The sequence below is a fragment of the Vanellus vanellus genome, assembly GCF_965231255.1.
Source record: "Vanellus vanellus genome assembly, chromosome: Z".
In the NCBI taxonomy this organism is placed as follows: domain Eukaryota; kingdom Metazoa; phylum Chordata; class Aves; order Charadriiformes; family Charadriidae; genus Vanellus; species Vanellus vanellus.
The window spans coordinates 63695313-63767401 of record NC_138908.1 but is presented as its reverse complement, the minus strand read 5'-3'; the positions used below and the strand labels follow the sequence as shown (position 1 = coordinate 63767401).

Here is a 72089-nt window from a genome sequence, read left to right as displayed (position 1 = left end):
TCACAAGATCCCTCTGAGGTCTGACTTATGATATGACACAGCTGATGAATGAGTTCCCCAAGTTCCCCAAATTCCTTTACTTTAAAAAGTGATGCTTCAGGAAACAGGCCAGAGGGCAGTGCTGTCTCTTAAGAAGCTGGTGACCCTACCATAAGCCACAGTTGCATCACATCAAGAGATCTCTTTTCAGTAGCAAGTTGCACAAATAAATTGCACTTCATAACATAGTTTCTGCTTCAGGCAGCTGGCACAATCAAACAAGGGCAGTAAGAGACCAAACCCTGCTCCAGACAACATAGCTCACTTTCATGATGATCTGAGCAGACCACCAGCCACTGATTTTTGTTTGCCATCCAAACCTATACCCATGAAAAAAAACCCCGAACAGCAACCCCCTACATCAGTAACAAATACTGCCAGAGAGTACATGGCTCTGTTCTGGGTCCCTTTCCCTCTCTTTGTAATGGTTACTGGGAGGCACTCCTTTTCTAAAATGTGTTTCACTTCCAAAGTCACACAGAAGTGAAATACTTGTTCTTACATAAAACATGCAACAATGTACAAATTGGTAAGTAGCGGGCAGACACTACCATCCTTATCTTTGAAATTCCATTCTTTTCCTTAGACCCCAAAAGATTACTTTAAAATTGTGGTTTTCTCCCCCCACTCCTCCTTTTCTTTGTGGTTTAACAGATAAAGTCAGAATGCTGCATGTACAGACATTAAATTATTCTGTTATTCTGAGGCTCACTGATAGCATGAAGATGACAACTGAACACCAAGGATAGCATTTTCATGTTTTGCTAGTAACAGAGGGCTTCTTTGCTTGGGTTTTTCAGTTTAGCAAATTTCTGATGCAATTGTCTTGATATGAGTTCTTCAAGTTTTACCTCAATTTGTTCCCCAAAATAACATTTCCCTTTCCCTACTTTTTATTTTTGCAAAGAAAGTAATTTCTAAACAACTTTTCATTTTATACTGAAATATACTAGCTCACACGTAATTGTCAAATCCTACTTTTCGTCTAATTAAAAAGGTGTCCCAGTAGCACATACCAAATAAATATTCTTATAGAAATTTCACATGTAATATATTGACTCTACTACATTCCAAATGAAAATAGAAGCAATTCAAATTTCATAGAATCACAGACTCACAGAATAATTTAGGTTGGAAAGGACCTCTGAGGGCCATCTAGTCCAGCCTCTCCAGTTTGCTCCAAGCAGGGCGAGCTTCAAAGTTAGGTCATGAACATGATCAAAGGGGTGGAGCACCTCTCCTATGAAGACAGTCTGAGAGAGTTGGGGTTGCTGAGCCTGGAGAAGAGAAGGCTCTGGGAAGACCTCATAGTGGCCTTCCAGTACCTAAAGGGTGCCTACAGGAAAGATGGGGAGGGACTCTTTATCAGGCAGTGTAGCGACAGGATGAGAGGTAATTGTTTTAATCTGAAAGAGGGTAGATTTAGATTAAATATTAAGAAGAAATTCTCTACTGTGAGGGTGGTGATACACCAGAACAGGTTTCCCAGAGAAGTTGTGGGGGTTCCACCTCTGGAAGTGTTCAAGGCCAGGCTGGATGGGGCTTTGAGCAACCTGGTCCAGTGGGAGGTGTCCCTGCCCAGGGCAGGGGGGTTGGAACTAGGTTGTCTTAAGGTCCCTTCCAACTCTAACCATTCTATGATTCTATGATTCAATGAAACATCCTGTCCTACAGCTGCAAGGTGGAACTGGCACTGGTAGTTCCATTTGTTCCTATCAAACAAGAGGAGTAGGTAGGAATAACAAAGGCCATTTGCTGCCATGCATTTCCCCTTGAAAAAGTGAGAGGCAAATGTTCTCAGCCTTCTCAGCTAACTGAGATTTAAGGAAGCCTGACTTCCAAAGATGCAGCACACAGCACCTATATTATCATTTTGGGCTTGCTCGAATGACAGCTATCATGTCATGCGATAGTATTTCCACCAAACCAGTGGAAGCCTTGTTACTGCACCGTTAGTTAGCAACAGAATATCACAATACAGCTAATTAGCTAATTAATCATGTTGCAAATTTGTCTCAAAGTTTAAAAAAATGCTAGCTCTGGCCCATCAGATTGAACAGCAAAGATTCATTCAATTATTGCTGCACTAAAAAAGAACTACTTTCCTAGCCCAGGCATCAAAAGAAAACTGAATACATTTTTCTTCTGGCCCTGAACTCCTACGAGCTTCCTAGGATGAGCCCTAATTTTATATTTGCTTCCTAGTACTGTAATTGTTAGAGATGTCACTCACGATTTATTTTATGTAGGAGCAACAGCACATGTTCCTGCCTGGCAGAACTTGGATTATTCATGCCCATATTGCAGTGAATTTTGCAGGCTCTACAAAAACACAACTAAATTGGCAACCTTTCCAAGGCCTGGTCTTGCATCTTATGCACTTTACAAGAGAAGGGAAGGTGCCATCTATCAAGTACCCATATTGAGACTTACTGTGATGAGTAACTCCTATGAATAATTGATCTAAGGGTCCAGGATATCTCAGACAATTAGAAATAAGTTGTGAGCTCTTCCACCTCAATGTTATTGGAAGAAACTAGACAACTCTTACTATATACAAGCTTACATGAAATGACTAAACATTCTCAACCTTAATTAAACTGCACCTACTTCTCAGAATGAGCTTGCTACTGCAGGATTCAAATTTCCCTGTGATCAGATGTCAAAACCTACAAATGGCATCTTTAGGGAAACAGTCTCAGTAGAAAAAACATCTGCAGATGATTGTGGAAATTTAGATACGTTATTACTTGCAGGGGTCTCATTAGTCCTAGTGGTCTTATTCAGATGGTGCTGATAGACGTCGGGTGCACAAATGATACACTGCAGGTGAAAACTTCCAAGATTTCTGTTCATGCGGCACCACTTCTCTACACAGAAGACATGAGTCTTGCATGGCTGTCAAGCCAAGACTTTTCTATCACTTAGCATACAAGCACTGAAAGAGCAGAGGAGTAATTACTCATAGATTTCATAAAAAGCAGAATCTTTGTTTATGTAATTTTATATGGTTGAAAGATAAACACAGATGTTGCATTTGCAGATATGATATTTATAGCATTATTTTATCAATTATGCTGTGCTTCAGACATGGAAAAACATTGTCTATTTATCTTAGTAATCTGTAGATAAAAAAAAAGACTTAGAGATTTTAAAAGGTTTCTTGATCAAAATGCAATTTTTCATACATTTATTTAGTCAGAATTACGAGACTAGAGAAAAAGATTACATAAAAGGTCAACTTTCAGATGACTAAAAAATAGTTTGTTTTTTTTTAAGTAAAATATTTTGAAGACTTTTCATGAACACAAAGTATTTTCTGGCCGTGATTTGTGCAAAGAAATCTTGTTTTCCTCTACTTTTGTGATTTAGAAATGTGCTCCAAAGAAAACTGGAGAAACTCCTTGCTAACAGATCATATTGCAGAGGTAAGGCCCTCTGCTTTTACAACTACAGTAACCTGTTTTTCCAATATCAGGTGGGAGCAGGGGAGCAATTTTTGGGCCACTTTGGTTTTAGTGAGAAAATTTAATTGATAGAAAGTATGGCTTCTCATTGTTTGTGTCTTCTGATAATTCATATATATGTGCACTTACAGAACTGTAAAAGGCCTCCAGTGGTCATCTATTCCATCTCTCTGGTCAAGGCAGGACAACCAGTATCTCTGCCAGGCAGCTGTTTGACTAGCCTTCCTAAAAACTTCCAGTGATGGAGATTCCACCACCTCCTCAGTCACCCTGTATCTTGCAGAATGGAAAAAAAGTCTTAGATGTGCACCATAGCATGAAATGAATCATATGCTGGAAATGTCTATAAAGGGAGATTTGTCTGATTAGCTGAGATACTGACATTTAGTGCTGTGTCAGGTTTTTGGCTGGATAGAAGCCATTCTATCCTTCACACAGAACTGAAATAAATTCAAATCAATCACACTGTGATGCCCAGCATGACTGGCACGCTCCTAATCTGCTTCCTTCCAGTTTTAACATGAAGGTTGTCAGGCTTACTTCTCTGATTCTTCATATGATAGCAAGCTTTGCTTCTTTCTTTGCTGGATTCCTCTGTCTTATTTTTAGCTCATTCTCCTCTTTTCTTTTACATGCTAAAATGCTTTTAAGCAGTGAAGGAACTTGCTTTTCGTGCACTGTTTTGTCTTCTGAAACACACTTAAAGCCACATTTTTGGGCAGCAATATCTTCTTTGTCCTAGCTATTACAGGAAAACATCACCATTCAGTCTTTGATGCTTGTCCTTCTTGTGATCCATTTTATTTATTTTGTATTTAACTCATGTCTACAATAACTATGGACAGTTTTTCCTGTTGTTTTCCTGACTCCCCACTATGGTCACTCCTTTGGGAATTTTACATGAGTCATTTAGCAATGTGTGCTAGTAGAACAGCACGGTTACATTGTATGAATTCATTTTCATCTTTAGGAGTAAGAAAGAATGTTAAGTGTTGATTCTCTTTCAACTTCAACCTTCAAATCAGCTGGCTGAAACCCCACTGCTGCAGGATGTCATGAATCACTGGACTCTGTTCTGAACTTAGTAAAGGACATATACCATTAGCATTCATCACACCTAAGGTATATTCCAATAAAACTCTCCTGCACAGTCTCCTCAGCCTTTGCCCATGCTATCCCAGGAGATCAGATTCAGCACTGATAAAATCCACTAATCTAGGTATCTTGTTTTACAAATGGATTTGCCTTGGTATCTTAGAAGAAACAGAAGGAAATCTTACTGCTTAAAATGTGCCAGTAAAGAAGAAAAATTGAGTTTGCCAGTTGTAGTAGAAGAGATTTGATGCTCTGGAAACTGCTTTCCCCACAGATCCTCTGATGAGTGTGTTTTTTCCTCTAAGTTTCCATACTTTAAAATTTCCTTTCTAAGATCAAGCTGAACTTTTTTTGCCAGAGGAAAGGGAACTTCTAGGGTAGAATCTCCCCAGTGCTGCATGACCTTTACCACAGAAAGCTTACCCAGAGGTAAGATGCAAAGGCTCAAATCACCTGACTGCTACTAGTACGGATCAAAAGACCTGCTCACTTTTTTATTGCATTCCCCTAAGCAGCCTCTGGCAGAAATGCTCAAGAGATCTCCTGACAGATGGAGACTACAGTTGTCTTCCTTAGCAAGAAAAAATTTATATGGCTTGTACCTTGATAATCCTGCCCTCTACCCATATTTCACCTGTTTGTCTTCTCTTCTTTCCGCTGACTGTTGCCTTGACAATCTCTCCGTTTACAGGTTGCCTCAATGACTTAACCTTTCAATTGGTCAGGAATATCCTTCACAACAAATCTACACCTAATTAAACATATCTACATGCATTACACCCACTATAAGCTTTATATGCAAAAGCTTTATGCAGTCCTTAAGACCTCCTGAGAAGTAGCTGATTGAAGAAGGAACCCAAGGTATTCAACTTGTGCATCCTCCTCCTTATCAAGCTTTACACCAGTGTACTACTTTGCAATGTTCCTAGAGCAAATGTTATTGCATAGCCTTCACCTACCAAGATGAAGGCACCTGGGAAAACATAATCCAGGAGTGCAGCACAGACAGGGATCTACCTGGTTGGGGAGCTGCTCTGTGGAAAGGGAGCTGGGAGTCCTGCTGCACAATAACCTCAATATGAGTGAACAGTGCTGCAGCAGCAAAGAAAGCCAACAGGATGCTGCATTGCATCAACAAGGGCATCACCAGCAGAGATAAAGAAGTCATTACCCTGCTCTACTCAGCTTTTGTCAGGCCACACCTGGAATACTGTGTTCAGTTACTAGGAATCCTAGGAAATGATTCCTGGAGACACTGGGATAATGCCAGGATCTATGGGGAAAGGGATGTGAGGGAGCTGGAGTGACCTTGAGACAGAAGTCACAACAGGCCCGACAGTAAAGTCAGCAAGGGATGCAACAAAACAACCTGCTGCTATTGCCTACTTTCCCTCTTTTGGGTGCCTTTCTCTTCTTGATCGACAAAGAAAGCAGCAAGTGAAGTGCTTAAGGTGAATGCAAAAGTCAAGTTCAGGGAGGAAAACTGGTAAAGAAAGTAGAGACCGAGATGCTCAGCTACTACAGAGAGAAGGCAGGAGGGAGGTCCCAGACCATGCCCCAGAGACTTTCCCCTTCCAGTGAGGGACATCATGCCAGCAGGGAGGGAGTACCATCATCGACTCTAGCCTCACCAACTGGGCACCATTGCTGAAAAGGTTTTTAGTTCCCTTAAATACCCATTGTCAGGTCAGTGCCCAGGACTGGCATTCCAACCAGCCAGTCTGTCTAATCCCCTTCAAAATCCATGCTGTTTTTGCCCTCAGCAACAGCAAATGCCAGAGACAGCAGTCTGGACAGAAGAAATGGAACATTCTTTCTTAACTCTGCTTCTGCCTGTGTTTTCAATCCCACAAAAAATGTATGAGATGAGAGCTGGCATTTCTCTCAACAATTTTACTATTTAGTATTTAAATTACAGCAATGCTTTTGCTTATGTACAAACACCAGTCTGTTCCAAACGAGTGTTTAAAAGTCGTTCTGTGTGTTTAGGTTGCCAGATAGGCTAATGAGGGCATTTTTACCATTTTCTGGGGACTGGATCCTGTGACTCCAAGGCTGCCCCCTCACACCTCAGTGGAGTCTGATCGACGCTGTTATCCCAAGAGCCCTTAGGAGCTGTCATCTTCTCTCATCTGCAGTCCTGAAGTGAACATAGTCCTAGTGAATCAATGTAGAAGTGATTAATGGGTGTCAGGAAACATCCTTCTAGTGTCTCTTGGAAGCGTGCAAAAAAGTAAAATCCTCCCCAAAGCATAAGAGGCCATGGAAGAGCATCTTTCACAGAAATTAGGGCTGATAAGAGATTTCCACTTTCCCCCCATACTCGGTACAACCAAATTTCTGGGTTTAGAACATTTTTCAGGAAAAATACCTCCAAAAGTCTGATTCCAACCCCATAGAATCATAGAATTGTATAGGTTGGAAGAGACCCTTGGGATCATCGAGTCCAACCATCTACCCTACTCTACAAAGTTCTCCCCTACACCATATCCCCCAACACCACATCTAAACGTCTCTTAAACACATCCAGGGATGGGGACTCAACCACCTCCCTGGGCAGTCTATTCCAATGCCCAACCACTCTTTCTCTGAAAAATTCTTTCCTAATGTTCAGTCTAAATCTACCCTGTTGGAGCTTGAAGCCATTCCCTCTTGTTCTGTCATTAATTACCTGCAAGAAGAGACCAGCACCAACCTCTCTACAGTCCATGTTCTGACCTATTCCACTTGGCAAAAACTAATTACACCTTGTTATAGTAAAACTGTTCCACTTTTTCTCTCAGTTGTCTGTGATCAGACCATAACCTAATTTGCTGTTGCAGAATACCCAATTGCCATATTAAAGCAAGGTGGACACTTCCCTTCCCCCCATCCAACACGTACTCTTCTTTCAATCATAAGACTTCAGGCTGTCTTACTTTTCCAGTCCTACAGTTTCTAACAGGGTATCTCAAGGCCTTGCACTGTCCCAACAAATGCCTTGTTCTTGCTTTTGATGTTCTACATATCTCTCATTTGGCTACTTTTAATCAGATCAACCCCTGGCACTTGTATGCAAAGCACGGGTCTCAGTGAACCTTTAGCTTGCGTCTTGCATGGCTGCCCTTGCATTCATTCCTTGCCACGCTGGATGTGTTGTACCTTTGCTTAAAACCACTTTCTCCTCTTTCACAGCGACACCTACAAGGACTGAGTCATGGTAACATGTACGCATATTTAGTATCTCAAGATAAACAGAGACCTGTTCAAACACAGCACACATACCTCAGCAGCACGAATCTCTTGCTGCAACCTCGTGGTGTTGTGTCACACCCTCGTCTTGTCAGATCCACTGGAGACCGTGCACTCTGTGGGGCAGGGATTGTGTCATTTTACTCTGTGCTGCATGGAGCCCAGCAGACTTAGGCACCGCGCGACGGTAATTAATGGTATCAACTCAAGATCTCTGCTGCTGCAGACAGCTACCACCTCTGCCCATCACACTGCACCTGCTGCAAGGTAGCTCTGCCCAGGCTGGGGATGAGGGGCATCCGGTGCGGCCTGGGGCTCCCCACATCGCAGGGCTGCAAAGGGGGCACAGGGCCGAGGGGAGGCCTGTGACTCATTGCCCATACGCCCCGGCAGCCCCCCGCCAGGGCGCCCCTGGGGGAGCGGGCCCGCAGCCGGAGCCCCACGCCACCTGGCAAGGGAGGGCAGGCTGCCATTGTCTGCTGCTCCGGACCCCACCGGACACCCACGTCCCAGGTACTGGGGAGCAGAGCCGCCAGTTTTGTTCTGGGTACACTCCACCAACGTAATATATTACGTCAATTTGGGGGGGAGGGGGGAGAGGGAAGGCGAAAAGAGGAGAAAAATCCCCAAAGAGGAACTAGGCAGAAGCACGTTCCTCTCACCGTCGCTCCCCGGCCTAGCCTGACCTTCCACGGCTGAGGGGGCGCACGGGCCTCGCCGACACCGCCGGGCCCGACGCCTATGGGCGGCGACCCCGGACCCGCTTCGCCGCGGGCGGGAGTTACGGGCAACGCCACACCGCCGCCGGCTGCCGGACCCGCTCCCCGGCCTGTAACGAGCCCGCCGCCGGGGCGGGGGGCGGGCGGCGGCGAGTGCCGCCCCTCGGCCGCCGTCAGTCATCGGGCGGGGCGTGGCGGGGCAGTGGCGGCGCGGATTGGCGGGCGCGGCGGGGGGCGGGGCGGAGGCAGCGGCGGCGGCGGGCAGGGGCGCCGCCGAGGCACTGGAGCGGGGAGCGCGGTCGGGAGAAGCGGGGTCCGGGTGCTCGGCGGAGAGCGCGGCGACACAGCGGCAGCGGCAGCTGCGGCTGCCCGGCGGCGGGAGGGAGACGGTGGCGGCCTCGCCGCCGTCGCTGCTGCTGCTGAGGTAAAGCGAGTGCCGCCGCGGCCGCCTCACCTGGCGCTGCCCCGCGGGCGGCCGGCGGGGCAGGGGAGCCGGGCAGGGCGGTGCGGGACCGTGCGGCCGCCCGGGACCCGGGCAGCAGCCGTCCCTGCGGGCTGACAGGCCGAGCGGGAGCGCTGTCGCCGCCGCCCCGTGCAACTTTTCCCCTCCCGGTCCGGGGCCGGCTGTGTCGCCGCCGAGCCCTCCGGGGCAGCAGGCCCGGGCGGGCCGCCCGCTGTGGCCGGCGCCGAGCCCCGGAGGCGGCGGAGCTTCTTCCACCTCCCCGCGGCCGGGGGCGGCCCGGCCCGGCGCTTCCTGGTCGGGCAGGCCGGGCAGCGCGGCGCGGCGCGGTGCGCCGTGCCGGGGGCGAGGCCCAGCGACCGCGGGGCTGTCCGGGAGCCCCGGTCGCCGCCGTGCGGCGGGGGCAGCCGGGCTGGTGTCCGCGCCCGGCTGTCGTCGACGGAAGGGGGTGTGCGTAGGAAGCGCTGAGGCGGCCGTCGGCGAGGGGTCGGGGCGCCGAGCTTGTCTGTCCCCCGGTCTCCGCTGAGGGCGGTCCCGGCGGCTCTGCGACCGGCCCCGGGCCGGGGCGCCGCCGTCTCTGCGCAGCCCTTTCGCCGGCGGTGAAGGGGTTCCCCCCCGCCCCCGAGCGGGGCCGGGGCGCGCAACCGAACTCCGGCCGCCGGAGAGCGGCTGGTCTTGCGGCGGGGACCGTCGCCCGGGTGGCACGTTGGTGCGGGGCTCCCAGAGGGGTTAACTTGCCGGTCACTTAACAGAACGGAAGCTCAGTTTGTGCTGCCTTCCTGGGTTTTTGAATTCTTATTACTTTAATGATTTTTCTTAAAGTGGACTTGATGCTCCCCTGCCTTTTTTCCATACCGTTGCAGCCCATATAAAGTCTCTGAGATGTTTCAGATTGGGACGTGCTTTACAGTGTCCACGGTGAAGTTAGGGTACTTATTCTGCGTGTATGTATTTGAACTTGTTGGGCAGTAGAATCTCCACAGGCTCAAACCCATTTTTTCAAAGACTGGAAGTGACATCAAGGTATTATTAGTATGCAGCTCCTCCTTCACGATGTATTATGAACTTCACTTTGTTGCAGAAAATAGTGTTCCGATGTGGTACTTACCTTGGTCATCTCCATTTGGAGAGCGGCAGCATCGCACTTTGGAGATAACTGCAGTTCAAGTTACAGGTGTGTAGACACCTAGTGGGGAGAGGAGTCATTCTCCAAGAAAATTCCCTGATTTAATTTCAATTCTTGTTATTTCAGTACCTCCCGAAGTATGTTAGTCTGCTCTTCTATTGACTAAGCTCATAATTGCAGTGGAAGGGAAGTTTGCAACAGGCACTGTTTCCGTGGGGATTTTTGGAATAAGTAGGAGAGAGATGGCAGTACAAGGAGATATGTTTATTTAATATGTTAATAATAAAGGTGAAGAAGATCTTTGTCTTTTATAGGGGTGCCATATCAGTAACACACGTGCACTCCTCTGTTTGTGGTGGTAGTAACATGAATTCGTGGAGTAGTTTTTATTCTCAGTCAGCAAAGGAATGCTATCTAGTGTGGGAGGAAACGCTTGGGTACTAGCGAAGCGGGAGCCAGACATCATTTTTAATAGGGGTATAAAGGGGGAGCAGAGGGGAAGCTCTCATGCCCCCTGCCTTTTCCACTTAAATTTACATGAATCTCTTGCATCTTTCTGTTTGATTTTAAATTTTATAACTGTTGAAACACCCAACATAAGCCATTCACTGAGAGACCAGCATTCTGCCTGAACTCAGCAATCTTTCATTGGGATCAAGCTCTTAGACAGTAAATAAAAAACAAATGAGTGTTTGATTCTCTTACAATACTTCTTCCTCCTTTTCCATTCTGCAGGCCAAATGGAAATCCAGTAATACATCATCTCAAATATAACAATGTTTCTTGCCTAAAGTGTTTGGTTTGGGTTTTTTTCCTGTACTTAAGATGGTCTCCGAGCTATTTATTTTAGGACTAATCAGTCTAAGTCAGTTTGAGTCAAAATGTATGAGGGTAGAGACCATGTAACTTCACTTGGAGTAAAGAGAATTTGTTTATATGGGATTTTAATAGAGCAGTAAGTAGAGAGCTGTCAAAGACGGCTCTTTGGAGATGCTGCACTGTTACCAGGCTGGTGTCGAGAACTGGTGCCTGTCCCTGCGTTAGTGCTGTCTGCAAGGTTCTTGGAGTCTTAAGTCTTCCTCCATCCACAAACCTGACAGATAGTGAGAATAGAAAAAGGCATAAATCCAAGAAATTCAGCATGGCTCACCCACAGGAATGTCTCCAACTACAGGAACTGTAGATCAGTGAGGAGATAGGATGCTGGGGACCGTGTACCGAGGGCAGTGCTGAGGGGTAAGTATGAACCGGTATTGCAGCTGTGAGCCCCAGGGAGGCTGGATTTAGGGAAACTTTGCTACCATAACTGTGTTGAGTTGTTCTAACATGCAAGTAAATCAGACCCTTTGTCCTATCTGATTCAGGTTTTGAGTTTTTAAAATATGCTTAAAAACTCATAAGCAGTTTTTGTTATTACAACATTTCCAGTTCTGTATTGTCAGACCAAGCGTAAGAGACACAAGTACTCATTTTAAATATCTGGCCATAAAGTTGCTATGATACATTTGATAATAAAAGATCAGAGGAATAGGTCAAGTCAGTTAAATTATGCAGTGTTTAGAAGACTTACTTCATTGACTGCCAAAATGCCTGTAGGCAGTAGGAGTGAAATGAGTAGTTGTAGCAGAGCACTTGTTGAACCTTTCTTAAAAAGAAAATAAATATTTCAGAATATTTAGTGTAGTCGAAGTGGTAATTTTCTAACAGGTTTTGCTGTGGATAGTTGGTTTTGATTGGAAACATTTAGATTAGCTCTGACACTTAGATCTGAGGTGCGTATGTGCATTTTGTTCCCTTGCTGTATGAAATGGGAGGAACCCATGCTTTGGAAAGGCTTCTGTACAATTTAATTGATACTTGTGCTTCAGATTTTTTTCTTCTTTTTATTCCTCTAGTTCTTGTCTGTATGCTTTCCTCTGTTACTGATATTTCACGTTGCCTCTTGTGAAACTCTTCACATTAATTGCAAAGTTTGTGATGTTTGGTAGTGTGCTCTAAGCAGCATAGTTTGGTTTTTCAGAAGTGGCTGCAGAAATTTCTCATTAAAATTTTTGATGGGAGCTGGATACCTAATCCACGTGGATAGATTTGCAAGTTGTTATAATAAGTACTCGTGTGTAGGCTTTTTTGAAATAAGAAGTCTAATTCAGGCTCAGATAATTCTTTTTCCTACAGCAAAAACTAGTTGCAAGGGATGATAAGGAAGTTCTTGAAGAACTTAGAAGATTTTCTTCTGTGTTCTGTTTCAAGAGATGTTGTGCAATAAACTGCAGGAAATTATACTTAGACCTGATGGACCGAAGAGAAGCTGCATACAAATTAGGGATCTGGGTCATTCAGTGGCAAAGGAAGCCCATATACATTCTTATAAACACTTTTTAGCTTGTTAGTTAGTCATGTTCCAGGGACTTGATGACTGAGACATTAGAGAAAATGGTGTGGAAAAGAGCTGTCAGACGTTCCCTGTTCCAGCCCTGTCTACTGGTTTCTCTTTAAAGTAAAAAAGGGAGTGTTTCTCAAAAAAATCACCTTCTGTACAGTAAGTACATGGTACACAGTCTATATTTTACCTGCTGGTATTGCATAGTTCCCTCGGGTCTTTTATTCAGCTGTAGTTTAGAAGTTTCAATGCAACTTCAAGTAGCTAGCACTTTCTGGTTCCCATTCTAGCCTTTCAAATTATGATTGGGCTTGTCTTTTTAAGTAGATGAAAATTAGTAACAGTTAAAATGATGTTTAGAAAACTTTCGCTGTTCTATATGTCTTTAAGCTACTGTTTTCTAAATTGATTTTTTTTTTTTAAGTCCTATTTTTCCTTTCTACTTTATGGTTGGGCAGCCTTGAGTCAAATGTTTAGGCCTGTATTCTCTTGCAGTTAGCGTAATTTAAGCATACACCCTGGTGCTTTCCTCCTGCTAGTGCTGCTTAGGTGGTCTGGGTGTGCCTGTTTCAGTTTCTGGTTGTTCTTCTAGTATTATACCATAAACACATTAAAAAAACATCTGGAAGATGGGCAAGTGGGGAAGCCACTCTTTTTAAGAAAACAGAAATACAGTACTCATCAAGTAAAAGCATTTTGGACTTTTTGGTTCTCCTTCAGATTATGAAAAGACTCCTCTCTCCAATAGGTTTTTGGAACATAGGCTTTGGGCTGGGGATTGTTGCCCATCCTCACTGTCTGCATGAACAGCAGGAGACTGAATATCCCAGTGGTGAGCATCAGCACTAATTACAGTGAGCTCCTCCTCTGTCCTGGCAGATCTCTTGCGGGGAAGGGTTGTGGCTGTGTGTCTTCAGGGAGGTAGCATGTAAAATCTTGCTACCGGGTTAGATACGGCACTACAGGGATAGCTCCAGGGCTTAGCCCTCTCATTCTGAGACTTCAGTAGCCATAAGCCACAGTGAAGGAAGCATGCCTCACACTGCAGTGATGCAAATTTACTTCAAGTAATTAGACATACATCCTTTATAAAAACGCAAGTGTTAGCTGGAAATATTTTGTGTGTGAGGTCATTTTATTTTATTGTTATTTAGGGCTCTCTTGTGAGATAAAATTTCTGTCAGGGTTGCAGAAAGCCTAAGTCGTAAGTGGAATCCCAAGTTCACAATCATCAAGAGAATTTCAAACAATTTCATCAGTTTTTTCTTCTCTTTCCAGGAAGAGTATGTGCAGAGAGTTTGGTGGCAGAATACTTAAGGTACATGGGCAATCTGTGGCGAGTACATCGGAAGAAGGTGTGATTGACTACAAGAACCAGCTGAACTTGAATATGGAGACCCAGAAGTGCCAGGAAGCCCAGAAAAGGAACTAACTGGAAGAATATTGCTAGACTTAGAAGAAGTGGAACACATACTTCTGCAACAATCATTGACTCAGAATAAATACATCAGTAAAAACATCAGCAGTGAAATGACAAATCCTGGTGCTTTTTGATTCTCTGGTGGATTTTATTACTTAGACTTTGCTATTGACACTTTTATTATCCCATTTAATACACCTTGAATCTCTCTGTACATAAAAATATAACTGGACAATTGCATTTTGATACTGTTTAATAACACTTGAATATTAAATTGTTTGCCAGGATGAGTGCTGAAGGATATCAATACAGAGCTTTATATGACTACAAAAAAGAGCGAGAAGAAGACATTGACTTGCACTTAGGAGATATATTAACTGTGAATAAAGGTACCTTACTAGCACTTGGATTCAGTGAAGGGGAAGAAGCAAAGCCTGAGGAAATTGGTTGGTTAAATGGCTTTAATGAAACCACAGGGGAGAGGGGGGATTTCCCAGGAACTTATGTAGAGTACATTGGAAGAAAAAAAATATCTCCCCCAACTCCGAAGCCTCGTCCTCCTCGACCCCTTCCTGTAGCACCAAGTCCTGCAAAAGTTGAAGCAGAGAGTGAGCAACAAGGTCAGTACTGTTCTCAGAAGGCGTGTATGTCCCCCATGTTTTTCAGACGTTTTTGTTTCATAGGTGTATTGCACTTGCTGGTCAGCTTTTTTAGTGCATGGCTTATTTCAGTTAATTAAGAAGTGTTTCTACTTCATAGTATTTAGCTCACACACTTTGTAATTTCATGTGCTTTGTCTCAGGCACCGCAGCAACCAATAACTTAATGTGAGTTACATCTCACAGGTTGGAAAGTATGCTTATAATTCACAACTGTGAAGACTTAAATGGAGAATGATCAGGGTAGCATTTATTTTAGGTTTCTAAGAAGCTGGTGGAAGTGTTTCCCTCTGTAGTTCATCAGGCTCACTATTGAGAAACTACTTGGTACGAATTCCAAATAAACAGTATGTTCCTATCATAAATCTCTCGCTAACAGCAAAAAATACGTACTTTGTCATGGAGGCTTGCCTGTGGTGTTGAAGGTAAGAGCAGGTATTTAAAAATGAACAATGGAATGATAACGAGAAATTCAGATTTAACATTTTTGGGGGGGTCAGGCATGCAGTAGAAAAAATAGCACTTATAAACAAAGGGAGATACTTCCTTTGTTTAAACATAAGTTGCTTTCTGGCCTACATTTGCAACAGTATGTTGGGCAGAACTCAGAATTTGATCCGAACTCTTCTGTTAATAGAAGAAAGAGTCTTCTCTTTTTTTTAAGTGGAAAAAATTTAAGTTAAAAACTCAAACAAAACACCCTTACTCTAAGTGGTTTGTGTCCTTTACCTAGTGACATTCAAATATTTAGGTTTTTCATCATCAACAAGACAAGTCCATCTTAGGATACATTAGGATACATTGGTCTTTCACTTCTCAAAAGTCTAGAATGGCTTATATTGCTTCAACGTCTAATACTTCTTAAATTCCCAGTGTTTCTAGCTGTAGGAAATACAAGTTGTAGTATGTGATCCTAATTCTCACAGTGACGCCATAGTCCTAAATAGTATCATCACTCTCTGCCTCCATAGAAATGTTTGCAGTGTCACTTGCAAAGCTGTAGTATTGGTTTGTCAGCTTCCATCCCACTGTGCCTATTATGACTTTATATTCAGCTGTGCTGATAATCAATGAAGATAAGAATGGAAATACAGAAAATTGTATGTGGCGATCAAGTGGAAGCCTGGCAGAAGCATTTTTAGGTTGGTGGAGGCTCAATAAAGTGTAAATCTGAACTGTCCTTGAGCACTCAAGAATTGCTTGCAAGCGTACCTAATGCTTAGGTATACATCCTTGTTAGAATGAAGCTGGAGGCAGATGGGGTTGTAGTGGCATTTTAGGTTATACTGTCCTTGTTTCTTAAGTCCTCCAAGTCTCAGCCTCTAGTCATTAGAGTCTCGTGCTTTCTCATTAGATTAATTCTGAAAATGGGGTGTGTGCTTTTCAAAGAAAACATGATTACTTCTGTGATCATTCCTTGTATTGGATATTAATGTGTGCTGATCAGATAACACCGACTTTTTTCTTAACCCACCTGCGGAGACAGTTGACTCCATTGCATGTAACTACAGAATAAACATGGCTCTTTGGATAGGTACCTCAATGCTGACAGGTTGTTTAGAGAGGCAGAGGGTGGAAAGAAAATCTCATTCTTTACATGTGCATGTTGTGGTGAAGTAACTGGCATCCCAGGCTTTGATGCATTTATTGCTTTAAACTCAAAGTACTGCTTTGTAACTTGGTTTTGGTACTCATGCTTGCTTTATGCTGCTGTTTGCAGCTTCATGCTGTGAGCTGGCCACAGCCCTGTGCTGGGAAGTCCTGGTGTTAATCTTACAGTTTCTGAGCCTGCCCTAGGACTGCATTGGTAACAGACATTTATGGAGGTTTTGGCAGCTGGAAGTTAACCTGGGAAATTCTGATGCAGATTTGGGGACTCCACTTATGTAGACTTTTCTGCTTCCTTGGGATGAGACAGTGCCCCAAGCTATAGTGACTAGATCTCTCCTAAACTGAAGTTTATTGCTTCTAGACAGAGTATCAATTACATACATACATTGTGTTTATTTTTAGTAGCTTGGGACTGTTGGGGATTTGAAGTGAGAAAATGTGCTAATTTCACTGGGACTCTTTATATCAAAGTCTGCACACATGATCCTGCAATGCTCCAAAATGTTTATGAAACAACTTGCAATCCAGCCATGTATTTTTCTGATTAAGAAAAAAAAAAAAAAAAGCTAAGTTCCTATAACTCCTTTTGAATTAAAGCTTCGTGTAAAAGCCTAGGCACCTTCAGTAATGCCCTAGGATCAGAGATTAGACTCCCCTCAACAGAGTTAGGGGAAACGCTGAAATTTGAACTCCAAATAGCTCAAGAGTTAGGTTTAGTTACTTTTAAAATAATGTATGTTTACTTAAAAGAAATTGGGAAAAGTCATAATAAGTGGTCTCTTTACAGACCTTTCTACGTAAAGAACTAAGAGAGCACTTTAAATCTTAGAAACAAATTTGGGAAATGTTGCACTGAAAGAGTATTATAAAAAACAAAAATTACGGTGAAATTTTAAAGTGAGCAGAATGATACATATGTGAAACCAGAGGTGCAGCGGGAAATACAGTTCAGATAATGAATAATGTAGCAATGTATGTTTGACTTTCAAGTGGCTTCCCTGTTTTTGTATATAAGATTTGGTGCAGGGAATAGCACAGTTAATGTTGTCCAGCAGCCAAAGTAACGGGCAGCAGGCCAGAAGATTCTTCCCAAGATGATACTTCTCTCTACACGCCTAGAGTGTATTTCAAATAAATTAATGCGTAGTATGAAACTTGCTTGACCAAATACAGTCAAGTTTACATTTTCAGTACTTGACAATTTGAAACTGCTGTGGATCAAAATGACAAATTAATGGGGAACTGGAAGCAGACTTCTTAAATGTACCTCAGTTATTTGTAGTCCATATACTTTTTTCATTCTGTAAAGAGTCAATTCTGTATATACCCCTGTTGTGTATATGCTGAATAAGGATATCAGAAACTTAATTGGGAGATTTAAAAGAAAATGTATATAAACATGAGTTCTTTTAATTTTACCACATACCTAGATTTATTTAAGAAAATACTTTCTAATAATTTCAATACTCCTTAATACTTAATTATTTATTCTGAATGTGTGTTTTTTCTCCCTGGCCTTGTTAAGCTTGATCACTTGCTCATCAGTGTCCAGATTGTTTTTTATTAGATCAGATTTGCAATATTTAGGCACAATGCTGCCAGTATTCACATAGGCATCTCAACAGACTTTGTAGTCAATGAGGCTAGTGACAGGGGCAGAGTTGCTCATCAGGGAAGTGTCTTATGCAATCACAGTCTTGCTTATAAAGAGGGAGCTCTTTAAATATTAAAAGCCAAGCTGAAAACAAATAAAACTGCTGGTCTTCTCACATTCTATTAAAACTTTCATTTCTTTATTACAACACGTAGGTCAAATCATTCCCCAAATTTTTATTTTATCCATGGCACATTTAAATTTCCAGAACCATTGATCAAGACCAGAACTGTGTCTCCTTGACTGAAATTTTAGGGCTGTTGCATTTTGCCTGTTTTCCCCTTACCTTTGTCAATAAAGAAGTAGATTTAGTCTGAGTTTATAGGGCTGTTTATTTTTTATTGCATCTGAAAAGATACCAAAATAAAGGCAATACAAGAGCCCCAGGAAGTCTCCAGCATCTTTCAGTTTCGGGCCTGGTGCAGGTGAGAGCTATGGCAAGGCAGATCTAATTCCTGTTGCTGTGTGAGGCTCTCACTGGCCCAGCCTGCCTTTTCCAGGTTTCTTCACCCACCGGGCAAGTGTGACTGGCAGCTGCTGGAGGGATCAAGGCACTTGCAACAGTGAGATCCATCACATGGTCATCTTTATGCCCTCCACCAGATATATGAAGTTTACATAAAGCAGTAAAGATTTGATCTGATTTTTTTTTTTTTTTGTTCTTGAAATGCTTTCCTTTTTTAAATTGGAGCAGTTTCTTCTTGCTTGGCCCCATCTTACCCAACTCTTTGAAAATGAAAAGTGCATAAGCTGTACTGAGTCCTGCTGACTTCTGTGAACTGATTCAGCTTATCTGGTAGGTCTGCATACGTTTAGAGTTGGTTCATTCAGTATTGTTTCTCTACCTGGTTTGTGAAGGCTGATCTTAAGCAGACCTCGGACCATAGAGCTTTGACTGATCAACAAAAATACTTTCAGATTTAACTTGGAATGCTAAATTCCCACTTTGAAATGAAGGTCAGATTACAAAGGGGTAGGCCAGAACTTTATATGAATAATTTGTCTGTTTTGATGTCTTTGAGCTTCCTGCAACTTCCTGTGTAACTTAAAAGGGTTGTGTATGTTGACAGTTTGTACCATTTCAGCTGGTTTAGAGCCTAAAAATACCCAACGCTCTTCCTTCTTGTGATGAAACTATAACATAGATTTTTTTTTTTTAAAGAACAAAACACCTTTCTTTACGCTCTTCTCCTAGAACAGATACAGATCAGCACATTAGACAAAGATAATGACATGGAATGTTTGGAAACTCTTTTCTTTCGGGGGCCAGGTTATGCAATGTCTGACAAAGATCCAAACTGACGGAGAGTGTAAAACCATTTGTGCATGCTTGAACTGAATATGTTGTAGAATTTGTCTTGCATTTTGCTATAAAGCCAGTAGAGTGATTTGCTTTCTGAAAATTACTTACATTTGTAAATTAGGGGACATAAGACTGAATGGAATGCCGTGAGCCTGGAGCCTCCATTGGGAAGAACACAGTCATCACCTCTCCTGATTTAGGCAAATGGAAAAAGGAAATTATGGGGTGAAGTGATGAGTCACTATCTCAGTTGGTAAATGTGTTTGCTGTTCAAGCCAGAGCCCTTGGATTCATTCTACAAAGCCCAGTTTGAGTGTAAGCCTTTGCCCTGCTGCAGTTGTCAGAACTGCCCTGCAGTCATGAACTTCACAAGTTGATTGCTTTTGACTTGCACTGAGAAATGGGTCAAGTTCCTGCCAGAGAGCCTCGCCAGCTACTTGTGGTCACATTTCTTGATGTACAAGGCAAATTTCTAGCTGCCAGATGAGCACATGCATCTGAAAACAAAATTCTTGCCACCTGCTTCCTTGCTAATGAAAGCAAAGATTTTGCAAGCTGCATTAAAGTGAGGCAGAGCATTTTTTTCACAGTGATAAAATCCGGATGATAGTAACAAAAAAAGTCGTTGTAAACACGACAGAGAGCACAAGGATACACTTGCAAGTACTAGTACAAATTGCACATTACCAGTGGACCTGGGTAAGTTCATGGTTGATGCATGGCCCCACCTGCTGGTAGAGGAGGAAGGAAGCAAGAGGGAGGAAGGAGCTTCAAAACCAGCATCTTCCATGTTGTGTTTCAATCGTCACAGTGTAAGAGTAAAAGGGAGAGGGAGCTTTGAAATGGACATATTAATCGACCGATTGATATTTCTAGGAAAAATGTGTTACTTGGGGCACACAGAATCCCATTTTGATCATCAAAGATGACCTCAGACTTGAAAAGGCTTATGTGGTTGAAATGCATCTTTTTTCTCCAGCTGTATGAATTAGTCTAAAAAAATACTGCCTTTTGTTACACACTTTGCTTTAAGAAACTGAAAGAATATGACATTTCTATTTTGATGCTATAAGAAATAATTAAAATCGCACCGATTTTAATATGCCTTTCTATAGTTACAACAGTGGCATTATGTTGAGTGACTTTGCTTACCTTTCTTTAGCCTTCTGTAATACTGATTCAGTCTCTTAGTACCTCCTGCTGACATGAATGCTCCTGGGGCAGATTTAAAACAAGGCAAAGGTAAAGTAGCCTGCTTCCCTCCATTGGAATCATCTTCATCTGTTCCTGTAGCTGTGATCCAGGAACATCTGAAAAAACCCCACTGGTTAGCAAATAGTTCTTACTTAGGCTTGCATATGATAACATCAGTTTGTGAGTTTCAGCAACACATGGTGCTAAGTATTTGCCAAGAATGGATCATTCTGCACCCCGAGCAAATAACCATGCCCACTTAAATAGTTGTGTGATGCCATATAAGCATCCAGATTTTCTTGTGTGAAAGAACACAGGTGTTGTAACTGCAGCTGGCTGTGCACTGTTTCACATCTGCGTCTTGCTCCAAAGCTGCTTTCCGTGATGAACATCCGTGAAATCAATCTGAAGGCAAGAATACAAAGAAGTACTTTATTTTCATAGCTAAGAATGACAAGGGGAATTACAGGATTTTAAAGAAATATTTATTTTAACTGGAGAAGGATTTTAAGTCCTGAGAATACTTTGGTGAGAATCTAGGTACTTAGGAGAATTTAAAGAGAATTTTTGGCTTTAAAAAAAAAAGAAAGTAATAACTGTGGTTATCCAGGCTTTCAGCAAAATATATGTCTAAAATACAATGCTGTTTTGTGTTTTCATTATTGGAAGATATTTTCTTTTCTTTTTTTGGTATGTATTACATTTTTTTTGCATTTTGTTATAGAAATGCCCACATTCTTGGACTTTGCCTGAAGTCCTTTGGTAAAGTGTTAGCAGGTGTAACTTTCTGTATTAACTTTACTGCTTTTTGTTCAGTCTTTTATGAATGTTGTATGCAGCAATCCACAAGAATAGCACCCAAACACCATTCTTTATTTTCACATATTGATCCACTTTATAAAACCATTTGCATGTAAGACAGCATTTATAAATAATACATAAATAATATTTAAGATGAGAGCTTTTTGGGTAGTAAGGATCTATAATCAAAATTCTCAGGACAGAGTTTCAAAAACATGCTACTGCCCTGAGCTAGGGAAAGAAGTAATTGCATATGGTTTCTACATTTTAAAGATATCTTTTAAGACTGTCTGGTACCTCAAAACTACTATGTAAACTCTGGCACGAATGATGAAAAAGGTCTGAGTTAGGTTAGCTATCAGACTACTTGCTTGGGTAATCCACTGGATCTGTTTGTATACACTTGATATCATTTGCTGTGTTAGAGCATTGCCCAGAGGTTAATGTCCGAGATAGTTTCTTCACTAGAGGTTGTGGATGTCGAGGGCAAGAAGTGAGATCTGAACATGCCAGTTTCCATCCATGCTGGCAGATCACTTGGTGGTGTCCTGGATGGGAAGATGCTCCTGCAGAAGACAGATCTCCTGCAGGAAGAGCAGTTACTTCTGGTCCACTCAGCTTCTAGAAGCTCTTGAGCAGCTATTGGATTTTTTAGTAAATAGGCAAGGTGTAGACAAGGCTGATTTTTCTTTTTTTTTTTTTTTTTTAAATTGAGTTTCTATATGTTGGAAAGCCAGACAAAGTTAACTCCACTTTCCTTTACAGTTTTGATGCTTCCTTCTAAAATCATGCACATTTAAAAATATAAAGAAACTGGCCAAAAGCCAAATTATTCCACTTAAGCACATCAGATTGGTATAATACAAGGGGTTTCTTCCTTGCTGTTTCTTCCCTGTGGGATCAGATTTCTTGAATGTGGCATGTCCAAGCAGTCCTGTGCTATAGCCTCCTGCTTACCAGCTGGGAAGGAAGGGAGAGTGGCGCAGCCTGAGATCTGTAGTGTCCGCGGAGGGAATATCAGACGTGGCAGACCCATGTTTCAAAGCATGTTGTGGCTTCTCCAGCAGTCTGTCTCGAAGGGAAAGCTTGTGAGGTTACCTTTTAATTTCCAAGCCCTCTTCCTAAGCTGTTTTTGGCTGGAGGTAGACCAAAGCACTTAAATTAGGGAATTAATGAAAGAAACCACTAATTATGCACAGTGGTAGATAAGGCTGCACAGCTGTGTCTGGTTTCATTATCTTTCTATCCAGGAACATTCCAGAAATAAGCAGTTAGGGGGAAAGATTTGCAGTCCTTTCCCTACTTGCACATGGTGTTCAACCCTGTGACCACACATTCCAGTCCTCTATTGCTAATTCGCAATTTTTCATGTGCTGCGCTTGGATGGAGATGCGAAAATATCTGTTGTGTTTATGAACTTAGACTTGAATTGTCTCCTTGCCAAGACACAGCTGCTTGGCACAGGTGAGGAGCGACAGAGGCCATAGCAAAGCCCTCCATCGTTTTCCCACTTTCCTCCTGGTTGATTGGCACATGCTTGAGGGGCATCTGCCCTGCTGTGGTCTGCAAAGGGCTGTGAGGGTCCAGGGTACCGTGGGGTGCAGTGAAGTGTGATCTGCTCCCATGGTCTTCCCATTTCTGCTGGGGCCTGGGTCTTCTGCAAGGGGTCAACACCCTTTGAGAGCTCCTCTGAAACAGGACGCTCTTGGCTGATGAGGCTTTGTGCCTCTTACTGTATGTGGTCTTTCATTCTTCATTTGATATTTATTGCACTGTTTGCAATATAGCCATTCCCTTGAGAGAAACATCAGAAAATGTCATCCCTTGACATTTTGAAGCAAGTTATTTTGGGTACTTTGGAGTTGAATCTGTACAGATGTTTAATTTAGAATACATTTTTGCCAGTCCAAATCTACGCTGTTGTTCTGAAGCCAGAATAGCATAACTAGTCGTTAGCCTACATAAGCAATTTTCTTATGGAGAGAAAGATTTAGGGAGGCCTTTTGTTACAGTGCAACCCAGTTCGGAGAATAAAGGTTTTTTTCAGTGGTGCTCACAATCTGGCCTGGTCAATAGAGAAAGTGTTAAGGAACACATATTCAAAACAGCAAGTAGCAAAAACTTCATCTCAAATATCTGGAAATAAAGGACCTCTGTTCACTCAGTGAGGGGTCCTCAAGGGCACAGAGGGACGAATGTTTGAATTCTCTTTGCTCTGCTGTATTTATAATTTATTACCATTGGTTGAAAGGTTAGTCGGCATTCCCCACCGCTTTCATGTCTTGCTAGCTTCCTCTTGGGTCAAACTTAGTGCTGACAACTCCAAAACCCTTCTGGTAGTCTGTGTAAGCTGCAGCCCCCTACAAGAAATGATAGATTTTCACAGTCCCATTATTATCAGGATGGTTTTGGGGGTTTATATTAAATTACTGGTTTAACAATGTTTACTACAGAGCAACTAGCATGAAGTCTCACGTCGTTTGAGCTGCCTTCTGGCTTTTGGGAGAGTTCTGACTGTCTGCTAGAGAAACATTTGGTGCCTGTCTGTTGTGTGTAGTACTAATCATTGCTTTGGACTACTCTCATTGTCATAGTTAAAAGTGTCTTATATCTTTGATATTAAAACTTGCACTGAAAAGGATAGTGGGCTGTGGGTGCCTTCCCCAGTGATTTAAGATGCAGGACTTTGGGCTGAATGTAGTTTAGCAAAAAAGGGGAAGACGGTTACCAACTGTTACGCTTTTTCTCCAGATGTTTCCTCTAAGACAAATACCTAAGGTTTTATTATGACACAGTAAGAACATGCCAAATAGATGAAAATGGTTGGGGTTGGGTTTTTTTTTTCTTTTCATTGTCTGTTTGATCTAAATAGCCAGTCAATCAAATACTGTGTTAAATTTTCTGGTAGTTTCGATGGAACGTGCCTATGCTTGTTGATGTGAGCTGTTGTCTTCTAAACAGAGTATTAAAATGCTTTATTCAAAGTCCCTTTGGATGCAAACTAAACATAAGATTATTTTAAAGTACTCATGTTCTTGAAAATATTATACATGGTTGAATTTTTTTTTTGTTTACTTAAAAGACTTGTTCACACAAGAAGCAGCAGGCTGCTATTCTACTTTCCCTTAAATTGGTGGCAAAACCCATTTTGACTTCAGAAGAAACAGGATCAGATCTATAGTCAAGGTTTAGCAGCATTGGGACAAATCCCACAGTTCTTACTCTCATGTCTCTCAGGCAAAATTCCCATTGCCTTTAGGGTTTGAAGCACAAATGCTAGCTCTGTTCTAAAGGTATTCCAGTGTACCAGATTGCATATAATATGAACAAGCTTGAGATACTATATGATAACCACTCACGTAAAGAAAAGTGTTTGACTGTCCTTTCACAGATTTCGAAGACACGGAAGGGAAACTGTTACGATCATCTCTTCTGAGGTCCTGGGCTAATGCAGGGCATCAGCTTTCCTCAGTAATTCCTGTATTGAGCCTGTAACTTCTAGAAGGATGTAAAGCAAGTTTCTAACTAGTCCAAACTCCTTTAGTACATACTTAATGTAGATGACTTAACTTTCTAGGCCTTTTTTACTCATTATATAGTAAGAGTTGCAAATTCAATCATAGAATCATAGAATGGTTTAGGTTGGAAAGGACCTTGAAGATCATTGAGTTCCAACTCCCCTGCCATAGGCAGGGACACCTCCCACTAGACCAGGTTGCCCAAAGCCACATCCAGCCTGGCCTTGAACACCTCCAGGGATGGGGCCTCAACAACCTCTCTGGGCAACCTGTTCCAGTGCCTCCACACCCTCAAAGTGAAAAACTTCTTTCTAATGTTCAATCTGAACCTGCCCTCTTCCAGTTTAAAGCCATTCCCCCTCGTCCTATCGCTACATGCCGGAGTAAAAACCCCTTCCCCAGCTCTCCTGTAGGCCCCCTTTAGGTACTCGAAGGCCACTATAAGATCTCCTTGGAGCCTTCGCTTCTCCAGGCTGTACAACCCCAACTCTTTTAGCCTCTCCTCATAGGGGAGGTGCTCGAGCCTTCGGATCATCCTCATGGCTCCCCTCTGGACACGCTCCAGCAGGTTCATGTCCTTCTTATGTTGGAGACTCCAGAGCTGGATGCAGTACAATAGTAGAAATGTCTTCATTTGGGAGGCACACGCACATTTAGCTGTATTTGGTGACGACAGAGATTATTTTCACCAAATCATTTTCTTCCTTTGTATTCTGTCCTCTTCACTAATACATATGAAAAATTTGGTCCGTGCTGCTAGCTACTTTGGCAAGGCTGGTTTTTTTTTTTTTTCATAGGGCTGCCTGTTTGGGTAACTAGTGTGATGGTAATGAGGGCTCTTATAATGGAGGAAATTATATAGTGACAGTTTGAATTGTATATTTTGTTATCGTAACAAATGATTACATTTACAATAAATACAGAGTTTTATTACCTTGATGCATGTGCATATCTACAGTGAATTACACTATAGTAGGAAAACACTGTTAAGATTGCAAAATTCTGCATCTAAAACTTGTGTTGGTACATGTAATTACACCTTCTTTTAGTGTATGCCATCTGATACAGTTTTTAATTACATAGTCACTTGACCCCTTTTCCTGCGTATCCTTGCTTTGTTCATTTTTGAGGTCTTCGCTGAACGAGAATTGCTTCGTTCTGGTTATTTAGTTTGTGATCTTAAGCCACCTTTTCTTCACAGCCTTCAGGCTCCTCTCTGGAAACAGGTTTCTTCATTGCCTCTTCTGCGCTTTCCAGTGATGTGGCTGATAACAGCTTCATAAAGCTTTGTATTCACAAATACTAAGTCATCATCAGGACACTGTTCGTGAGCAAAGGTGGTAGACCAAAAAAGACAATTAAAAAAATAACTGCTGTTTTAAGATAGTTTAAGGTTAATTTCTTTGTAGTAGGGAGGTCATGTGGAAAAACACTTCAAAAAGCTGAATCTGAGGGGGGAACTCTTAACTTAAAGAACTCTAACACTTACATTTTCATTGAGATAACTAAAAACAGGAACCAGATCTACATTAGGTTTGACAGTGTAAGGTTTTATTTGTCACAAGGAGCGAGTACCATCTGCTTACTCCATGGCTGGCTTAAGTTACTCAGTACTGGGTGTCCAAGATGATTCCTTGCAGAACAAATCTTCCTGGCATATCTCTGCCTGCATCATCCAGCTTCAGCAGCTGGAATCCAAATATAAGCATCACAAGCAAAAGAATTATTAGAATGTGAGTGCACAGATTCAACAGATGTGGTGACGTAATTTAGTGTTGTCTCACTTGTTTCCCGATTCTGAGAAATCAGAGTTCCAAGTTCTCAGTACTTTGCTGTACATGTAAAGCATGTCTTGCAATAGAAATGCACATTTCAGGGACATGCACATTTTAAGTACCTTTTGCTTTATGTTTTTGTGGTGCATCTCTAGTAGTTTTGCTTTTTTTCACTGTATCATAGTTGTGATTCACAGTGCAGCCATTTTTGCAAATAATGACATTATATAGTAAATTACAGTCCTTGAAACCTGATTTTAGTTTTCTAATACCAACCAGTAACTTGCTTACTTCAAAGATGCTTTTGCTACCATCTTTACTCTGCCATGCTATAAACTGCAGCCTTATATAATCAAGAGGTGTGGCAGTGCCACTTCATCCCAGTGTGACAACAAAGTTTTTTCCTGGATTACTCTGTTGCTAGCATCATACATTAGATTTCTCTTTTGGGAAATACTACTCTTGACACCTGTAGTGATTATTCATTAACCTTCCAGACACACTAGAAACATGGGAAGAGTGTTCTGCCGTGGAGGAATCTGTGCTGTCTTGCACCAGATGTCTACACCAAGTTGGAGAAATTGAAGGATATGCTTACTCTGTATGAAGTTGTCTGGACAACCTTTGTGGTTTTAGTTTTTTTGTATTTTCTGTCTTATAGATACTGAGACGGAAATTGCAGGGTCATTGGCTATGTATGGACAAACAAAATGCACGACTCTGAAGGACCATGGCATTTGATCTTTGAAAACAGAGAGGGTATGAACGTACGCTCCTATGAAAACCCTGAATTGCAAAAATCATTTGTAGTGGGCTAGAGAGGCATTTCACAGATTACGTGCAAGTACATACATGTGTGTTTCATTATTTGATTGCCTTAGGAGACTGGTGTTTAAGTTGGCAGATCTACATATTAAAAGCAAAGCTCTTTGGCTGGCAGAATTACAGAATGCCAGAAGGAGAAAGAGGCCAAAGGCTGAGAGAGAAAGAGAGAGAACGTGCAATGTGCAGAAAGCATGGGGAAGCTATAAAGCCAGCAGGAAAAAGTAGTCTTAAATGTGGTTCCAATTTTTTATTGGGCTCAAGTTGATAGCCATGCAGAAGTAAAAGCATGAAGTTCTCTCATTTCAATATGAATTTAATGTTCTGGAAAATACTGGAGTTTTCTGTCATGTTAACTATGATTTGGTCACCTGTTTGCAGCCTGTCAGAAATCTTTAATCTGTGCTTATTTTTCTGACTCAAATTAAAAACAAAACAACAAACTCAGCTTGCTTTGAAGCTATACAAAGCATTGTCAGACTGTGGCATGAGTGGATGCTCTAATAGGCTCTGAAACTTTGTTCTTAGTCTTGATTAGCTTGATGCAAGACTACAGTATTGACTCCCAGTATATATTAAATTTCTGCATGTAATTTGGTGATATGAAATGTAGCTATTTGGGGGAAAAAAAAAACAAAACAACCCAAAAGTCAGCCCAGTCTTTATACATAGTAGTTTAGAACTAAACTATCCTGTAAAGTTTTGGAAGCAGCAGCCAAACAAGTTTAGTACGTGTGTCTAGAGAAGTCTATACCTGTGGCCTCACTCTTTCTCGCTTGAGTTGGGTCCCTTTGCAACCACAGGCAGTGCAGATTAGAGTATTCACTTGGTCCTTTGCATTATTTATTCCTAGTGGAATGCCACGAGAATAACCAGCCACCTTGCTCTGTCTCCTAAGACTTCTCAATTTGAGAACAAGGTTTGAAATGTGGGAAGCTGACTGGTGGAAAGCTGACTGATGCAGAGAAACACAAGAAAGAAGCAGAAGGGCTGGCTCCCTTGAGAAATCAAGAAATATGCTATTTAAAAAAAAAACAAACGAACAACCAACCAACCAAACAAAAAAACATTTCCTTTAAAGCAAGATCTAGATTTAGATGATTGCTTATACTGATCTCTCTGAAAGAGACTATTAGTGTCACATTTATCATGAAATATTACAACCCTTTGCGAGGTGGCAGACTCCAGTTTAGCAATTCTGAGTCCTGCAAGAATTAGGTACCTGGTGATAGTGTGGCAGAGCTTAAGTGAGTTACACGGGCTGTCTGCTGCATCTACCATTTTTGAGATTTATCTCAGTGAAGCCTCAGTAAAGTTCTCTGAAGGTGCTGTGGCTGAGCTAATTAGGATACAACTTTTTCCAGCTTCATGTACAAGTTTGGAAGGGTAAAATTAGAAGGAGAGATGGGTAGAAAGATGCTTGTTCTGATGTAGCAGGCAGTTCGTGTGAACTATGCTTAAAAACAGGGAGTTATAAGCTTGTTAGAAAAATCAGGTCAGTTTAAAATTAATGCATTCCTCTTCCTTCTGTTCTCAACAGGGAACTGGTTTTCTGGAAGGATTCTTCATCTGGGAGTCAAGTGAGACACTTCTTGGCCTGGCCCACATTTAAATACATAAATAAATAAATAAATAAATAAATAAATAAATAAATAAATTCCTTTAAATAGGTAAAATGAAATGAGAAAGAGGTGTTCTCTTCTGGTAGGGTCAAATAAAGGTAACTCTGGTTGTTTCTTGTGGCAAGATGACCAAGGGATTCCTCTAGAGCACAATAACAAAAAAAAGACATGTAAGACCTCCCCCACTGGCTCCAGTAGGACAGCAGGAAAACAACCAGGATATACCTGGCCTTTTGACAGAATAACAGCCAATTCCCAGTCCTTGCTGGCCAGTGTGGAAGAAGGCTTACTCCTTCCAGCCAGCAGCCTTTCAGCCTCACAAACCTCCACCCATTTCTTAGTGAATCATAACTGGAAGACCATTCCACATGTTTGATCACATCTTGTGCAAGTCAGAGATGTATTTTCACTTCTTTGTTGCATCCTATAATCAGCATTCTGAAATGACTGATTATAGCTTCAAGCTCTGTTTGTATGTATGTGGAAATAGAGATAGATGTATGGATAGATAGTGCCATTTTATTTTCAGATGTGGATGGGTTAGTTAGAAGACTAGCTAACTTTCTTGGCAGGAGCAGAATGGTAGAAAAAACATTTTGGGTTTTTGTGTGTGTGTGTGATCTGTGGAAGCTCTGTACACTTGCAGCACTTAAATATTCAACAGAGTAGCATTTCTTGGCATGCTTATTTATACACTCAGTCTTCCCCTAAATTCAGAGGCAGTCAACTTGAGCATTGATCATGCTCCCCATGAAGTTTCTACAAGGAAGTCAGAAAACGACCACAGCACGTTCCCCAGTGCTGGAGTAGACCAGTGTAGGGCAGCTGCCTGGTGGCAGAGGCAAGGAAGGGAACCAGCAGGTTGGAGTGCTTCTTGCTCACCTCTTGAATCTTTGTAGAGGACGTAAAAAGACCTTTTGCCTGCCTGGCTTCTTCCCTGGAAGAGCAGCTTTCATTTCATCCACCTGAGTTAAAAATCACAGGGAACATGTTGTCAGTTCTTAACCAAGTGCATATGTTTTTTTTTTTTAGTTTGCACAGCCTCTCTGCAGTTTGGGCTTTCCAAGACCACTTACAAAATATTTTTGGCAGTTATTTCAGCCTCTTCTGCTCAGTCTTACGCCATCACAACACACTGCTTGTTTTGAAGAGGGACACATTTTTCTTTGCTTTAGATCCCAAGAAACTTTTTAACACTGTAGGGTTGCATGGATGTTGCAGAAGGATATCTCTGAGTTGAAGTACTTAGAGTTATGCTTGGGTTTTCTTAAGGAGAGGCTTTTCCTCTTGCTTTTAGTCTCTTTGCAAATGAGTACTCCCAATGCAGTCTGAAATCCTGTTCCATATGTCCTAACCCTGCCTTCAGTTAATCTTTGACTTGCAGATGGTGATGTAAAAACATAGCCAGTTTTTCAGCTAGCTTTTCATTAGCACCATCTTTGTTGTTATTTTCGGTTCTTCTTTTACACTTCCTATAAACAGATTTTGCACTACGTGAATTTCTGCAATGCAGTGTGCTAGACAGTACACAAATGAAGGTCTTTGTCCAGTTGCAGTTAGCCCATTAGTTGAGACCCTGACTGCTTTATATAGGTCCATGAAATTCATTCAGCTGCTAAGGTCTAAATTAAAGTTATTTCAGCAGTGGGGTTGAACAAACAGTGGTTTATGGAAGAGAGATCTTTTAAGTTCATGCACTAAATACATGTACGTCATATAATGTGACATCCTTTTGGTATAGCATCTTGATAGTGTGAAATGTATTGGAATGAGGATCAACACTGACATTGCTATGCAGAGAAATCTCAACAGGTGTAGGATATGGGTCAAAAAATCTTATTACATACAGACTGAGAGTTTTCTTCTTCATCTGAAATTAAAGACGATGGTGGGATTAATTGTCTGTAGATGCAGTTCAGGAATTTCCTAATAATGTTGTTGTTTCTGTATCTATGTCAGATCAGCCCATGGTTTAGTAGCTGAAAGGATTAACCCAGTTTTACTTCTTATAAGATTGCCTTTCAGCATTGCTGTATTTCTATTGCTACAGCTAGTGCCTTAAGCTTTTTCTTTTTCTTTCTTTTTTTTGGGGTTGTTTGTTTTTTGTTTTTTTTTTTAAGGAGGAAAAAGGCTTGGTTTGAAATACATTAGTTTCCAGAATAAAAAAGCCTTCTGATGCTGGGTTGCTGTTACCATTGTTTGCATTTTTTTTTCTGAGTGACTGCTATACACTCATTATTTTTAACTTTCTGTGTACTTATAAATGTTTCCCATAATTCCCCGAAGATGAAGGAGCTGTTTTGGCTTTTATCTGTCAGCAGCTTCTGCCAGTACTTTTATGTAAATCTTCCATATCTAAACAACTTGACTTCTTGAGCACAGTAATACACAGTATCTTTTTCTTGCAGTAGTGAAGAGCTTATTCTTTTCCTCTAGATTGCTTGCCTGTGGACAGTTTGAGGGGCATTTGTTGGCATTATTTTCCCCCATTAGTTTCTCCACAGCAAAAAGGTTGCAAAACAAAGTATTCTTTCAGACTAAAACAACACACTGTCCTGAATTTTTCTGTATTATGATTATTTTCTGTATTATGTAAAAAGGTAATGTTTTAAAATATTCTCAAGCAGAGTTGTTATCACAAACTAGTGGTGACCTTGCCTAACAGGCAGCTTCATGGTACCAAAAAAAAAGGAAACAGCAGTAAGGAACGGGGTCCTTTACAAGTGAGACAGGTCATTCTGTATAGAGTTCCAGCATCCCCAGTGTCTCACAGTGAACATCCATCCAGCAGTCCTGTCTCAGTTACAAAGAGCAGATGCTGCTGAAGCACCATTGCTAACCATCACCATGGTTATGAGGAACACGAACTGAGGTTAGTAATCTTGGTAGGTTAGTGCCAAACTATTCAGAAGAAAATACATATCATTGCTTTTTAGGTAAAAACAGTTCCAACACGGGAACTAGCTTTCTCTGTGAAGTTTTACCTGAAAAATCATTGAAATCATCTCAGCATGACTCTCTGCTGGCTTGCCAGAACCAAAATTTTCAAGTACCTCTTGAGATGGACCTCAACATTCCTTCCCTTAAAAGACAGGCAGCTGTCTTAATTTTTGAGTGCTTTACCTTGTGGTCTTGATGCTCTTCTTGTGTAGGTTTTTTCATGTGTCTGTGTAGTATAGCAGGCATCAGACAGGGAGAGCTTTGCTGCTCGTTCCTTGTAGAGTGTAGTAAAACATTGTGTAAATGTATTAATGTACATATAGTCTCTTTAAAATAAATTATGCTTTTACTAGAGTTTCACTGTTCCTTTTTTTAAAAAAAAGTCTGGAATGCAGAATTTAGTAGAATATCGTGGCTTTTATGTCCTTGGGAAAGATGAGGCAGTTTGTGGGAATGCAGCTGACATCAATTCTAAGAGATTGCTTAGTTAATCATAAGACCAGCAAGAGAGATTTTGTTTGTAGAGAACTATCACAACTTTGTTCCGATTCTGATAAGGGCTTCTAGGTACTACTACTGCAATCTGGATGTTTAATTACAACAATAACCCTGAATGTTGCACTGGGAACCTGATAAGTAGGTCACAAGATGCAGCTGCCAGTGGAACGTGCTGTTTGTCCTCACACCTGCGTTATCTACGCTAGACTTGAATATACAGTGTCATATATTTTCCTTCTTGATGTCAGGTCAAACCCCTGCCAGAATCTGGAATGGTAAATTTTTAATTGCCAGTTAGTATCTCTGAGGAGAATTGAGCAGAATTACTCAAATTCTTGTGGAGCTTAGCTCTTTTGAAGCCCTGGAGCAGCAATCTTGAAGGAGGAGGATGGAATATAACAAGCCTCAGTTGATGGAAAAGGCAAAGTTTTGCACTTCACTGAGTCCAGCTTCTTGATTGACACTGTCCTGTCCCTCTCTTACTGACACCTCGGTCATCATCTGCTTGCTTGTTGGGATGCAGTACCTTGGTACCCACACCACATTTTACCTCTCAACTGCTAGTATCTGACTGAAAACCGCTGGCAGAGAACCTGCAGACATCAACAAGACATGAAAAATAGGTGTTAGCTTATTAAAATATTTTATTTCTCTATCCTCAGACTCACTCTCTGAGGACTGTGCTGGCTTGTTCTGTTTAGAGACATTAACCTGCTCTTCCATTTAAAGTGATGCTCTTATGGACTCTGAGCACAGTGCTGCCCGCTGTGCTCCTGCACATCATGCAGGGCTTGGGGTGATCCCTGAGAATGAGGGGCAAGAGGGAATTATGCATCAGTCTGCCACCCCTGAGAAAAGCCTCTAGCCATGCCTCATGCTCCAGACCACGGGAAGGAGGTGAGTCACACCCTTCCCGGAGACCAGCAGTATGGAAGCCCCGGTGCCAGCCTGCTTGGGATTCAGCTCCAGTGATGTCTGCGCTGGGCCCCCCGTGTGCTCCTCAGCTTATTGAGTGCCCTCCTCTACTTACAAGCAGAAGGGCACCTTTTACTATATTCTTGCTTATTTCTTATTTTACTGTTTCTTATTTTACTGTTTCTGCTTATTTTGCAGCTCTTTAAAAGAACAATTGAATAAGCAGGTGGTTTTCCCATCTCTTCCTTGGGTTTTTGGGTGGGTTTCTTTTGTAAAACAGTTTATGTATTATGTATGGCATTATAATGCAGTGTACTGCATGCCAGAATATTGCACTCAGTTAATATTTCTTTCAAAAGCCTTTCAATTTTTTGTCAGAACAGGGCTGATTATTTCTCTAATTATGTTAATACTAGTTGCAAGTAGCTGCAGCCATTTCAAATCCTAAATTCAGATCTAGTTTGAAAAGGTGTATTGCAAAACCTCACCCATAGAGGGAAGCAGAATACTGTCTTTTCAACAGTCTTAACTACAGGCTGCTTTTTAAAGATTATCTGTGCTTCAGTTGAAGCCAACAAAGAACATCTGTTGTCTTATTTATAGCTCCTATTTCTAAGAAGTATATTCTGTAGCATATGAGTAAAGTGCCTGACAGCTCGTAATTCATAAAGTTACTGAGGTTTAATCTGATAGAATATTATGTACATAATTTCTTCCCAGTACAGACAGTATCACTTCCCTTTCAACAGATGATAGAAATAGGGCCTTATGAAACATTAAATTAATAAGTGTGAAACATGATTAGCAGCCACTATTAAAATTATTAAACTATTATAAAGGCATATAGTACTCTACACTATGGTGCCTGGTGGTTTTATTTTTCTGCTTATTTGTGCAGCTAAACTTTCCTCAAGCCAGACACCATCTTTTTTTTCTTTCTCTTTGCACTTTCATTTTGTTTTGTCTTAGAGGAATTCTTTGTTGATTAAGGCAGTGGCTTAGTGACAAGCATTCATTTTTGTGTCAGAGAAGGATAAAGAGACCCCAGATTTCTTTCAGGAGAATTGGTACATTATAAAGTATTACTTTCTGTATCAAATCAAAGCTTTGTTGTGTCTAGTTCTGCCATCTGTTGATTATAGTCTAGTATCTAGTCTGTATTTGCTTGGGCTTGTTTCCCCTCTGTTCCCATAGTCTCCCTTTATTCTCATCCTTGAGAGTGCAGCTGGTGCAACTTTATAAATGGGGGTGAAGAGAGGAATTAGTTCTGCCACCCCCCAGACTTCCCGCATAACCAGCATGCACATGGTATTTTACCAGTCAGATCATTGCTTGCATATATGTGCTGATAACACTGGAAAGTATCTAGGCAAAGTATTTGACTTGTCTCAGTTACAGCATTGATTTATACAGGTAACAATGTCTTTTTTGACGTATTATATGTAGCCAAGATAAAATGAAGTAACATTAAGTTTTTATTCCGACCCTCCTAGATTCAGTGGGTTCAACTATAAATGGCCCAATCACAATATACATGTATTTGTCCTCCTGAAAAAATGAATACCTGGCCTTATTCTATTAAGTGCCACATATATTATAACAAGCTGTGTACATTTTTCTACTAACGTCAGTTTGAAATGCCCTTTTTCAGGTTTATAGGCATTGTTGTCTGTACCTACCTCATGCAGAAGATTCTGGAAACACTGGCTTTGTGTTTTGGGTGGTAAACTGCTACTGACTGGAGTTCAGAATGTCATGCTGGTTAGAACTCCTGCAGTCGTCATCCTTTGGAATAAGCCGCTTGGAAAAGTTCTTGTCAATCTGTATTACTGATGTAGGATCAGAAGAGAAATATGGATGCTTAAAAAAGCTATCTGAAGTCCAGAAGCATATTAACAGGGTACTGTTTATCCGTGAGGGTTAAACATTGTCATTGAGATGTCCTAGGACGGATGTTCTGCTTTATTCAGGTGTTTCTCCATCGAAGATAAAGGAAAAGAGGAGTGAGAGATGATACGATAAACCATTTTTTCAGTACAGATCTGTATTTCCTTCTGTGGCAAAAATCTTCAGCATACCTTTAACAGAGAACATCTGAATTAAGTTGCCACTTCGTCCTCTAGTTCATTCCCAACATCTACTGACTGATGGAAGGAGTAGATTTTGCTGGCCGCATAGTATTGAAGGATTTTAGAATTGGTGGTATCTCCATCCAGCTTCCCAGTTGTACTCCAGTCATGTAAGGTCAACAGCAGACATCATTTCCCTATTCCTTTTCATAGCTCTGAGGTCATTCATGTTGCAATAATTCTTGACTCACAGACATTACTCTGTCTACATAAAAATGGGCTTCTTGTGAGCTTGAAGGCTGATAGCGTTGGTGGGCCAGGCTATTCCTTTTTCTAGTGCTGGGATAGTCTTCACCTCTCTTCATTTCTCCCGGATCTGGTCTCCTTCGGCTGCCAAGGCTTCTGTGGTATTCCAAGTCTGCAGTCTGCCTGATTGACGACATCTGATAAAAATAAAAGAAGTAATAGTAGACAGACTTATTAAGCCACTTGTAATGATGTGTCAAATTCACTGAAGCTTAAATCTCTTTCATATTTTTCCATGAATAGCGTTGTCTTTTAAAATCTTTCTAATGAAACCGGTACTGGAGAAAGTGGTTGAGCCCTGAACAGCTCTTCCTCCTGCCATTTTCAGTGACGCTTTCAGCCTTCAGGAGAATTTAACTATAGCCAAACTAAATAATCTCAGGTCAGTAGGGTCTAAGGAGAGGTATTTTTCTCTTCCAACAGTTGCAGCTGAATTTACTATCTATTGCATTCAGCAGTTTATCTGATACCCACAGCAACATCAGCTTCTTTGTCTTTGCCCTCACCTTCTTGTCTTTCATCCTTGCTCAGTGAAAACATTTTGGGCAGTTCTGAACACTCTTTGCTTGTTCTTTTGGTAAATGACATTAGGCTCTCTGAAATTACAAATGCCAAGGCAAGGTTATGGTCCTCAAATCTCAGAGTGAATTTCTCTCTGGTATTTGTAATACCAGACTCATGTTATTCTGTCCTAGTCTGGCATTGAACCAAAAGCAGAGATCTCTGTGGAAACTTAGAATCATAGAATCATTTTGGTTGGAAGAGGCCTTTAAGATCAAGTCCAACCATTTAACCTAGCACTGCAAAGTTTCCACTAAATCATGTCCCTCATCACTACTTCTACACTTTTTTAAAATACCTCCAGGGGTGGCAACAAAACCACTTCCCTGGGCAGCCTGTTCCGATGCTTGACAACCCTTTCAGTGAAGAAATTTTTTCTTATATCCAATCTAAACCTCCCCTGGCACAACTTGAGGCCATTTCCTTTTGTCCTGTTGCTTGCTTCCTAAGTTGCTCTGTAAGGCTTAGGGTTTTTTTTAATCTTTCATACTGTTCTACTGAAAATTTCTGCAGGAACTTGCTGCTTCTTAAGACTATAAAGAAACATATAATGGACCATGAAATGTCCTTTCACTAAAAGTTAGGAGTTCTCTGTAAGAGTCTTTTCATTGTCTGATGGGTTGTGAAGCTGGTGGCCTTTCTTCCCCAGCTGATGAAAGCAAGTGCTGAGGGGGCCATAATGGCTGAGGCTCTGCATCTGGACCAGCTGTCACTGCAGGGCCATGAGAAGCACTGGGCTGTGCCGTCACCCATGCGGAGGTACCTCTTGGGGCCTTCCAGTGTTACAGGATCTGAACTCGTGTTTCCGCAGGCATGGCTTTCAGTGTCTTCTCTGTGCAGTCTCCTGAAGCACGGCTGCCTGTGGTCTGGGGGTCGCGAGCAATCAGCACACAGGAGTACACGGGAGTGCTTCAATTCATACCACTGCCTTAAAGGCTGTGCAAGAATGCCAGACCGCCCTTGTTTCCAATGCGTCTTCACTTGAATTTGACATCGTATACTGACAAGTGATTAAATTCAGCCATTATGGATCCTCATTGAAATTCAGATTCTGTTTCAAGGAAGATCGGTGATAATTGTGGAACATTTTTTGAATTCTGTTTCCCTTACCTAGTAGAGTACGTAACGGCTGAAATAACAGCATTTCAGTCAAGAAAGCAAGCTCCCACATTTCTCAGAGTTTTCAATAGCAAGCATGGGTGTGGAAAACTCTCCATTGTCCCACAACTTGTTATACATTATACCACTGATGGTGCCACAGGCAAAAGTATTTTAGGTGCTCAATCAGCCATTGTTTCTTTATAGTTTTTGGGCTAATGTTGTTGGAGGCATTATCACAACTTGCTTGACAATGACCCTTACCTTTACATTTCTTCTGCATTAATTAATATGCTTATGTTTATTATAGTTAATTTCAGTGCTAGTCAAACTGTTCACATTTGGACATATCGTATATCTTTCAAACAAGGATATGTGTAAATCTATGACTGCATAATTCACTATGTTAGGGGATACAGTTGCATGCATAAAGGGTATATCTGCATTTACATAAGCCAGTTATGATAATCTTCAGACCTGAGCTCTCAAATCTTATACTTTTTTGTAGAGCTATGTTGTCATCAAATGCAATACGTATGCACAAACTTAAATGCCATATCTGAAAAGAGAGGAACATGCACGGAGTAGTCTTGACTCAAAGCTAAATTTGAGTAATGTTAGTATATAGCTCCTATAAAATACTTAGAAATTAAACTCCTTTCTGTGGTGTGGATTGTTACATTTTAAGTTATGTTCTTTTATATATATATTCATTTTCATTCGTCTTCTAGCAGTAATGAAAGATTTGGCTCAGAAGCATCTGAAGCCAAATTCCATCTTTAAATTTCCACTTGTCGTTGCCAGGTACTAACTCTAAAGTATCTCTTTTTACTGAGAACCCTTCCAAAAGGTGCAGCTGTGTGCTGGTTTCATCTTGCACTTTGTCGCTGTGTTGGCAACCCTTGAACGTAAGGTATGCTCTCCTCTCCCACACGTTGCCATTGCCTTAGAGCTTTTCAGGCCTGTCTGTATCAGGGAAAGGGAAGAGTTCGCAGATTGGAGCAAACCCTGGCTTGTGGTTCATCTCATTGGTTCTCACTGTGGCAAGGTAAAAATAGATCTAGTGGAAAATCCAGCTTTTATCATGTGTCATCAGAAGCTTCCTTACTATCAGGAGACCTGCTACCAGACTTGTGACTAGAAAGAAGACATGACAACTGTATGACAGCTTTCAGAACCTTAATATTTTGGAAACCGTGGAACTTAAAAAAAAAATTACAGGAATTTGGGGGAAAAATGATTGCTTTAAGTGAAAAACTGATACTGGATTGTATCAAAGGGATCTCTAAAGTTGCTCAGATTCTTAAGAGTGGATTTGGTTCTGCAAACCTCTGTGCTGTGCTACAGCACACTTCGAAGCAAAAGATACTTTTGAAATCAGGTACTAAATGGAGGTTGCATGTGAGCTTTTGTGCATTTTGCTTTTGCTATAACTGACCTATCTAAAAAGTTTTCCTTTCCCTTTGTAGATCTTAGTATGCATGCTGAATTTTCTAATGGAAAACCTAATCTAAAATCAGAACTTCAAGGATAACTTGTGTTCTGGCTCTCGGAATCAAATTGTTTTTTTTTTCTAAACTTAGGTGCAGTTTTCTTCAGTTTAGCCTTTGCCATTTCCTTACAGTATTTTGAAATTGAAGAGCAGTGTTTCCAAATTGAACGGTCTTCTATGTAAATGTTATAAACTGGCTTCAGTTCTAGAAGTACTGTAAAGTCTTTTTTTTCTGACAGATGTGTGTTTTGTAACGCCTTTTGCCCTTAAATGAACATAATTTTCTATTTTGTGCAAAAGTTGGGAAGTTTAAAGTGCAAGTCGGTATGATGCAATTAGTTAATTATATCGGAGATGGCGCAATGAGTAGGAAATTCTAGGACAGGTGTGAGGTTAAGTGATTTTAATTTGTTAATGCCATCTCCTACACGCTGATGAAGTGAATGCTTTTTTTCAATGTTGCTGAGCACTTTAGCTGTGTGACTTAGATGTATTCTTTTATCATTGCTGCATTGAAGGTAACTGCAGGTTTTATACCTGCCATTGTGTGTATGTGTTTGTTTGAGTCTTTTTTCTGTAAAGCATATACTCACCAGTGTGTGTGTGTAGTATTAAAAAAGAGGTGAATATCCTGAGTTTTCAGTCAAATACACAAGTATTTTACAGTTTATGTACTTATGGAATATATTATCATTTTTTTAAAGGCTCTCTTCATATCTAAATTTCAGCAGTGTCATTGGTAGATAGAAATTTCCAGTTTTGGAGAAAAGGAATGAGATATAGGGAGGAATAGACATCAGAAATCCTGTGAACTCCTGCAATTTTAATATTTTTCCAACTGCGTATTTTAGGGTAGCATAGGAGTGTTGGAAGTCTTTCCTTTTAACCAACGTGTTGTTTGCTTTACATATATTTCTGTAGACATATTATAGATTTTGCATAAACATAAAGGTAAATGCATAGCTTCCAAAAGCCTTTCACTTTCACTAAGAATGTTATTGATCCAAGAATACTGTACAACAAAGAGATTCAGTAACAGATGATGATGCAAATGTAGTTTATAAGCTAAGATCCTGCTTAAAGTGTAGATGAAAAGCATGGAGCATCAGGTAGGTTAAGAGGCACTCTATGTTTAGGTAATCTGGGTAAGGTCTACATCCACCCCATTCCTTATGTCCCATGGAGACAAACAGTTTTCTGTAGTGCCTTTCTTCACCCTGCAAGGGCTTCTTCCTGTGAACTGAAGTCTTCCCCTGACATTGGGTTCTCATTTTTGCTTTGCCTGGACTCCTATCCCCCATGTAGAAAATCTAAATCTAGTGGGAAATTAAATTATTTTTCTAAATACACCTTGTTTATAGGTATTTGGAGTGTATCTTGTCATCATTTCAAGTCACAGTTTGGTTAATGTGAGAAAGCATAGTTCTCTCTGCTGCTCAGTAGCCTGTATGGACCATCCCTGAACTTCCGAGCTGTCACCTGAAATGTTTCAAATGTCTCTCAGGTTTGACTTCCATCCTCTATTTCTCCTTCGTCATCTCTCCTCTCTTTCCTCAGTTTCAGTTTAGACTGATGACTCTTGCTGCATGCTGCCTCCAGCTGGAATTATGAGATGAGCATCTTTGTTCAGAGATGATGCAATTTCATTGCATAACGCAAGGAGGAGAATGTAACTAGCTACCTAAGGGAGCAGAAAGTTATTTTCCTAAGTAAAAATGTGTAAACTCCATTCTTAAAACCTGTTCTTCCTTTGCTACCATGTAAGGGATGCATTTTATGCCCTTAGCATTCTGTGAGTTTATTAGTATCTCATAATTTGAGTATTTTCGTAGCATACCCTTTGATATGACCCCCTTTCATTTATTCTTTCAATAGATTTGCCCTCATCATAAGATAGATTTATAATTTGGGGCCAAAAGGAGTTATTTGATCTGAATATTACAAATCAAGTGGTCTGTATTTCAGCATTCCTTAGCAGAGGCTGCTTGGAGTGCTGAATCTTCTATTTGAGCACAACTTGTGTTTGATAAAGCAGATACGATGTTAAGCTAAAAGAGGGGTTCCAGGTGAAACCTGAAAGTGGTTTGAAGATGTAAAGATATGAAAAGTCCATTCCTTCCCTGAATAGCTTGTTCTGTGTTAATAACCATACGTGGAGATCTGCTGGTCAGCTATGGAACATGCTTTCTTTAAGTTTAGCTTTTAATCACAGTGTTATACTAAGTCAACTATCTAACAAAACTTTAGAGTTTATTATGTCTACTCATTTGTATTTTTCAGCTAACTAAGGTGCCACCAAGGAAGGAAGTAGTGTGGTTTTTAACAGAACCTATCATCTAAAAAGCTATGCATACAATCCTTAGTTATAGTGCTGTCTTTTATTGCTTTATTGTATAAGTCTAGTATCACACTTTCCTTTATTTTGCCCAGGACTGATAATGTAACCAGTGCGCAGTCATCTTCCTTGTCCTTTCAGAGTGCAAATGAGGCATTAGAACTCTTTTGATCCCCAGGAATTACTCTGATTTTCCACGAGTCATTAAAAAGTAACATAAGCAGGCCAGATATCTGCTTAGGCAACTCTTTTGGGACTCCTGAATGCTCATTTTCTGGGCCTCCTAAGTTAAACAGTTATGACTAACAGATGTTTTTCTAATGTCCTTCTTAGTTATGAATGGACTGGAAACTATTCCATCATTATCATGCTTCTTTTTGCGAGGGACATGTCTCAGTGTCCCAGTATGCTCCCACTTCCATTACTAGTTTGTAAATAATCATTATTTATTGTCTTTCATTTCTCTCCTCAGTTTTCTGTGTTTCCAAACTTCTGTACTGTCTCTTGCTGTCTCACCACTTTTAACTTGTTTGCATTTTCAGAAATTTATATAAATATTGCTTCCAAAATAGGGTGAATTCTCAGCCAAAATTGTCTGCTTTCTCTTTCTTAGTTGTGGTATATAGAAGTTTTTGTCTATCTCTAAGTTTTTCATTAAAAAAATCTCTATTCATATTTTGCTGTTGTGTTTTTTCCTTTTTTTCTCCTTCTACTTAGTTATCCTCATAATTTTATTCAGTTTCTAGAAATACAGTGTGTCCATGCACGTGCATGTGTGTATACGTATGCACACAGGCACATATGTGAATGTGTGTTTAAGAATTGCTCTCTATTTGTCCATAGTGAGTTTAATCAGGCAGAGATCACCATCACTTAGGCAACTGGCAACTTTTACTTCAGTGGTTAAGCTGTGTCTATCAATCATAATCCATCAAACTATGCCAGATGTTCCTGGCAGTGGTTTAATGATATCTTTATGTAAACATTCTTGCTTTCCAAGAGTTAAACAGGACTGCTCTAAAACTTTTGAATTACTCTTTTGGCAAAAATAGTCCGTTTAGAGATAGATCATCCCTCACATCACAGAGCCAGAACATTCCTTTATACAGTATATTCTCTCCTTGAAGAAACTGGATTGCGTGAAAACTGATTTTGTATAAAATCCGTATGCAGGTTAATTTAAATCTGCAAAATGTCCCTTTCTGATTATACTGCTCTTTATTCTTAACCAGTCATTGTAGAAAAGAAAATTCTTGGTTCAAGAAAAATATACTGTTAATAGTATTATGCTTGAAAACTGAAAGCAAACAGAAGTTATTGAACTTTTCTATGAGTGTGAAATAATTGTTTCTACTGCTCTTTCAGGCCTTTGTAAGTAAGTTTTACCCAGGGAATCGGCAACTCCAGATGGTGATGTGTTTAGCTCCCTCATCTGGTACACGCTGGATGTAAATGTTTCAGACCAAAATTTTTTTTCTTTTCATTGTATTTCTGTCCATCTATAGATTGCAAACTTTTATTGTATTTTCATAGGCAATATGGAGAGTGATTCTAGGACTGGCTGAGAAAATGCTATAAAATGCTATAAAAATACAGTTGTCATCATTTTTATTCTGCTTTCTTGTTACTTGTGGAGTGTTCTCATTTAGGCCTGACAAGTGGATGTCTGTTCCATACGTAAAAATTACCTGCTTGCATTATATGTCATGACTTTCATAAACAGAAATTAAATTCACCTGTAGTTTGGCTTATTTTTCTTCTTTTCTTTTACAGCTTTTTCACTTCCAGATCTTACGGAGCAGTTTTCACCTCCTGATGTTGCTCCACCAATTCTTATCAAGATAGTGGAGACAATTGAAAAGAAAGGTAGGCTGAAGAATGATCTACTGAGGTTTTTGTTACTTACATGAGCCAAGACTGCAGAATCAGATCCAGAGCTGGCATCTCCCCTTTCTAGAGCTGCTAGTGCATCACATTACTTAACAGATATGAAATAATCTCATTTAAGGTTTGTTGCATTGTTTTCCACTCAGTAGAGGCTGTTTGGACTGTAGCTTACCTCAAATGACATTTAATAACTCAACTAATATAAGTGTTATTGAAAGCAAAGGAGAAGAGTTTGGTATTGCTTTGTTTTTACTAACCGATAAGCACCTTAAGTTGGTTATGGAAACGCCATCATAACATTGAATTGGATACACAGCCAAACAAGTAATGTTTTGCCCAAAGCCGGAAGAAAAAAGAGAATTAAATATGAAAAAGTTACAAGAACTGTTTTTATGGTTCAGGAGCCAATTCTTTATTGCTGCTGTATGCTGAGCCAGCCAGTGTTATTTTTATGGCTTTTTGCTCTCCTGCTTTCCTGTGTGGATGTCTGTCCATCCTTTTGAGGCTTTCCCCTTCTACTATGTCTTGCCTCCTTTGCTCAGTTTGTCTCCTCCTGGCTTCTCCTCTGATGTCACCTTCCTGGTAAGGTAAGGAGCAGTTCAGTGGGTCCTGCTCATTCAGTGGCTTTACAGCCTGGGAACAAGAGGAAAAATGCTATTCTGTCCTTGGGGGCATAGGTTCTCACATACTGCTGTGACTCTTTTAAGAGAGGATAAGCCTTTCCTGTATTAGTAGGAGCTTGCTAATGTCAATGAGAAGGGCCAGTATTCAGTATTGCATAGGCAACTACTGCTTCCAGGAAACACCACTGTTACTATCAAATCGTTGGTGCTCTGCGTCCCTAGGTGTGGTCTCTTTCGTTGTGTCTTCTCTATTTTCACTGAAGTAGGGAAGTTGTAAACAATATCTTTCACATAAAAACACTGTATTGGTGTCTTCTATTCAGGTGGATTATCAGATATATTATGTGACGTACACAGACATTTTCTCTCACACGGGTGATGTGACACTCACCTTACGTACACTGTGAGGTTTGGGGCTCTATGGATAGTCAAAAGGTGACCTAAGGGTTACCTGTCCCATAGAATGGGCTCTCTGTTTCTGTTGACTGCATAGGGTGCCAAAAGTTAGACACACTTGTAACTTAGAAGTCTCAGTTAAATCTTTAAAGCTAATTAGGATGTGTCAGAACTTTTGTCATGTCCCTGTCCCATTCCTGTGTCAGATTGCTCACTTCTTATCAACCTGAAAGACACGGTGTTTCCAGCTGTCATGTAGAATGTAAAGCAAGATCCAGCTCCCATGTTGATCCTGCAAGGTGTTTTCTTCCCTGGGGTATGTTGAATCTGTTTCCTAGTCCTGGCTTTCTACAGTCAGCCCGTAGAGAGTCGTACAGAATATGTGGGACTGCTGGCACCTCTGATCTTCCTTGGCCAGATCTTTCTGCAGACACAGCAGTTTGCATGTACAAAGAGGTGTCTTACAGCCTTAAAAAGCAACGCATTCCGTAGTGTGGTAGGTGGATGGTGGTGGGACAATGTTGCTAATTTATACTGTAAGTACTTATTTGAAGAAAACAGAAGTATGTTGTGTCATGGCAACAGTCACTAGAATATTAATGTATCCCATCGATTTTGTTTTGAAGGTCTGGAGTGCTCAACTTTGTATGGAACACAAGGCTCAAGCAGCTCAGCAGAATTAAGACAAATTCTTGAATGTGGTAAGTACGGGTCTCTTCCTTAAAGCACTGGACAGATTTTGTAGACAAGCTGCTCCTCTTTTCTTTGCTCCCCTACTCAGCTTATATATATGTGCTGGTCTGAATAATATAATACTAAAAAGACAAATATAAGTTTAAAAGTTTTCTAACTTTTACACTTAATATAAAAGGTATTTGTCACTTTCACAGGTTGTCTTTTTTTCATGGCTTCACTGTGTGTTTTTTCCCAAGAATAATTATTTTAATCATATCTTGGTCACTTGCTTGTTTAAGGACTGAGAGTCTAGCTGTACAGAGAATAACAAGGTGTTTTGTTCAGAAGCAAGATAAAGATACACTATTCCAGTAAGGCTGCAGGTTATTGTTTTGTAAACAAATGGCCATTTGTTTACATACAGTTCTCTGTGTGCATTTTTTGGTCCAGTAGGGGGGGGAGGCAATAGTTGCACTTTCCCTGCCTGCTACAGAGATGATGCTGGAAGGGAAAGAGAGAATTGAATTAATGTTGCTGCAGTAGGGTGGGTTCTCAGGTTTTGGACAGTAAAATGCAGCTACACCAGTAACACCACATACCCATTCAAGTTTCCTGAAATGTATTTCCTTCTCTTTTTGGTGATCTTTATTTCTATTTCAGGCCAGAATATACTGGCATGGCAACACTCAGTTGCAGTACGAGAGGTCAGGAACTATTGTAGAAGGAGTGCTTGACGATGCCATGCCAGCTGGGGTGCAATGTGGGGTGTGAGCTGCCACTTACATAAAAAAGGACAAAAATAGAAGGGCTAGAAAATGAAACTGGTTACGTGCCATGTGGCCAAAGGGACAAAGGGAGCAAACTGCGAATTAACTCTCTTCATTTTTAGTAATTGCAAATATTAACAAAATGAACAAGAGATGATACTATATGTTGTCTGTTCCTTCAAATCAAAAGAGCATCCTGTCCTCTGCTGATTGTGGTGAGAGTGAAGAAGTATATGAGTGCAAATGGGGAGAGAGATATGCATGTTGTGCGAGCAGACAAAGCTGTGTTTTTAGTATTGCAATTATGTTTTTCAGGCCGGATAAATACAGATTTTCTATGGCACCAATATGAATGTATCTCTTAATTTATCTGAATCCCTTTTAAAGTTTTAAACTGAGGTGTACTTTTATGAAAGGTTCATCTATCTCCTGAGATCAAGAATTTGTGGTTTACATGTATTCTTATTTAAAATATAATTAGGTTTGAGAAAAGAAAACAGCACTTTACCCTTTAGTAGCAGTATATCTTTCTGAGTTCTCTTTAAGATAGGGTAAAAATCTTCCAGGACAGAGCTGGTGCAGTGGGTATCCAGACACACAGAGACAGATCTCATCACTGCCTACACTTTTTGAATTAGCACAGTGCTAATTCAGAGAGCAAAGTCAGCTTTGGCTCAAAGTTGTGAACTGCATTAGTGTACTCTTCTGCCTATGGTTAAAATGCTCTTCATATTAATTGGATAACTGCCTGTTAGCTTCAACACACTGCTATCTAGTTCCAAAATCAAAGCTGACTTGCATCTGGCGAGCTCAGCAGATGGAATAGTTCAGGTCTGTTTATGACATTACACCCAAAGAGTTGCAGAGTACCACAAGTTTATTCTTATTCATGTATTCATTATCATACTTTGGGGTATACTTCAGTGAACGGGTCAACACTGAAAGGCCAGTATTTAACTTGGCTCATGAAATAAAAAACATCCTGTGAGCAACAAAACTAATGAAAACTATTTCTTATGAATTTTTGGTTGGAATCTCTACACATAATTGCTCTTGTAGAATTCATACCCACACTGCAAGTTTTTATCATCTGAGCCATTCATAATGTCTTTTTTCTCATGCAAATTCTTTGGTGTCCGATAAGAATTGAGCTCATACTGCAATCTTTCCTTTGGGGAAAACAGAAAGGAGGTGGAGGAGCACTAAGCTTCTCACTACCCTCTCTTGGCTGCCTTTTCTTACAGTATGTGTAGACACACAACATACCTGATTCCACTACCTCCTTGTTGAATTTGATTTAAACTGGCCAAATAAGTTCAGGAGTTGTTTTACTGGGGACTTAGCTAGCCTAGAAAGTTGGTCAGCATTAATACCTCTAAATTCTTGTACCAAATATGTATCTTTCTGTAAACATTTAGGACTTTACTGCACAGAGTTTTTATGTTTTAAGATGAAGCCTAATCTTACTTGCACTAAGTAAGCATTTCTGTATTTTCCTATTTTTATTTTTGCTACTGATATTCCTTGGTTCAATGCTAACAAGTAGTCACTCCCAAACACTCCCAAACCTAAACCCAAATCATAACTACCCTGGAATGATATCAGGTTTTACAAGATAAATCCTAACAGCTGCATAAAACACCAGCCACCCAGTTCTGCACGTGCATATTTGTTTCGACTTACTCACATAAATATTTACAGACCTGGAGCCCCAACTTGTTAATCAAACTCCCAGTCATAATAGAAGTAGCTACCAGTAGAGAAGCTGCATTTGCCCAAACACTGAAATTAATAATTATTTCTTACACAAAATATTTACAGTTAAAACAGACACCTGTTAAAAATATTGTGATGTTCCATAACATTGCCAATGTGCAGCAAGTCACTACCGTTATTCAGAGTTCAGCCCTGCACTGTATATGAGAGGCCACACACAGCTGTGAAAGCCGTTTGGTTCATCAGATGCCAAAGGCCTGGGCATGGTGTTGAGCACTGTAAGTTCTTCATCTCAAAGGGGTTTTTTGGTGTCTTACATTCTTTCATACGAGTTGTTCCCCATAAACCAGATATAAATTAGCAGTAATATATAAATCCCTAATATCATGAGCCTGTATATTTCTTCCAGTTTCTAATATCTAAAAAGTACATTGCTTTTCCCCTTTAGATGCCTCTTCGTTGGATTTAGAGACATTTGATGTGCATACTTTGTCAGATGCTCTCAAGAGGTACCTCCTGGACCTGCCAAATCCCATCATTCCAGCAGCTGTTTACAGTGACATGATTTCTGTAGCTCAAGGTATGATGATCACATTGTTTCACATGTCAGACAAAAAAGCTTTTTTTAGGATTCTGAATATCTGGTGATCCAGCTGTCACCCACGGAACAGGGAAGATTCTGCACAACCTGGTAGCTTCACAGAAAACATATGCTTTCACTACTTTTGATGAAAGCTATTTCAATTCAGCTCTAGACATGCATTATTTAGTTACCAATTTAGGTAGACATAATGCAAAATATAAGGGATAACACAGTTCTCTTCATTTTAGTATGTAGAATGACTATAGAAAAACTGGGAGGAAAAAGTGAGGACTTATCTGTATGCAGAAAGCTAATCTTTAACTTTTTATCAGTGCTGACAAAGTAGATGTATTAGAGGTCATGGTGTTCTGCAGTACGTTGGGAGGTGCAGATTATGAAGTGAGAAATACATGCGTTAAGATTCATCATCTACAGTGGTCATTTCAAACAAGTACAGCTTACAGGCTTTCAGCACATGGGCTGAGTATTCTGTTAGATATCTCAGAACAGGATATTGTTACTGGTAACCTTCAAAGTTAGAATAGCATCTGTGAGACTTATCTAGTGCATCTCAGAATTATCCAATCATGTGATGCTAAACATAAGTCAGACTTCTACCAGTACACTCTGAACACATTGTGGTTTTTACCAAAATGCATACCTGTTTCCGTTCAACTTTTAAATACTTGTTCTTTGCTCTTCCTTGAGCATTTCACTTTTTTCAAAAGAAGAAAGAAGCCAAAGGGCACTAATAAAGTACAGATTTTTTTTTTTTCTGTAAAATTAATGCTTCCAAAAGAGTAATATATAGTTTCATTTTACTTGTTCCTGTGCTGACGTTTGCTTGCAGAAGTGCAGAGCTCAGAGGAATATGCTCAGTTGCTGAAGAAACTCATCAGATCTCCAAATATACCTCCCCAGTATTGCCTCACGCTCCAGTATTTGCTCAAACATTTCCTCAGAGTTTGTCAAGCCTCCAGCAAAAATCTCCTGAATGCAAGGTCTCTGGCTGAAATTTTCAGCCCTCTGCTTTTCAAATTCCAGATAGCAAGGTATGTGGGTCATCTTTATTATATTTTGTACTGTAGATATGGGTTAGTTATATATAAAAGTAAGTTTAATTAATTAACTTCTTGACTTTAGTTCTAATGTGGAGGGAATTGTAAATTTTTCCAGTGGTTTTTGAGTAATTCTTTTTCATTTTTCCTAATTCTTACTGCCTAATCCATCTCTTGCAGCTCTGATAATACTGAACACCACATTAAAATCCTAGAGGTTTTAATCACAAGTGAATGGAACGAGAGACAGCCTGTACCAGGTAAAAAATATTTTTAATTTTAAATATTATATACCATTGCTTTCTTAAATATTAAAGTTCAACTTAAGTACCATAAATGCTCATTGTTTTTCTTTTTTAATCAAGCTTAATGCAAAAATGCATAATTGCAGAACTAAGTAGAAGTTTTTCATATGTTCTATAATGGTGTGCAACATTTATTTTATACAGAATTGTCTTTTTCTTTAAAGTCCTTTTTGTATCCATAGTTTATACAGCCTTAGAACTTTCATTTATTTTTTCAGTAAACACTGATTAGGAATTTGTGAATTTATAAGACCTGTAAACCAATAGAATGCGTATCATATAGTGATGGTGGTGGGGGGGTTAATTCTGGAGATTTTATTTAACTTTCACTTTACTCCCAGGCAAATTTTGTTAGAAATACAATACCTCATAGAGGTCATCGGAAGAAAGTAAGATTTCCCCCTTTATTTACATATATGTATTTTTTAATTCAGAGACTCAAAAGATTTATTCATCAATATCAATAAAAAAATGCAGAAAATATTAAAACCCCATTCAGGAAAGTCAGATTGCATTTGCATTGATTCTGTGAGTTAGCATCTAATTTAGTCAACAAACAGTAAAACCTACCTCTAATTTATGCAAAAATCCCCAGTTTTAAATCAGATATTTGGTAGGAACAAGGCAGAGTTGCTAACTATGTGCAAAAGAAGTTACTAACTCAGAAGGACTTCAGATGTTAGCTTAAAGTAATTCTTTTTACACCTCATTCTTGCCTCTGTATTCAAAGTACAAGGTAAATTTCATGGCAGTAGGATTTGTAGGGCTCCTTAAGATTTGAAGCGCTAGAACACAGCAGCAGAAAAACGGGAGCAGAAAAATGCCTTATTTCTCGTATTTCAGGTAGGTGCATTGTATAATCCCCTTCATCAACTAATGAAGATTAATTTAAAAAGGCTAACATTTTTGTCCCTACTGCTTTGATTGGAAGGCTTTTCCAACCTTGCCAGCTCAATTAGGAACCTTTCCCTAACATTTAGTGTACATCTGTTTTCAGCTGGCTTATACCTCCTTGGTTTTGTTCAATTTTGTCATAATAGTTAAGCAAGTATTTCCAGAACCACTGTGTATTTTTCTTTCTAATACTTCATAACAGCCACGAGAGTCCAAAATCTTAATAACTACTTGTCCTATTTTACTAAGAATCAGCAAATAACTGCTAATTGTTAAAGAATTATTTTCTTTACCATCTATTATAAGCCTTAAAAAGCAAAATACATTATTGAACCCTCTAATACTCTAAAGTGTTTGCTAATAGCATTTTTTAAAATTACATGTTTGCAAATGCTTTAAATTATGTAAATTTATATGGTTGCAGGCACTGATATGGAGGTTACAAAGGTAGGGCCAGCAGTGAGAGTTTCTTAAGTTGCACTTAAGAGATCAGTTGCTTGCGTATTGTCCTGAGTTGCTTCATGTCAGAAAAGTATAAAAGTGAAAGGTGTTGATGTTAGAACTACTAATGAAGACAAGGAGTCTAGTCATCTTGAGAGTATCATTAGGGCACTTGAAGAAATGTGGCTGTATCCATCAGATTTGTAGGGCTTGACATGACATTAATAATTATAATCAAATATCTTCTTGTTTTTAATATTGCTTCTGCATTAATTAATATTTCATAATGCAACAGTTTTATTTTGCGAGTCCTCCTGGTACTTTTTCATATGATCTGTTACAAAAATAAAACTCCTTCCCTGTGCATTGCAAGGCCCATCCTGGGCAGTGGAATGTTTTTTAGTAGAACATTTGCACATCTAGTAATATGCTGGAAAAAAAAACTCAGATACCAGTTTTCAAGCTTTGGAGTCTATGGTTAACTAGCTTTTGCTCTTAGGCCTGTAAAGCGCTTGAATAATTTTCAAAAGTTGAGTCTTAATAGAATGTTGTTTAAGTTTGCAGGATTAGGACACAAGACTGTTTTCCACACCAAAATCATTCAGTGACCTGATCATCTGAAGTGCTTTGTTTTTATAGTTTTGATAAAAGACTCCAAGATGTATTTTTTCAGAATTATCATCTTCAAGATTATTGCTTGTAGTAGCTTGAGTTTCCATAAAAATTGTTCAGAGACATTGTAATAAAAGGAAGATTCCTAGAAAAGATAACTTATTTGTTGTATAAGTTTTCTGAGAATGACAATCTAGAATAGAATTTTAAAAGTGCAGAAGTTAAGAGGTTTTAAGTAGAAAGAATCTTACTTGTTAAAAATAATGTAATGACAACTAAGCGATAATAGGGACGCCAATGCTGCCAGGTTTCTTCTGTTTTTCACAAGCTGGAGTGATAGCTTCTTCCTTTCTTTTTTCTTTCTGTTATTCTCAGGTCTGGATGAAAATATTCTGTCTAAAATGAGCTGTGCATGAGGTTTTAGTGGTATCTTACACAGTACGTAGATACATTAAACATAGTGTTGGAGATAAATGATCTGAACAGGGAGGAGATCTTTGCACAACTGTGGGGCTTTTTCTTATCGCATAACCCACTAATTATCCTTCATGCCCCAAAGCAACATAAAGTATGCAATTGGACCTTATATCTTAATATATCTTAAAATTAGTATCTTAAATTGGGCATCTTTAATTGGACATCTTAAAGCTGCAGTGAAGCTTTGCACACCATAACACAAAACCAGGTTACTCCTAGGCCATTACTTGATTTTTTTGTCACAGAACAACTGTGGACTGATTTTTAATATTTTTTTTTTCTCTGTCAGTGTTCAACAGCAAACTATGCATTTTAGTTCGTGAAATAGAATAATGCTTAGCCCTCCACAAAAGTTGAAGTACTAAAGTTAAAATACCTGTTGTGCCTATGTGTGTAGTTGGTGTTGCAGGGGAAGTAAGATTACAGAAATTATTTGTTTTGTTTTGAATAATTGGTAACTGGATCCATTTTCTGATTCCTGTCTCATTCTTTGAGTTTATCAATAGGAGAGCCAAAAGATGGTGTTAGTGGGCAAGCAGGTGATTTAGCATCCTTTTTTAACACCCCAACTTGATGAACAGCCACACAGGCTTTAATTTAAAGAGTAATGCTGGTTTACAGTCAGAAATGAAGTGCATGTCTCTTAATATGCCATTCAAAACAGTAGTATTAGAAGAAAATATCTTAATTGTGACAGATTATAGCTGACAGTGCTGATTATGTCTCACAGAGTGTCACGCATCATACAGATGTGTGAAGGCATGTGTGCTTTTAGAGGTAAATATTGAAAAATAGGCTATTTTTGTAGGCATAGAAGACTGGGTGTTTTTTCCAATTCATTTTCAAGGATTGTAAAAGCTCCTGGCTTTCCCGCTTGGAGAATGCCAGCCCTGGATGCAGGTCCAGAGCCATCCATGGGGCCCGGTGGGTGCTCGGGGCAGCGTTGTCAGTTTGCAGCTGGTAGCCATGAAGACAGGTCATGCAGAGGAAAGTGGGGTGATGGGAGAATTGGAAGGTGATTTCGGGGGGAACTCAGGGAGATGGGGGTCTTCTCAGGGTCGGGGGGTGTTCAGGAGCGTGGAGTTGCTTTGAGTGTGTTAGATTAAGGTATGTTGTATCACAGAAAGGCAAAGAGGCAGGGGGATGTGGCTGCAGAGCGAAGGGATCTGGGGAGCTGGTGGCAGATGGGGTTGGTGGCATTGCGAGCAGAGGAAGAGCTACTGCAGCGGTGGGAAGGAGCTGCCGTCCTGTACAGATGAACTGAAGCCTCTCTTGGCCTGTACACTAACTCAAGCTGAGCTGCTTTGTCTAGACTGTCTATCCCAGTTTACTCCTGTTTCCCAGGCTTGTAAATAGCATTGTAAATAATGGCTGAAGCTGTGAAATACTGCAGTTTTGAGCCTGAAGAGGTAGGTTTTACTACGCACAGGGTCATAGCTAAGAATGAGTGAGGTAATGAGACTGCATTACACGTACCTGCTCGCTTGCTGGGGATAGGGTGAGAGTCCTGGCAGCCAAGATGCAGTCATTTTGCTGCAACTGCACAAAATATTAGGAAGCATGGTACCATAACAGCCCAGCCAGAGCAGAGGAGCGTAAAGGCTGATCCTGCTCCTCTTGGAGTCGAACACAATGCTCTCCTGGACTGCTGCGGTGGTCAGGCTCAGCCCACAGTCCTGTTGGTAGTGCCTTGGGGACACAAACAAATATGTATGCATGCTATCCCTTGTCAGGACTTTTCTGCATCATGTCATAGGCTTGGCTGGACTGTCAGCAGCCCCGAGCGTGGTTTGGAGCGTGCAGAAGTCATTCTGTCCCGGGGAGAGCTGGTGCCGCACGGGAGGGAAATTGTGCGTCTGTGCCTCACCCGGCAGAGGGCTCCCCTTCTAAGCTAATAAAAATCAGGCTTTATGGCTGATTTAATGGAGAGAAAAATGCTTTGTTAATGACCATACCTAGGAATGAAGAATTCTTGGCTCAGGATTTGACAGTAGTCTATGCTTTATGTTTCTCAATACCTAATTGAAAGTATTTGGTAAAACTGAAACAACATGTACGATGTCATTAGAATTTTTTAGAGATTGATATATGAGAATGTGTGTGTATTTGTATGTAAGTAAGTGTAACACACATTAAAGCCTCTCAAACCTACTCCATTCTCTTCCTGCTTCATACATATTTTTTTAGGAAAAAAAAGCTTTATAGATAGAAGAACACTGTGAGTATGACTGCCAAAAATAGTAGCCTGCTGACTTTCTGCAAATACAAATCTATAGATTCAGTAGGCACCACTCAAGGTTTTGAAATTTAAATAAAAGTTAATATATTAAATATATATTAAATTATGAAAATGCAGGTGTGTGCATGCCAGTTCTGCTTTTTGACAAGACACTTGATTCTATTCTGCAGGATGATTTGGAACTCATTTTTGCACAAAGCACTGGAATAAAAAAAAAAAAAAAGACTTAGGAACAAAGCCATGTCTTTTATCTCTGTGTGGCTACCTGTGCTTTTTAAAATTATAAACAACCATGTTTGGGTTGTCTTTTCTCCTTTGAGAACGTGCTTCTCTGTTGTGGCCCTATAAAACAAGAAGTGTTGTCAACCCCTTCTGTAATTTCAACAGTAAATAGGAGGCATATCAGTTACTGTCAGGAGTTGCATTAATTCAGAAACACAAGTTACCATCTCCATTTGAAGTAGGCTGTACCTTTATGACTGTTCTGCTTTAAATTATATATAGAACTGACAATTGTTAAGTAGGCAAAGGCTAAAACTAGAAAGCAAGGGATTGTTATAGGTGAAGCTAATCAATCAACTGTAAAACATCAAAAATGTACTGCACATATTTGGGATTTCAGTACAGGTTACAAGTGGGTTTGATATTTTGTAGCATGGGAGGATTTTGGTAGGTGGACTGTTTGGGAGGTGAAAACTTTTCAATGGCATTTGACTACCATAAGGAGCAGAAGCTGATCTCAAGGAACACAGCTACTAGAAGTTCTCACTGTTTCCAACAAGTGGGAGGAAAATATTCATCCTGTTTTCTTCTTTCTCTGAATTAAATCTTGTGGTCTGCTTCTCCTTTCACTTTGAATTTATTTCTTTGTAAAAGTATGGCTGGCAAAGCAGTTAACCCCTGTAGGCGAGGGGAGCAGGCTCTTCAGTTGCTGCTCTGTTCCTTTAGCAAGTCTGATCTCCACTAAACACTAAGGCAAGGAACATATATTTGACCTAAACTGCTCCCTCTCTCTACAGTTCCTTTTCTCACCTGCCTGCCCAAGAAATGAACGATCCTGATGTACTGGAAAAAAAACATGGATACGGGCAGGTGTTTTTTTCTACTATTTTCAGTATATAGGAAATGGATAAAATGCCTCACAGTGTCATGCAGGGTCCTCAAGCAGCACCTGTATTTGTGATCCAGCATGAGTGTGTAGGAGGTAATACTGTGCTTGCAAGCAGGCTATTTTGCTTGCATAGGGCTGCTCTGAGAGATACAGCTCTTCACAAGGGAGATTTTGATTCTGGTTTGTTTTTTTTTTCTGCAGTAAGTTAGTTAGCTGCTTCCTGTATTTGGCTGTTCATGGTGTTTTCTTGACTTTAATACTGCACTCAGCAGCCAGTGACAGAGACTATTTTAAGGCCTCTTACAATGGTCTTCTCGTTTACTTAGCTAAAATGAGAAAGTTGCCCTGCATTGGCCACTTGTTAGCTGATGACAACTTTTACTTTGAATCTGGCTCCCCCTCCCCCACCTGAAATCCCTGGCTCAGCAAATATTTGAACCTGCCCAAGTTAATCATGAAACTGAGATCTTTATCTGAGAGAGACGTGCAAGCTACTGAGGGTGGTGGTTGCTTTTTTTTTTTACAGTACTAAAGTCAGGTTCACTTTTTAATGATGAACCAGAGTAAGCGGATACCTTCTGCACAGCACAGAGCTTTAGGCAGTTAAGAAGAGAGAGAAGGCTTGGATTTTCTCACTGCATGCTACAGCTTTTTTAGGGATTTTTGTGGAACATTGGTTGGAAAGCAGAGCAATCTCTTTTTCAGAATTTTTTTTTTCTTCATTGCTTCACAGAAGCTTCCTAGGAAAAGGAGTTTGGGGTGTTTTTGTTTTGAGAAGCAAGATTTTTGTGAGAGGAAACCAATTAATTTTTCAGGTTATTGGATTGTATTTTCAGGCTGTATTACAAGGGCGAGCATTTGCGATGCATAATTTACAAAGTAAGTGATTTTGAATTTCTGTATGTGTTTTCTTCATCACCTCGTGGAAGTATTTTACTATAACTGATTACCAGGTAGAGCTTTCATGGTCTTAAGATTTATGAATGAAGGTCAACTACCTCAGTACCTCTCCAGGTTATACTGGGAATGGGGAACTGCCTATCTGCCTCCTGTCTTTCTTGCCTGCAAGCTAGGCTAGCCTGAGCTGAGCACTAACCTGATTATGCAAGTGTGGACGGTCCAGAATTTGACCACCAGTGAAACCTTGGAGAACTAATTTTTTCTGAAAGCCCTTATTCAACAGAATAAAAAAATCTTACCGATCCCACGTGAGACCTAAATGCAGCAATGTAGTCTTTGTAGGAAATCTTTATAACCTAATTTAAATAATTACCTCAGCAACTCAACTGTTCGGGTAGCAGGTGGGCTAAACCTCCAAGTTCAGTGTTTGGACTTGTGTCTGGGATGATTTTAAGTATCCTATTTCATTTTGGAAACGGAAGGAATCTTTGGAGCATGTTTACCTAAACAGGGAGGGGAGAGACTACTTTAGAATGAATTTAAGCTTGTTAATGTATAAAGCAAATTAGCATGCTTTTTTTTTGTAACTGTTCGTACTCCAGACATGTTCTTGTGTGTTAACGCTTGTCTAAAAGGGGTAAGCTGCTGAGGGGCACAGAGCAGGGGTAGACGTGTGAGATATTTGGGCAGCATATAAATTGTGTTAATTTTTTTAATGAGTATTTGTGAGATAGAGCACATTTCAGCTGCATCAGGAATCCTTATGATGTAGGCACAGATAGTTACTACAGCTACTCTTTGTTGTGGTTATTTTTGGTATCTGCTTTTCTGCCCCCATAGATTATAGCGAGTATAAAGCATTCACATTGCTTTACATAGCATTCTGCTCTGGAATTAATAGTCTGTTCTGTGCAAGTTTCTTTTAAGAGGTCTGAGAGAGTTACAGTCAGCGATGGGGGGAAGTTAAGAAGGAATAATTCCAAATGGTAGGAGGATACTGATGACATAAAGTCAAGTGAGGAAGGAGTCACTGACAAGGGACTCTTGCTTTTAAAAACAACTGACTTGATAAATATCTCAATGAGAACAGGGTAGAGAAACAGTGTGAAAAGGCAGACTAAATCTTTTCGCGTCCTGACAGACTGGCTTTTTATGTTCAGCAAAATCACTTCAAGATCTTGCTCAGTTTTGACTTTCTTCCATGGTTTAGGCAAGTCTGCTGAATGTAAGATTACAATATTTGTTTTTTAGATTTCAAAATGATTTAATCTATATCGATTGGAATTGTATTTTATTACAAAACAATAAGGGGGGAAGACATCCCTGCAGTAAGCATATTTTATATAATAATATCAAATATATCAGACCTGTGTGTCCATTAAAATAGTAGAAATCTGTACAGTTTAAAAACATAATCCATATTTCATTATGTGGAGATATAGATGTCTGTGTGTGTATGTATGTGTGAAATGGATGTGTAGTGGATAAATACACACACAGAGTCATGCTCTTTTCCCTTCTGCATCTTTAATATGTACAGTAGGTCCAGAAGCCTTTTAAAGCTTTTTGAATGGTAAACTTCAGGCATCCGAGCAGGAGAATGCAGCTGAGATGTGTCCGACCTACTTCTAAAGAGAGCTGCACTGTGTGTGAGTGTGCGTGTGTTGTGTGCGCGTGTGTGTAAGAGCTACGTGCTGCAGCATATCGGCCTTTTGTCATCCTGCCAGGGTTGGACTGTACCATGCTGCAAAATCAAGAAAATGATCTGGGAACGTGGGCGAGGAGAGCCTGCTTGCTCCTTTTGTTTGTAATACTGGGTTTATATTGCGGTTCTGCTAAATGTAGATTCCTTCTGAAACTGAAATTGTTTTAAGATTAATGTAGAGCAAAATGATGAAACAGGAGTGGTCTGGTGACATTATTTTGACATGATTGGCTGAGGATTATGATGTAATAGGTTACAGTGCAGCCCCTTATAGGTTTTAAAATGAATTCCAAGACACCATTACAAAGAGAGCCTGACTCTTTTCTTGTATCTGAGCTTACTCAGTGAAACTCATACAAATGTACAATACTGTTTGGAATATGGAAGAACTGGATATAGAATATCCTAAGACAGATATAAATTGTGGCACAGACTTGATGTTTTACATAGAAATGGATCCACCAGGTAAAACTGCAGTCTTATTATTGAAGACTTAATTCATTTTGGTCTTTAAAATAGCTGCTGAAGAATTCTTAGTGGATATGTAGGATTTCTTTACTTTGTCATTGATACAAATAGGTTTTCTTTTTCCTTTTTTTCTATAAATTAAAATTAAATTGTGGTTTAGTGCATGGTTACAGGAATTAGAATCATAACCTGTAGAAATACCTGTCTGCTTACTTAATTGAATTTTTACTGAATTGACCTGCTTCTGCTTTGATTTTATTCTGTCAGATGTGATTCTAGTTCTGCTATTATATCATAACAATTTTGTATTTCTTTTATGATTATTTTTGCTGTCGCTGCTCCACACTGTGACTAAAAGGAGATGCTGTAATAACACTTTTATTTCCTGAAACAGTGATTATAAGTCATTGTTTTGGATTGTTTGAGGAAAAACAAATTCTAAAATCTAGCAATATTAATTGAATACCTGATATTGCATCATTTTTTCATATCACGTAAAAATATTATGCTATCTTGATATTCATTGCAACTTTAGAAACATCATCTTTTGTAGCCGGGATATACAGGACAGGGATGTTCATAAGGAATGATGTACTTACTGGAGAACTAAAAAAGCTGGGTTGATTTTTAATCCTGATTCCAATGTAGTCCCCCTTGCTACTAAGTCAGGAGTGCTGCAGTAGCTTCTCTGGCACCCACTGTTATACGTATGCAGCTTTGACATTGAGAAAAGGGGGATGTGGTTTTTAATCAGTCCTGGCATTTGGAGCACAATTTATTCTGTAGGATACTAAGATTAACACAAGGGATATTTGGGTCACAGATGGGTTTCTTAAAGTGTTTTTTTGGTAAATCGTTGCACAGAATGCTGAGGATCACAAAACCCCAATTCTTCTTAAAATATACAGTATTGCTGTGGCTTTGCTTCTTTTATTAGTCAGCTTCTAGATGAGGGAGCAGCAACATTCCTCTGAGATCATTACATAGGAGAAAAATAAAAAAGAAATTTTACACATTTTATTATTTATATTTACCTGAGTGGAAGAAGGTAAAAGCAAACTTAAGATTTATTTTTTTTTCTCAAATGCTTTCTTCACAGGGGGGTGAGATGAGTATGGTGTTATAATTTGCTTGAAATATATTATTGCAAAAGTAACATACTTTTTTGAAACAGTACATCTTTCTTCTTGAATTGTATTGCTTTCAGTAAAATATCTTGATTGCTGTAATGTCTTCCAAAGACTATTAATGATGGAAAACTCTATTTTGTAACTATTATCTTTTTTTTTTTTCTCATTCATGTAATAATGTGTAATTTCAAGGAATATATAGTCAGGTTTACAGTGAGTTATAATCAACTTTTTTTCCCCCTTTCATCTGCAGCACTGCCTCCTAAGCCACCGAAACCTAACACTGCAACTAACAACGGCATGAATAACAATATGTCATTACAAGATGCTGAATGGTACTGGGGGGATATCTCAAGGTAAATCAGCTCAAGACGTGTATTTCTTAGATTTGGCTTTATGTTCTTGCTGTTGCTATTCCATGTGTATGTATTATCCTTAAGTATAGAAAACTTAAAGTTCTAAGAGACATTTATAGGATATTTTCCAAGACAAACATATTACGGTTGGTTATATTCCAAGCATGACTAAAAAGTTACTGGCAGTCAGTTAGAATGTAGTATATGAAATGATTGTTCTGTTACTTTAAGACAGCTATATCAAATGCTGGCATGAAAGGACAACACCAAGAAATGAGTATTTTCTTCTTGTCTTCCAACCAGAACCTCAAGTATAGGCACAATAGTTAACAAGCCAGACTAACAAGTGCCATATATTAGCAACATTTTTAACCCTACTATATATAGGTACATTAGACCAGCAGTGGCTGCTCCAAATGTGCAGGCTTGTATGAACAAGTAGAAAGACCTTTGCATTAATACAATTTTGTCTAGCAGTAAAAGGACATAGGATTTACCATTTTTATATCCCAGTTGTTCTCCAGCAATGTTAAATAAGCTATTAAATAACTGTATTAATTAATATGAAGATCAAGAAGGCTTATAAAAGCTACTTATTTTAAAACAGAAGAATTTAGAGCACAGTGAGATGATAAATGAGGGAGAAGTAGCTGAAATGATCGGTTACTTTTGCTTTCATTTTAGAGAAGAAGTAAATGAGAAGCTTCGAGACACTGCTGATGGTACCTTTTTGGTACGAGATGCTTCAACCAAAATGCATGGGGACTACACACTTACGCTAAGGTTAGTTACACTAGGTCTGTAATACTTGACAGTAAAATGCAATACTGCATTTAAAATACAGTGTTCTTTAGGAAATAGTACTTGAAGTATGCCTAACTTTTCAACAAACTTTGTTTGCAGGAAAGGAGGAAATAACAAATTAATCAAAATATTTCATCGAGATGGAAAATACGGCTTTTCTGACCCATTAACTTTCAACTCTGTGGTTGAGCTAATAAACCACTACCGGAATGAATCTCTGGCCCAGTATAATCCTAAACTGGATGTAAAATTACTGTATCCAGTATCTAAGTACCAGCAGGTAATTTGGTCTATTCTCTTTGTGTTTCACTTAAATACAGATAAATTACTGCAGACTGGGTTGTCTTTTGTCATTAAAAACTTCAGCTCTGTTAATATTTGAAAAAATAAAGTGGGTATAAAAATGGGTATTTTTGTTTAAAACCAAATCCCCAGTTTGCATATAAAGAATTAACACTTTAAATACTGCAGATATATTGTTAAGAAATAAACTTATGTTAATAAATACCCCACTCATTAATGATGAAATATATACTTTTCAGTATAAAGCTGAATACTTGCAATGCAAAATTACTTTTTGTCGTTAATTTTTGATTTGCATATTATGCATAAAGTATATTATATCTCCATATTGATGAAAGAGAAATCACATTTGCTGTGTAACTATCTAGGCATTTTTAAGTAGTTTTATCCTGAAAATCTGTGCAATATAATTATTTCTTTATGGATTATCTTTCCTTCTGCTCATCATTCCAGGATCAAGTTGTAAAAGAGGATAGCATTGAAGCAGTGGGAAAGAAATTACATGAATATAATACCCAGTTCCAAGAAAAAAGCCGAGAATATGACAGGCTGTATGAAGACTACACAAGAACATCTCAGGTGAGCGGGATTTGAAACTAAAGGGAGACTGGAAGACTTCTATAGATTCAGAAGAATCTTATTGTAAATTCATACTGCTATCTTCCTCCACTCTCTCCCCCCTCCCTTCTGCCACCAGTACCATTGCCCAAAAGAGGAAACATATCTGATGTGCTTGCTCAGTATAGTAGAATTGCTTACTCATGTTTGAACCATCACCACCTGTAACCTAACCCACCCTGTGCCCAAGTTTGACATCTGCATCCAGAGCAAGCACAAAACTATCTTGGTTTACCAACACTTCTGCATACTGACCTCATCAAGCTGAGTTACAGCTTTCAAGACACATTTTCAGGGAAGCACTGTATTTTATCACTAGTTTTTTGAAGGTTCTGGTTTCGTCTGTGCAGGGTAGAGAAATTACATGTGTGTAGGTACAGTGCATGAATGAAAAGCCGGCTCTATCCATGTTTCAACTTCATTAATTATTAGCCAAGTCTTGATGTGTCAGTGAATTGTGCTGTTTTACAGACCCAGAATCAAGACTGCTTATTAAAATGTGCAGGAAATACGCCTAAAAGTAATTGAAGACACAGGGAGAAGCGCAGGCAACTTGAACTAATGACTTGAAAGACTTCAGTATCAACTGGCTATGTAGGGGCAGGAGGATGGACTAGATGACCTCTTGAGACCTGTCCAGGCCAATACTTCACATTTTTATTTCAGAAAGCCAGATACGCCTCTAAGGACATTAGTTGCTACAAAGGGCAAAGTGCATTGCCATAAGGCTTTAATCATCACACATGAAAGATTGTAGCTAGCTCTTTGTCTAGCAGTTTTTCTTTCTTGGAAAACCTCATCATGGAAAGCCTCATCATGCTAGCCTTTTGCACAGGCCTGTTTTTCTCTGTGTTGTAAGGCTCTGCAGACAGAATACATTCTGGTAAAGGGATATTGAAGTCTTGTGTTACAATATACTAAAGTGTTTCTGTGGTGCAAGCCAATAAATCATACCTTCTGTCTGATAACAACTGTAATAAAAATTATTTTATTTTTCAGGAAATTCAAATGAAAAGAACAGCTATTGAAGCATTTAATGAAACAATAAAAATATTTGAAGAGCAATGCCAGACGCAAGAAAGATACAGTAAGGAATACATTGAAAAATTTAAACGAGAAGGAAATGAAAAAGAAATACAAAGGTCAGTATTTGTATTTGCATTTCAAATTGTATGATTTTGAAGGAAGAAACAATGCCAAGTATAGTTCTGCCTAAAACTAAAGCAAGATGGCAAGTTCAAAGTTGTTCCGTTGTAAGCAAAGCAAGCCTCAAATGGGGTAGGTGTGAACTTGCAAAATGTATAGCTACATCTAGAGAAATAATCTGTTCTCTTAAGCGTCTACATGGCTAAATACCAGATTATAAAGTTATGACTCATACATAATCAGTGTGTAACCTACCACATTATTCCATTCAGAATTATGCACAACTATGAAAAACTGAAGTCTCGAATAAGTGAAATTGTGGACAGCAGGCGTAGATTAGAAGAGGATTTAAAGAAGCAAGCAGCTGAATATAGAGAGATAGACAAGCGTATGAACAGCATTAAGCCAGACCTCATACAGCTGAGGAAGACAAGAGATCAGTACTTGATGTGAGTATATTATGAATTAACAAATTATTTTTTTAATTGGTATCCAACTTCTGTAACTAACAATTAATTTTATTTGCAATTATTGTCCAGGTGGCTGACTCAAAAAGGTGTTCGGCAAAAGAAGCTAAACGAATGGCTTGGAAATGAAAATACAGAAGAGTGAGTATTAAAAGATTTAAATATTTCTGGTATTTCAAATCATCTTACGCAAAAGTGAGATAAGAGGAGATCTCAGGCCTGCGTCTCCAGTAACAATGCACACTGTTAACACATGGCAGCCTACATCATGCAAGTATTTGGCTTTCTTTATTGAGTCTCCTGCTGTTATCATGGAAATTGTGCATCTCTGCTGTGGCTGCACTGGTAGAAGCAGGGGATGAATACATGTTTTAAAGCCATGTTGTTCACTCAGTCTTAGCACAGCTCAAATGTGATATGATGGCAAATATGTGGGCATCTGTTTCCAGTAATACTGCCATCACTTAAACGGTAGACAAAGAACAATGCCAGGCCATAGTTTTAATGTCACATCAAAATAGTTAGTGAAACGGTTTAAAGAAAATTTTCCTTTTCTCTCACTCTGTGACTCTCCTTGTCAGTGAGTCTGGTAAGTGCTCAGGTTTCTGCTGAAAAAATAAACTTTCAGGATATGACTTTAGAAAAAAAGTTGTAATGCAGAAAAAAATCAATATAATGAGCAGCAGGAAAAACAGGAATTACTTTTACTAGGTGCTGGTTGAAAATAGAGCCACTGCTAAATGTGTTTGAATATCATGCAGGACATAGGAGTATGATGGCATAAGAGACCTATAGAGAGTGTCATCCGAAACAAAAGAACCCTTCTTTCTGAAAAACTGAATTCTGTGTGACATTGCTGATTCCTGTAGGCTACTTTGAGAATCTTCGGAAAGACAGACCTGTGGATGAGTGAGAAGTCATATTTTCTTAGACCAAGAAAAACTGATTAAAAACCTATTACAAAGAGAATAAATACATTAGCAAAACACAGACTGATTGCAAGCTGAGCAGGAGAGGCAGGGCCCAGCAGCGCAGGCTGCTGGGGGAGTGAGAAGCTCTGGAACTGCAGAATATCAAAGTGGTGTCCACACAGCTGAACCAGAGACATCTTTCATCATGGGCTTTAGCTCAGAGGGTTCTCTGTAACTGTGAATCACCTTCATAGTTGGTGGCTGTTTTGGTGGAGAAGGCTCTACATTATATGCACTTCTCATAATCTGGTTATAAGGAGAGAGCGAGCACTCTACTATTCCAACCTTTCCCCAAAGCCATCTCCCCTATAAATAATTAGTCTGTCTGTCTGTACAACTGCTCATAGCTTTCCCAAACAGCAGCTGTAGTTGATACATCGCATGATTTTTCACTGCTGACCAAGTGTTCTGATCTTTGGAAATGAAGCTGACTCAGAGGGTATTGATTTCGTTGGGCTTGCTATTTACCAAAACAGTTAGCAACGGTAGAAGTACTGAACTGCTTCACAGCAGATTCTGAAAGATAACACAGCATCCTTTTATATCCTTCTTCAGATTTACATGAGTTTGTTTAAAAGAAACAAGAACCAGAACTTACATTTTATTTTTATTCAGTGGCTTAAAAGTTGCAGTATTACATGGTTTACATGCCTAGTTTTACCAGGGAGGCATCCTACTAATGACTGGCTTTTTTTTTCAAGTAATATGAAATGGGGACTACTTAATGGATTTTGCTTTGCTATAGGTTTTAACAAACACCTTTTGTCCTATTTCAACAGCCAATACTCTATGGTAGAAGATGATGAGGACTTGCCCCATCATGATGAGAGAACGTGGAACGTGGGAAATATCAATAGAAGCCAAGCCGAAAATCTGCTGCGGGGAAAGCGAGATGGAACATTCCTTGTTCGAGAGAGCAGCAAACAAGGCTGCTATGCCTGCTCTGTTGTGTACGTACTCTAATTTGTGAATGATGTAACCAACATTTGAGGCACCTACCTTGAGCCAGAGGCAGATAGACGCTTGCACATGGATGGACCCAATTAGACCTTCGGGCTTAGAAGCAGTCCATCCTTATTGCTGCTCCATTTCCTACACAGCTCAGACCTGTGCCGCTCCCACAGATGAGCCTCACACAGAAGAAAGGAAACCAAAGCATGGATGCACTCCTGTATATGCAGATGCTAAGTCCTGCCTATCTCCTGCCTCATTAAGCTAACACAACATCTGGGAATTTGGGTTAAACCTAGGTTTTTACTATTATCCCACCACAGAAGATAGGAATTCTATGTAGTGACTACCATCTTAAGATTTATTGCCAGTACTTTATTTTCTAGCTTAACTTTACTGTACTGACAAACTAAAAACTGGTTGTTTTTTTTTCCTCTTCAGGGTGGATGGAGAAGTAAAGCACTGTGTGATAAACAAAACACCTACTGGGTATGGATTTGCAGAGCCATATAACTTGTACAACTCGCTCAAAGAACTGGTGCTACATTATCAACACACATCACTTGTGCAGCACAATGACTCTCTCAATGTCACACTAGCCTACCCAGTATATGCACAGCAGAGGCGATGAAGATCTTAATGCTCCAGGTTGTTTGGTTTTTTTCTAAAGAAAAGATTTGACAACATTGAGGCCTCTGGAGAGAGAAGGCTCCTTTCAGCCTTTCTCAAGAATTTGAGCTGCAGCATCAAAGCTGTCTGTCTTCAGATGGGACTAGAGCTTTCCTTCACAGCTGCAGTGGGAGAGATCACAGTATTAAGCTGTGAACGTATGTTTCTAATCTGAAGTGCTTTTTTTTTTTTAATTAAGAAAAGAGAAACACAAGAGAGAGAAATCCTAACCTGATCTCCCTGCAGGGACATAGAGGCCTTTAACCATGGTGCTTGTTTACGACCACTTCTGAAGCTTTACCAGCTAGAATATTGGATTCTCCAGACACAAGGTGTTAAGAGGTCTTTGTCATTTGGTTATTGGAATTTCATGGTCACAACCTGGCTTGGATTTGGTGTTGCTGCACCCAGTGGATCCAGACACACAGCATTGTGGATTTTTTGGTTTCTGGTGAATGATATGTAGCAGAATGGCACTTTCATTTCTAAGGGACACTTTAAAAGGACTTCAGTTACAGTATGTTGTTCAGAGTAATTGTAATAGCAAAGTGCCAGGAAGTGTTTTGTTTAGACGTTTAAAAGTCCTGTTTTAAGAATATATTTAAGACTGAAGAAAACAGGACTTTCAATGGTATACAGTATATAATAATGTACATAGTATTGGATGACTATAACTATCATTGATGGAAACTATCAATACCAAACTGCTTCACCTTTCCCTTTTCTGTTTGCTGAAAGCTGAATTCTTAGACTGTGCTATGCAATACTGACTTTTCTTTAGGCTGTAATCTTCTCAAGCATATCTACAAGTTAAGCTTGGGTTTTGTGTTTCGTCTTCTTTTTTCTTTCTTTCTTTTGCCTGAGAATATTTTTCCTGATGATTATTTTTTGTTATTCATTTTGTTGATTGTTTGGTTTTTTTAAAAAAAATGTACAGGAAGCCAGCAAGAGTTGGTTTCAGAATTAAAACTATGAAATATTTTACAATTTTCTTTGTATAGAATATTGAGCTACTAGCTCAAAGTTTAAAAAGTTGGTAATTTTTTTTTTTTGGACTAAATATTTTGTTGGGCAGTGCCTGATAAGCTTCAAAGCTGCTTTATTCAATAAAAAAAATATATGAACGTTACAAAATATCACTGAGTCCAACAATATTGTTTCAGAAATATCTTTAGATACGGTACCACGCTATGTTTGCTTCTTGAAGCATTTTGAACTTCTATCATGATTGTCTTTATATTTGGAAGACAAAAAATTGTGTATCCTTCTCTGATAGTGATTGCAGAAAAAACAGAGGGAATTTGGCTACTGGGGTAGATAGTTTGGATTTCAGAATAAATCCACTCTTCATAGTAAATAAATGACTTATTGACCTACTGTGGCAGAATTTTTGTCAGCATGTAAAGGTATTTTCATTTCATATGAAGGAAGTTTCTCTAATCTGTTGCCTAGGTTTGGTTTTTGTATTAGTATTGTGAAAAAAAAAAAAACAAACCAAACCTCCCACCTTTACTGAGAACATTTGGATACAACATAGAGCTAATTAAGACTGGAAAATGTCTGTTTTGAAAATGATTAGGCTGTCATTTTTAACATGTTGCATTTAGTTTCATAAGTTTGTAGGCTGAGGCAGTATCAAAGTGAACAATTCTATAATTTCAGGCGCCAGAGACTTACAGAATTATGGTTTAGTTAAACGAAACAAATACATGAATCCAACTAGAGCGAACTTATTAAGAATTCTGGGACGATTCACTGCGGGTGATTTGCAATGGTTATTTATTGTCCTGACCACTGAGGAAATTCACACGTTGCAAATTGATGAAGTAATGAAGTTCAGAGAAATCTTGGAAAAGTTTTGACTAAGTGAACATATGAATTTATTCTTACCCCAAAATGCAAAGGCAAGACCCATTATAATTAAAGGGAGTTGCACACACAATCAAAAGAGTAAGACCCATAGAGTTCTGTCATAATAGCTCTGTTTTAGAGATACCTGTGTTTTAATTCAAAGTATGCAGTGCTTATTAAGCTATTGGAAATAATAATAAGAAATTTGCCAGTCTCCAGTAGGTTTTATATTATCATTTATTTTTTACATTATTCCTTCATTTCTGAGGCTTTAAGGCTTTTGATTTTATTTTGATTTTGTGCTTTTTTTTGGGGGGGGGGGGTTGTCTTTGCTTTCCTATAGATATATTTTCTTACTAGAATTTATGTCAGGAAACAGGATTCAACCAACATTAATGTTTTGGGGTAGTCACCACTTACAAAATTATTCTGAATATTTTCTCTGAATATTTTTTCTGAATAGAAGTTTAGTATTCATCCCTTCCCCTCCTCATTCCAAACCCTTTTCAGGCCTGTAGGACCATGTAAATTTGGTTTACTAATAACTGGTTTTTACTATGAAAAGCACCAACAATTACTCTAGCATGCCAGTTGTACTACTGGGCTTGAAGTTACAAATTAGTTCAATATACAACATTTTAATACTTGTAGCAATCCAAGATATTCTTTGGACATGTATTAATTTTTGAATGTTAAATATTTTAAGAGTAAAATTGTATTTTTTCTCTATAAGCAAAATATATGTAATCTGAACTGATATTTCACATAGCGTTTTTCAAGAAATTTTATTGTAGTTAAGGCATTTGGATCTAATTTTCCTCATATTAAGAAAACCTCTCCTATGTCAGCGGGCCATATCCTTAGCATGCTCGGCCTATTATTGGGGATATCATTTGTTCCTGTCGTGCTGTACAACTTCTCATCTGTGATTGTAGCAGAGAAAAAAATGTGTGTGCAAATTTGGCACTTGCGTTTCTTGCACAAGCAACAATGAGAAATAAGCACTATGTTGCAGGGATGAGTGCTTAGGGCTTGTCCTAAGGGGACGTTCTGCCTACACAGGGTCTGTGCAATTTGCAAGGATCACTTACGCCCTCAAATTGGCATGAGTAGGTTTTCTTTGGTACTTATGTATTGTGTGGCCTCTGCGTTTCCCTCCCTCCTTAATGCATAGAGCTATGTCTTGCCAAAGGCCCTATTCACTGCAGAGTTGTTTGTCCTTAATGTACAGTATTGTTCACTCCAGTTTTGATTTGATCTCAAATAGACTAATATATACAGAAAAAAAGCACATGGATATAACTGAAGAAACACGGTGCTTTTCTGTATTTCTACTGACGTTTAGGTTTTCCATCTAATATGATTCAAAGGTGGAATTTCTTTTCTTATATGTCTTTGGTTTGGGGATTTTTTTTGTTTTACTTTAAATCACTGAGTTATGCTGCACTGCAGCAGCACTTTTACAAGGCCTTTGAAAGGTATAAGACATAACACAGAGAACCAAAACCCATAAGCAAAACTGGGAGTTTCTGGTTTCCTTAAGTTGAAATATGAATTTGCAGGTTTGGGGATATGTATCTGTGCATATGCGTGCACGCTTGCTTTGTTTATGTATGAGTAGATCCCAGCGTAGGTGCAATTTTACTAAACATGATCATTTTGCTGAATTCAATAAGTGATATCATTAACTTGGTTTAAAGACACAGACACACATGCACACTAGACCTTTGTGGGTGCAGCATGTTTCCAAATACAGTTAGAAAACTGAGTTTCTGTGTTGTTGGATATTTTCTTTTAAAAAAAAAAAGGTTGTCTGTATGGTTCAGTTATCTAAGAAATCTTGTCAAGCAATCTGTAAAACCAAATCTTCAAATTTTCTATTTGGTGTCAACTGTTCTGTAGTGAAGAAATGGCTTTGTCTTGTAATTGGCAATGAAATAATAATGCTTGGGAAAACATTCAGATGCTTCTAATGGGGAAAACTTCTGCCGATTTTCACACAGTGCTTTTGCTATGCATGGTATTAAGTTGGGAAAGTGAATCCTGATACTGTTTTTTGTCAGGGTCACTTTAGAAATGGGCAGTTCCAATCACAATGCCTCCCGTGGGACAAGGTTCCAAAATGCAACATTTTATGTAGAGTCATGTTGTATTTACTGCAGTTGAAGACTAAACTGGACTGTGGGAGTTGGTAACGTTAACATTGCACTTGTCCTAATGAGACTGCATTAGCTGCCCAAGATGCTGCTATTTTTTTTTATACTTGTTTTTAAAAATAAAGCTCTGTTCTGTTAAATGTCTTTAAAACATTAAGATTACTTTGTTTTAAAATGGCGTTTAAGGAGGTGGAGGGTAAAGTGAGTTGTAAATTGCCTTTACAAGGCAACGATGAAAACATGCCTCCTTGAAATTTTGTTCAAGCTATAGAATTGATGGAGCTGTGTCTTGTTTCTAAGTTGCTTTAAAAATTGTAATAAGTCTTCAAGCAGAATAAAGGTTGTTTTGAAACTGCATTTCAGTTGTTGAGGCTTCAGTAAGGACTGAGATTATCTATCTACCAGCATTCTCAGCTGACTCTTCCTGTCTATACATGGCCTACTTTGAAAATGCGATCCAAATGCTCATATTATTAGAGGGAACTAGCGAGCAGGTAATTTCAGCTGATTCCTATGTATTGAACTGAATGGAGTACTTGAGCAGCTCCAAAATAGTCTCATGTCAAACAGCACCAAAATGACAGTTCTGCTCATCTCATACTCTTGCAAAGGCAGTGCAATATTCATGATCTGCGATCTACATTTTTACCCTGCAGATGAAGTTCTGGTTCTTCTGAAATCAGTGTGACTTTTGTCACCGATTTCCATGAAGCCAGCCTGTCAGCCTTTGTAGCTGTAACTCATTTACCAACTTCATGGCCACATATAAGTGTGAAAACCAATGTGAGAATGAAGAAGAAGGAGAAAGTCAGGGGGGAATTGGGCAAGACCGGTTCTGAGCATTGTTATCTTCCCCTCATTATTGGTATGTGGTATCTGACTGTTTTGAGCCCATCCATATCTTGCCCCAGGAGAGGTCCTCTGGGGAAGTCAGCCAGCCACTCTGGAAGTAGAAAGACATTCCTATTCCCATTCTGTCCAAGGTTTTCATTGCAAAATCTGCCCACGTTTTGCTCACAGTCACGTAATACCCCCTGACTGAGATATTCAGGTAGCACAGGCTTGAAGTAATAATAATCACAACATTGTCACTGGCCCTTAGAAGTTCTTGTAAGAAACGTAGATCAAAGGCTATTATATTTTTAGCCCACTTTATAGAAAGTGGGGCTAGATCTTTGATAAATGTACCTGTTGCAGTTTTTCTCAGTTAATAAGCTGATTCTTTCAAACAGACACCGTGTTTATCCCATTCCTGCTCCCTGAACCAATGCTGAGCAACACAAACTCCTCTGTTCAACATCTAAAAATAAGGTTGGCTAGGCTGTGAATCACACGTTGTCCACCATCAGCTATTGAGAGAAATTATGACTGGCTGATCATAAACTGCAAAAATCTACAGACCGGCAGATTTCTTGCCTGTATCATGCATTGTATAGAAATCACTCTTGGCAGACTGGAAAAATAGTTTGCAAAAATGTCATTCTATTTTTGCTCTCTGCAGACAAACACCCCCCCACACTTTCCCTCTCTGCTTTCTTGCTAAGGCTTGATGGTCATTTTTCATGGGGAATATGAAAAAACACTTAAATCTGTCTTTGTGCAGCTACAAGTGGGTGTGATATTTTTAAAGGCTGGGGAATGCTCCTTGTGGTTGTTTTTTTTTTTTCCTCCCCCAAGCCACTTGACTCCTGTGACGTCATGTGTGAGTAACTTCACACAAATCCCTTTGTCTGAGCTGCGAAGCCAAAAAGGGAAGAGGAGATTTTAAAATTTCTCACTGATGTCTTCTCTGGGCTTTGCTGAAGGGACAGGTGGCATTTCCTTCCCTCAGCCCTCAGCCTCCAGCATCTCTCCCCACCCCACAGCCAGCACCAAGGCTTCCCTGCCACCCAGGGGGGAGCTTCCTTCAGGCAACTGACCAGCACCATTGTAAACATATGCCAGCGCTGATGAGCTGGCCCGGTGAGCAAGGGCGGCTTTGGCAGGCAGTGGTCTCAATAAAGCAAACAGGCCAAGCCGGCGGGGGGGGAGGGGGGGCAGGCAGAGCCCAAGTGGGTGCCTGTGGATGGCTCTGCATGGACAAGCACAAGCACTCCCATGGCTGCAGGCAGGGTCAGCTGGCAACAAAATGGCAGGTGTGAGGAGAGGCCTGTGGCCCAGACCTGCCAAGGCCCTGGGGTACCCCTTCCTGCTCATAATGGACTCCTGCGGAGGCAGCCCTCCCTTACAACCTGTGGAAGAGCCCCTCTTGTTCTCAGAGGGACCTTTTTGAGATGATTATGTTTAGGATACACCTAAAATTTACCCCAGGGTCCCGATGCCCCATGGGGGCCCTCATTTAGAGGATGGAAACTGAAGAAATGGCAAACAGTGAGATCCTGCCAGCGTGCCTGGCTGGAAAGAAGGCTAAAAATAAGGAGTTCTTGCCTTCCTTGAGGGACAGCACATGGGGGAGCAGGTTCAGACACACTTCCCAGCAGACATGGGCTGTACAAAAGGCACTAGGCCTTTCCTATCGCTGCTGAAACAACAAAAAGCATGAATTGTGGGAGCACTGCTGGGGACATGGTGCTGGTGTCTCCTGTTTTTAAAATCCCTTTGAGGACCTATGTCCTTAAATACATAGACTGCCAAAAATAGAAACTCTGTAGGGACCTTCTGGTTAAACAGGTATCAATTGATCAGCCACTATTCAAACTT

The 72089-nt window shown here is 39.8% G+C and overlaps 1 protein-coding gene and 1 long non-coding RNA gene across 3 annotated transcripts; one reads left to right on the top strand and one right to left on the bottom strand.

The window, feature by feature from the left end:
• The first annotated feature begins 14184 nt into the window (after positions 1 to 14184).
• Positions 14185 to 66758, top strand: PIK3R1 (phosphoinositide-3-kinase regulatory subunit 1). Of its 2 annotated transcripts, none has more exons than XM_082496937.1 (15): positions 14185 to 14557; positions 42884 to 42976; positions 44643 to 44717; positions 47623 to 47754; positions 48608 to 48809; positions 48996 to 49075; positions 59351 to 59453; positions 60138 to 60236; positions 60357 to 60537; positions 61014 to 61139; positions 62178 to 62320; positions 62597 to 62773; positions 62864 to 62932; positions 64542 to 64712; positions 65155 to 66758. In XM_082496937.1, exons 1-15 carry the CDS (start codon positions 14224 to 14226, stop codon positions 65342 to 65344), a joined length of 2175 nt encoding a protein of 724 aa, XP_082353063.1. In that variant the 5' UTR covers positions 14185 to 14223; the 3' UTR covers positions 65345 to 66758. The 2 variants fall into 2 exon arrangements, with proteins under 2 accessions (XP_082353063.1, XP_082353062.1); XM_082496936.1 differs by lacking the exon at positions 14185 to 14557 and adding an exon at positions 38435 to 38664.
• LOC309682850 lies at positions 25702 to 30017 on the bottom strand. Its single transcript, XR_014270163.1, has 3 exons — positions 29973 to 30017; positions 29779 to 29861; positions 25702 to 26365 (listed from the first exon to the last, which is right to left on the bottom strand). It is a non-coding gene; the product is annotated as an uncharacterized lncRNA (long non-coding RNA).
• Positions 66759 to 72089: the final 5331 nt, after the last annotated feature.

Excerpts from the sequence above, each read along its gene's own strand:
- PIK3R1 (XM_082496937.1), top strand. The coding sequence starts at position 14,224 with ATGAGTGCTGAAGGATATCAATACAGAGCTTTATATGACTACAAAAAA. Across the intron at positions 47,755-48,607 it reads CATGATTTCTGTAGCTCAAG|AAGTGCAGAGCTCAGAGGAA; the intron begins GTATGATGATCA and ends GTTTGCTTGCAG. Across the intron at positions 61,140-62,177 it reads ACTACACAAGAACATCTCAG|GAAATTCAAATGAAAAGAAC; the intron begins GTGAGCGGGATT and ends TTTATTTTTCAG.